Source organism: Diabrotica undecimpunctata, chromosome 1 (genome assembly GCF_040954645.1).
Source record: "Diabrotica undecimpunctata isolate CICGRU chromosome 1, icDiaUnde3, whole genome shotgun sequence".
NCBI classification, from domain to species: Eukaryota; Metazoa; Arthropoda; class Insecta; order Coleoptera; family Chrysomelidae; genus Diabrotica; species Diabrotica undecimpunctata.
In genome coordinates this window covers 68645406-68696062 of record NC_092803.1, presented here as the reverse complement: position 1 = coordinate 68696062, position 50657 = coordinate 68645406, and the positions used below count along the sequence as shown (strand labels likewise).

Genomic DNA, 50657 nt, shown 5'->3' with positions numbered 1-50657 from the left:
TAAGGAAGAATTTCTTGCCAAAGATGAATAACCAATGGACGACAGGCACCATAAAATTGCATTGGACCACCAATGGGGTAAGCAACGGGAAACTACGTCTTTTATTTCACCCACGAAAGTTCATGGTATGAGCAATAGCTGCAAGGCCTCGTATGACGAGCTTCGCGATCCGGATGACACCCGGTGCATCTTCTCGTCCGGAAAGAAATGTGTAAAATCAGTTACCGGGCATGTAGACGTGAGTCACCAGGCTCTACATGCGAAATGTGCTACTGGTGAAAAACAGAAGCTCATTAACCGCAAACTACAAAACATAGTTACATGAAATGTCAGTGGTATTTTACAACCGTTCAAACAAACTATTCTGGAGAAGGAATACTGGGCTATCGAGCTATCAATAATCGTATCATTTCCTTAAGACTGAATGGATATCCCTCTGTTATTCATTTGGTTCAGGTATATACGCTTACCTTAACTGCTGATGATGATACATCTGAATATTTTTTTCAACGAGCTGACGTCATATCTTGAAATCGCTATCATCATGGGCGATTTAAATCCAAAAATCGGTGTTACTATGACTGACGAACATATACGAAATGTTAAGGGCAGATATGAAATAGGTAAATGTAATTCAAGGGAAGGCCGCCTTAACCAGTTCTGCGTTGACAATGATTTGGTAATAATGAACTCTATGTATAAGCACCACCCCAGAAGATTGTACACTTGGATCTCACCTAATGGACGACACCAAAATCAGATCGATTACATAATGATTAAACATCGCTGGAAAACATCTATCAGCCAATGTAAAACACGACCTTGCGCTGACTGCGGCTTCGATCACCAACTGCTGTTTGCAACACTAAAGCAAAAATTCAAGGCATGTGCTAGGGTCCGAAAAAATAAGGTTTTACAAATAAAAGATACACAACAATTTAAAAGCCAATTTAATGAAAGATTTGCAAATATTTGATCAACCATAGGCACTTATGATTCTGAAAAGATTTGGCAATCTTTTAAAAATACCTTGATGCAGATCTTGACTGATTGCGAGGCATAGTCTAATGCTGACTCAATCGAACCAAAAAAAGTGTGAATGTCTGTAGATACTTTTGACCTCGTTGAAGAACGTAGAAAACTCAAAATTGCTAGAATTGAGAATCCTAGGCGAGGATGGCAAGGTTATAGATGTTTGGAGGGCGTATTGTAAGACTTTATATGCTGATACTGACCAGATACCCGCGGACACCCCATATGTACCTGAATGTCAGGCCTCCACGTTACACTCTCCTTCAACAGGGACACACCACACTAGCTTTGAATCTCAACCTGACATAATTTTTCCGAAGTAGTATTCGCTCTAAAAAGACTTAAATTAAATAAAGCAGCAGGCTATGATTTCATCACTGCTGATGAAATCTGGCACACAGACGTCCGGCCCAAGAATTGGAGAAAGACCATAATCATACCTCTAAATAAGAAAGATCCAACAAATAATTGTAACAGCTATAGACTACTAGCTCTAATATCACACGCCGTAAGATGATCTACATCCTGCAACGTCGTCTAGAAAACTTCATAAGTTGACAAATAGCAACTGAGCAGACTGGTTTGTGAAGGGCAGAAGTACTACAGAACAAATCCTTAATGTAAGAAATATCATAGAAAATGCCATAGAATATCAGATCCTGATGTTTATATGTTTAGTTGATTATACAAAGGCACTTGATGATGTTAGATGGGACAAACTATGGAACATATTGACAAAAATGGGTGTACCTAAACACTTGACTCACCTTATTCGCAAACTGTACCAAGATAACTTCGCATATATTCGAAGGAAGTACGTCAAGGATGCGTTTTGTCTTCCATATTATTTATCATATTCTAAGAGTTCATAATGCGCAGACTCTTGTATGGTTGGGAGGGAAGAGTACACCTAGGCGGTGTCAAGATATCTAACTTGAGTTTCACACACGACACTACATTTCTAGCTTCTACTCCAAAAGAAATTAGTACTTACTTACTTACTTAATCAGTAGATCCATTTGTACCTTTCGGTGTTGGGCCTAAGAAATTACTAACTTAACTAAATTAACAAAACTCGAGGTAGAAAGTGCTAAATTTGGACTCAAAGTTAACTACAACGCAACAAAAATCATCGTTATTGATCGCCACCAACAGTTTCCTGAAACCCCAACCATTGCGGGATGCGAGGTAGTCTCCTCTATGATATATCTTGGAGCTCTAGTTAACAACACAGGAAGTTCTGGTGTGATCGTCATATTACTATGACAAACAAGAAGGGACTCGTTTTAACTCTGGTCTTTTTTATATTTCACTATGCACTATGCATGTGAGACATGGACAGTCAAAGAATCAGATAGACGAATTCCATGGACAGCTGGCCGTATTAATATCTTGATATACACTGATCGAATGCTTTTTTTGCCAGATGGATTGGCATCTTCGATTTGAATATAACTGCATTTCTACCAAAAGATTCTTAAGCCAGTTTTATTCTTCTGTTAATTTCTGGAAGTAGGGAGCCAGATTTATGTACTATTAATTGTCCAAGGTACTCATTGTACATGTATTGTTTATATATATATATATATATATATATATATATATATATATATATATATTGATTTAGAGTATCAGCAATCGATTGCTGATACTCTAAATCAATATTTAAAACAGTACGGTCGAAAAAATCATTTGAAAAATATATATATATATATATATATATATATATATATATATATATATATATATATATATATATATATATATATATATATATATATTATATTATATAAACTAAAACAAACTCATCAAAATTAATACATTTATAAGGATTCAACCGTAACTCAGTTAAAGAGACAAAGAACTTACGTTTCATCTCACCCTTGTATTAAATGTAGTATCCGGTAGGTATATTACGGAAACAGTATTTAACCATGATTATGTCGCTTATTTTATTACTTTATAACACTCTGTAGTGGCATTACTACTTATAATACCGCTGGCTCATTCAATAGACATCGAGGTGGCGTCAAGTCTGGCTCTCCAACTTTTTTATTGCTAGCGCCTACGAAGAAGAGGTGCAGAAATGTGGGAAACACTCATTTACATCAATACACTAGTAAACCGACAATGGCGTTGAAAATGTAATAAATCCACTGTATTTTTATGATGGATCAGGTCGTATTGTCAGCAGTAAGTAACACCCTATTGAATTACACAGGAAACCAGGCACAAGCGATCGTCCGACAAAAGATGGCTACTACAGGTAGTTTACAGAACGTGACAATGTTTGTTTGTTGCGTCTTGTCTTTAGATCTCTGTGTTACCTGTGTTGATTAATAAGCTCCTGAATATTAACAAGAGATTAAGATACTCATAGTAGCTATATACAACGTATTTAGGAATTTTTCAATTATTAAACAGTATTAGAGAATACTACAGAATTGTTTGCTTACATTTTTTTATAGATTGTAGAAGAATGCTTTTTGTTAGAATTTATTTGTTTTTTTCTTCTGTTTTCTTTTGAAATTGTCCTGTTTGTTAGAATTAATTCAACAATTACAATTACTTAAACTAAACAACAAATTGTTTATATTTTTTATTGTTTGCTCATACAGTGTGTAAAAGCCAAATGGAATAAATTCATTATTTAGGTTACTGTACATATTTATAAAAAAATCCCGAAACACGTCCAATTTAAATTATAACTTGACATTATTTAACGTAAAAATGCAACCCCTACCTTTAACCCCCTTAAAATGACAGGTACAACCCCCAATTTTTAAAATAGGAAGTATAGGCTTGTGATATATCGTTTGAAAGGTCTTTTCATCCTCCATTCAAAAATGTTGTCGCTTTCAAGTTTATTAAGAGTAATTAAGATAAAATAAATTAAAATTATGTGGTTACCGAAATTCGCTACAATACAATCAAAAACTAAAATGTAATGCAAAACGTAATAAAATGTAGAACACGAAAAAGAACTATGAATGTTAATGAAGTAGATGTTCAAAATGTTTACCGCGAACGTCTTGGCAACATCCTAATCTCAAATAAAACTGTCTTCTAACATTATTTAACATAACAGGCGTAATCGACCTAATCGCAAGCGTTATTCGTTCTTTTAAGTCATTTAAATCAGAAGGTTTAGTTTTGTACACATGGCTCTTCACATATCCCCATAAAAAGAAATCTAATAATGTAAGATCAGGTGATCGCGCTGCCCATTCAATCGATCCTCGCTTCCCTATCCACCGATTGGGAAATATTGTATCGAGGTACTGCCGGACATTAAGTTGGTAATGTGCTGGTGAAACCAACCTCCATCTTGCTGAAACCATGGCCCTGATTCTATTTCATTTCGATGTCGAAATTTAAAAGCGACTACGCCATGACAGTCGCAATCGCTAGCGATTCTCATTCATTTCGATTGTAGTTAAAACTGGGGATATTTACTTTATCATTTTGACACTGCTGAAAATTTGGGTTGGCCCTGTTGTTTATTGGCTGCACTACGCTTGTTGAATGTTTGTTTTGTTTACGTTACGTGAACGTCTTTTTTTTCTTGTTTGAGTTGTTAAATCATAAATAGTGGCCATTCTCAATTATATTTTGAATTGAAAGAAAAGATGGCAAGAAAAAAAAAGGCGATGTGGGAGATCCTTAAGTTATAACCACTAAGATTTCACTTAGTGGTTATATTCTAATATATTTTTAAATTTACTGCAGCTTAGTAATACTAACCCTAAACATTTTGGGTATCCTAGAGGCATAAACATCTTCTTCCAAATATGGTTCTAATACCCTTATTAAATAATTTACAGCTTGTTTATTAAGCCGGAATTGCTGCCTAAATTGAGCATCACTTAGTGAAAAAGAATTTTGGGTATCCCGTAACATTCTTCTTATCCTCCGTTATGAGCGTCGGATATCTATCCTCTCTAATTCCTCCAAAACTAGCAAATGTCCGTAAAACACAGCCATAGTAATACTTTTTGCCTCAGTTTTCCTTGCAAGGATCAAAACACCGCCTACCTAAACTGAACCTAAGTTCACTTCTCCCAATCCAGTCAGTCATGTCAGATTAATTTCGACTCGAAATTAAATTTCAACCACTTTCTTGAAGTTGAAATTAATTTCGATAAATCGAAATTTAGTGACGTCGTTTGGTTAGTTCAGCTGAAATCCACAAGGTTCGCAAAGTCGCATTTCGACATCGCCATATTAATTTCGACATGTTTTGAGTCGAAATCTCAATTAGAATCAGGGCCCATATCGTATTCGCTGGAACTTGAGGGTTTCCTGGACCAGGATATAAATTTGCCAACGTTGGAATGACATCATTTTAAAGTAGTGCCAAATAATTGTTGCCATTTAAGTTGCCCTCAATGAAAAAGGGACCAATGATATTGTTTCCTACAATCCCTGCCCAAACATTAACCTTTTAAGGCTATTGAGTGTGTTCTTCTCTCATCCAGTGAGGATTTTCCGTGGCCCAGTAGCGGCAATTTTGCCGATTAGCATGACCGTTAAGTGAAAAAGTACACTCATCAGAAAACATAACGTCTTCTAATTGGATAATATTGTTATCCAACATGTCCATCATTTGCCCACAAAAAAAATCGTCTTCCATGAGCTCCTGAGTAGGTATCATCTTATAGGAATGCAATTTATTTTCTTTTAATATGTTTACTATCGATGTATGGCTAGCATTGAATGTAGTGGATGCCTGTCTACTCGATGTATGTGGATTTTCCTGAAACTCAAGCAACACATCTAATTTGAGTTCATCACTCAGTGCATTGGCAGCTGCTTTTTTTATCTGCCTTACATGACCAAACTCGTGAAACTGCTTCTCTATTTTACTTATTGTTCCTTGGGATATAGGCGGTAAATTAGTAAATTTCTCATGAAATAGGCGAGTTACTTCCTGTTGTGTTCGGGTGTTATCTCCGTAACCAATCATTTGTAAAACTGTTATTTTATGCATTTCCGTTAATCTAACCATTTTTCAGAATTGAATTGAACGAACTTTTTACTTAAATTAAAATACTGACAACTTAAATAAAACAATTTACTAATGCTTGTTCAAATAACGTTGCCACGGAAATTCTTTAAAGTTTTTTAATGGTTACCATCTAAAAACCACATTGCTATGGTTTTTGTTTACTTTCTCATTATCAAGACCTAAACGGGAAATAAGTTTTGAGTATATTTTAGCGAATTTCGGTAACCACATGATTTTAATTTATTTTATCTTAATAAATCTTAATAAACTTGAAAGCGACAACATTTTTAAATGGAGACAAAAAGACCTTTCAAAGGATATATCACAAGCCTATACTTCCTATTTTAAAAATTGGGGGTTGTACCTGTCATTCTAAGGGGGTTGAAGGTAGGGGTTGCATTTTCACGTTAAAGAATGTCAAGTTATAATTTAAATTTGACGTGTTTCGGGATTTTTTATAAATATGTACAGTAACCTAAATAATGAATTTATTCCATTTGGCTTTTACACACTGTATAAGAAGCAGAGAAGAAAAATATAATAAAAATTTAAAAAGTAATATTAATTGAAGGTTACGCAAAGGCAAAAATATCTCCAATATAAAAAAGATAAAAGCAGAGCCAGATTTATAGGGAACAATTATTAAATTCTTTAATAATTATGCACCACGTTAGTAGTGTAATAATAACAGAATACACAAAAGTAGACTTAGCAAACGCTCAAGAAAGAAATATTGATTGAACCCAAATTGTAAGCCAGTATTTACCTACCCATTGAGCTATATGGCCGCCACCTGTTAAGACCTTTAATATAGCGTGCAAAATTAATAGTTTTGTACTAATCTCGATAAAATGTAATATTAGAACAACTCTTGCAATAAAAATGGCAAAAATGCCTAATTTTACTACTGTAAGATGAAATTATATAAATGTATATGACACTTTTGTACATGAACACTTCATTAGTTGTGTTAAACCATTCTATGAGTTTTCTTTCTTTCAAGCCATGACATTCGTCTTGGATCTGGCCCTCTTCTTTCATATATCTTGCCTTGTATTATTAAATGAAGTATATTGTGATGTGTAATGAAGTACTAAATGAAGTATAATGCCTTGTATTATTATATCTCTCTGGATGACGCATAACATGGCCAAACTATTTCAGTTTATTTTTGACTGTTCTGGCCATTTCCGTAACATTTTCTATCCGCTGCAAAACAACCTCGTTATAAACTACCCAACTTATTATTGGTAAAAAACTATAATGCCTACCATAGCAGAGGAAGAAAAACTCTGGAAACTCGATATGACAATAGAACAAACAATAAAGCCAATTATAATGTCATGGAAATGACGAACTTAGTGATGATGATGCTTCTTCTTAAAGTGCCGTCTTCTATCGAAAGTTGAATATTAACATGACAATGTTCACTATATTTATGGCAGCTCTAAAAAGTTGGATGTAGCTCAAGTTAGACTATTCTTTCAGATTTTGCAACCAAATGGTGCGCCTGCTTCCTTTATCTCTTTTAGCTTAAATTTTACCTTCCTTAATCAACTGTGGCATTCTGTATCTTGATTCTCCCATGCCATATCCAAAATATATTTTTTTAATAGTTTGAACGACTTTCTCATTTTTATTAATTCTGCGTAGGACTTCAAAATTGGCAACTCTGTCTATGCACGATATACGCACGTGTTCTACGATACCAACGGTATTCAAATGCCTCCAATTTTTTGATATCTGATTATTTTAGCGTCCAGGCCACAGAGCTATAGAGTCGAGTTGTAAAAACATAGCAGCGCAATTTCCGTAACTTTAGGTCCATTTTTAGATTTCTTATTCTTCTTCGTCTTTTTCATATTATGAGTTTGCCGTTTTCGTCCTTCATAGCACTCTACTTTCCCAGTCACCTTCTCTGAGGTCTCTACCTATCACAGCATTTCCCATGTACGTTTTCTATCTTATAGCAGGTTTTGCTCTACGTCTTCTTTCCGACAGGTCCCAATCTAATATTCTTTTCGGCCTCTGCAGGGTTCTGTTTTCCAACTTTTTTGTAATCAAGCTTTCTTCTTTTATTCTATTCCATAGCTCCTCTGTTCTAATTCTATCCAGCATCATGCTCTAAAAGTTCCTTTTTTTGTTTTTTTTGGTTAGTGTTGTTCCATATCACTCCATATAGTGCTTTCGTGACTTGTTTCCCCGTGCTGTTTTCATTTCTATATCTTAAAGTTTTTCTAAGACGTATTGGTTTTCAGTAAACTCTTTTAGAGATACCACTACTTCTTACTTTAATATAGTATATAATATAGATATATATATATATATATATATATATATATATATATATATATATATATATATATATATATATAATATAAGTATATAATATAATATAGTATATATTTGATAATTTTTCAGAACCTCCAAAAATTGGAAAATGTTCGGATGGCAAGTATAAAACAAAGAATTGAATTTTGAATGGAAACTCTCGCTAATTTTTGAACTGCTGGATGTCTGGGTAAGATTGCTCCAATATCAATCGCAAAACAATCTCCTACGTCTTCGGAGTCCAAAAAAGAAAGACTAAACACGTATTTTAAATAACACGAAATGTCTGATTCTTTCAAATATTCCGTTGCCAAGTCCAGTTTTTTAATATTTTGCCACCTGTTTCATATAATTAAAGTTCATATAGACTAACAGTCGTTTAATGATACCAACATAAAGCTACAACAGATCTTTTTCCAATATATGAAAGTGTCGTAATACCAAAGGAACCGCTTAATTTAGAATTCATAGCCATATTAGCTTAAAGAGTTACTAACTAAATAAAAAATGTGAAATAGACATAAGTGACTCTCAGTCTGGATTTTTAAAAGCCTTGGGAACAAGAGAGGCGTTCAAACACTCATTCAAAAGTGCCCCGATCGCCAGAAAAAAGTATATATCTGTTTTATCGACTGCCGGAAGGGTTTTGATAGAGTCCAGCATGAAAAATTGTTGTATGAACTACAGAAAAAATCGGGTGTCCGACAAGGCTGTGTCATGTCTCCATGCATCTTCAAACAAGACCTCCAGATGACAAATTGTCATTCCGAAATAAATCTTTTTCTAAAAAATTAGGTTGCATTGACCTAAATAACACTTAATTAGAAAAAGTTCCCGAACTCAGATACTTGGGAGTCGGACTACAATGACTAGTAGGAAAAGAATAGAACAATTAGAACAGAGTAAGAACATGGACAATAAATGAAAACAGATTATCCATAACCAAAAACTAAGCTTAGACATCCGAATTAGAGTTATTAAATGCTACGTTTGGTAAGGCCTTCTGTATGGAGTTTAAGCCTGGACATTAAAATTAAATACAATGAGATATTATCGCAGAATGCTAAGGATATCACAGACACAACACATTATGAATTGAACAGTATTAACCACCATAGATAGAGAGTTAAAACTTATAACAACGATTAAGGAAAGAAAGGCCACATAATGAAAAATTACAAATATATTCAGCTACAAATAATAATTAAAGGGAAGATAGAGGGCTGAAGAGGAGTAGACAGAAAAGCCATGGCATGGTAACTACTGGAAATTATTTTTAAAACTGTTCGCCACTAGCATAGGTTTTCCCCGATCGCTTAAAATTTTAATAGCTTGCATTTTCTAGTGCTATATATGATCTGATCAGGTACAAGCAAGACGCATAACTATCAGTAAACTAATTTGAAATAAGTTTGCGGCGAAGGGTAATTTTTAAGTGGCCATCCATTCCAATAAAATGCATCGCCTAAATTTCCAAGCATTTTATCGTGAGCCAATTTACCCAAACCCTTTTATCGATAGAGAGCTTATTGCCTGCAAGCGGGAGCCAATTCATGTGCAGCCCTTAATAGTCTCTGCTTCTAGACGTAAATATTCGGTCTTACATATCTTCCCATAAGCCCCTGACCCCATAGCTCAGCTCTCTCTTCAAACCTGAACCCCCGAAGGGAGTGTAGTAGTCATCGTGATGTCGTGTATTATCTGTCTCAAAATATCTTGTGTCTCTGGTCATTTCTTTTAACTAATGCATAGGTCTTTTGCATGTTCCTGTAATTTGATCAATCCATCTTGTTGGGATCTTCCTCATAATCTTCGGTCTTCCACCTTTCATTGGATAATAAGTCTTTCCATGTTTTCTGTATCTGCTCTCATAACATGTTTAAAGTATTTTAATTTTTGAAGATGGACTTTGCTGAATAGCCGTTTAATGACCTTTAGCCCATTTAGAATTGAAAAAGTCCAGGGAATTCGTAACATTCTTTTTCAACAAAACATTTTACTGGCGTCTGTCTTTTTTCTTTCCGCTTGTGTAGGGTGTAAGATTCATACATGTATGTCAGTATTGAGAATATTAAGCAGTTGATCAACCTCATTTTTAGAGTTCAACGTCGACTTTTGCTCGAAAGCTTTGTGATAATTTATAAAACAAATGTACAGTGGGATAATAAATTCCCTAGACTTTTCTATTATTTGTCGTATTTTCAGAAGATGTTCTCGAGTATCTCTACCTTTGATAAATCCAGTTTGCTATTTAGATATTTTTCTTTGTAGAAAAGTTTTCAGTCTCTCATTAATTATGTGTAGCAATATTTTGCTGGCACGTTAGATTATATGGATGGTTCTAAGTTGTCGCATTTATGAAAGCTGCCTTTTTTATGTATTTTCTTTATTGTAGATTTTGTCCAGTCGTTCGATAGACAAAATCTACAAATCTCTTGGCTTGGAATGCCATATTTTGTTACAAAGCACGTGAAGCAATTTTATTCCGGTTCCTTCTGTAGCTTTGAGCATTTCTGCTCTTATAATCTCTGAACCTAGTGCTTTATTATACTTCAGTTTACTGATCTCCAGCTTTATTTCATTCTCGAATATGTTAGGTTTCTTCTTCGATTTCTTTAGGAGTTTGATGAACAAGTTCCTGGCATTGATCATATTTATATAGATACCGTCAATATAATTTCCGTGTTAAAGTCTTTTGTTATGTATCGTATTTTTCTAAATAGATCTCTTGGCTGATTGTTTTGATCGTGGCTCTGAATTTCTTTGCCTATATTGTGATAGTATTGTTAGCCTTACATCTTCGTTTTATTTCTTTGTTAAGGTGTCTTATACTACACTATTACTACTACTACTACACTACTGTGACAAAGATTTCTTGCATTCTTAATTATTTTAAGGTTACATCCATTATCCAGTGTATTTGATTCACTGGATTATTTTCATTTGGGCGATTAATTGGTGTTGTTACATAATGTTTAATATTATGCCCTTCTTTCTCAGTTCTATTCTCTTTGTTTGTTGGGCGCTTTAAGTTTGAGCTTTACTTTATCTATGAGGAGAGTATGATCTAATTAACATATCTTCCCTGAACATGATCGAACTGTTTGGATTGATGATCTTCAGCGAATATTAGTGAGGATGTAGTCAATTTGATTTCTAGACCTATTTGCAGGACTTTTCCGAGTATAAAGTGTACATGGTGTTTAACTGAGTATTTAACATAGTTATCTGTGATAGCCAACTCGATTAGGCGGTCTCCTCTTTCGTTTTTCTGACCTATGCCAAACTGTTCTAGTACATTCTTTAGGTCGTCATTATGTGTAGTATTGCCGACTTAAAGTCAGCGCATATTAAGGTTAGCCCTTTATTTGGAATGTTGGTAATTGTTTAATTGTTTTTTCCAATTTTTCGTAGAATTCCTCGACTATTATGTTGTCTGCTGTACTCGTTGGCGAATAAACTTGTATGATATTAACTATGTGGTTTGCCTTTCAGTTTAAGGAGAACTATCTTTTAGCTTACAGCTCTAAATTCAACGACAGACTTTTGTAATCTTAGTGAGACCAGATTGGAACCACCTGTAAAAGTTCTGAGTCTCACTGCAAGAGAATTAAACATAATTGCCATTATGTGTTCTAAAATGGCCCTCTTCTAACCAATCTGCAAGAAGTTGTTAATGTAATATATTCTTCTGTTATACTGGTATTCCCATTGTTGAATATCAACTTTTCAACCAGTCTCCTCAACAATGTGATTCCTCCTCTTTGGCACCTCGGCTCCTTCTTAACGTATCTGCAAACCTCCTGCAGACTACACAAAAAACACCTGATTCACTTCTCCAAACTCAACTACTTATTTATGACACCAGGACCTCCTTTTGTCAACTTGATGCCGTAAGAATACTTTTACATATACTTTATAAAATGCCCACGGTAGATACAAGGACCTCTTTTAATTAGTTACCTCCTAGTTAAGGACTACTTGTTATCTCCTTCTGCAAACTATTCACTTCTTTTCGTTACGCCGGTATCCAAACTCACGAACCACACCCTATCTTGAGACAAACGACTGTTTCCTTTCGATGACCAAAATATAACTAACTCCTCTGGTCTCCTGATCGGCTCACAAATTCCCATTTAAAAACGACCGTCCAATCAAAAGCTCAAATTGTGTTTACCTAAAGCCTAATTTCGGTTTCAGAGAAAAACTAAATAGCTTACTTTAAAATTGGTTTTGTCAATACACAATTTATACATATTTCAAAAGATTAGAATATGGTCATTTAATACTCGACTATACAAACAATGAAAAGATTAACTAAGACAGGTAAAATGTCTTCTAATTCTAAACAAAGGTTTTTTTGATAATTTTGTTTGAAACGGAAAACAAATTTCTATTCTTATCTACACTAAATCTTATCTTAAATTACTATATACATTTTGGTTATATTGATATCTTGAAATTTTATTTCGATGGATTTTTTTATTTATTTTTCTTTGGTTGGGAAAAAAGAAACATAACAATATATATATATATATATATATATATATATATATATATATATATATATATATATATATATATATATATATTAAAAAAATGTAGGTGATAGACCACATCCCCGTATGAGGCCGTTTGTTGCGGTGATTTTTTCTTTGTTATTTCGTTATATACCTAACTTTATTTGCACCTCCGTTTCTTTATACAATCTTTGTGTTACATTCAACCATTTATCTCTATCGTGCATTATTCTCATTACTTCCCATAGTTGTTTTCTGGCTTTCGTATCGTATGCTTTCTCCATGTCGACAAAGCTCGTATGTGTTTTAATATCTTCGTTCTTTTTATCACTTGTTTCATGATGAATATATTATCTAAACATGATCTGGGTTTTCAGAATCCAGCTTGTTTATCGCCATAATGGTCTATGTGTTGTTTTATTCTTTCTTTTATAACTTTGGAAAAATTCTTTTTTCTGAATTTTTTGATTGAACACCACTTGTATATATATGATCTTGATATGATCTTTGCCCCTCCATATTTCACAAGTTTAATTTTTATATTTCCTGGTCGTAATGCTTTGTTGTTTTTGGTTTTCTTTAGTGCTGTAGTTAAATCTTCTGTAATTTTGGCTTCTTCCGTTATTATTATCACAAGGTCCTGTAAGATATACTCCGATCTACGCTCATGTAATAATTTTGTGTAATGCTTTGTCCACATTATTGGTGTAATTAGCTGTATGATAAATCTACTTCGTTTATTACTTCTTATTTTTTTACATGCTTTCGTTAATCTGTTATACCCTATTGTGCTGTCTATGTCTTGCACATTCTTTCATAATATTTGTTCTTCCCGAGATTTATTCCTTGATTCACTTGTTGTCTGAAGGTGACATATTCTTTTCGGGTTTCTGTTGTTATGTCGTTTAGACATTTATGAAACGAATTTTTTTTTTAAGTTATCATCTCTTTTTGGTTGTGACTGCATTTCACCAAATATTAATTCTTGTGTTGGCGATTTGTTTATTTTTTCATTTTGATGTCCATTCTTCGTTAATCTGTAGCATATCCTGTAGCTTATTTTGATATAGTGTTCTAATGCTAAATTGTTGTAGAAGTTCTACTTTATGCCTCGTATTTTTGATTTTTTTGCTTCTCCTTATCTCTCTGGTCTTTTTGCCATCTTCTTGTGTATATGAATTTTCCTGGTACTAATCGATGGTTACTTGCACATTCTGCTTATCTGTATACTCGTACATCTTGTATTATTGTTTTACTGGCTTTTCTTACTATTATTAAACCAATAATTGATCTTTGGTTTCTACTAGGTTCCTCCTATGTATATCTATGTATTTTTATGTACTGAAATCTTTTGTTGGTAATGGCCAGATCGTATTCTCAACATATTTTAATTACCCGACTTCCATTGTCGTTTCTAATGTCGTCTTCTCCAACTCGTCCCACTAGTTCTTCATCTCTCTTTCCTATCTGGCTATTAAAAGCTCAAATTAGTAGAATATCTTCTTTTTCCTTTGCCTTGTTTAATACATCCTTTTGTGTGTTAGAAAATCTTCCTTTTTCGTTATCGTTACAATATTGATAATCATTTTCCTGCTCTTTCATGTTTCTCGTTGACCCTTTTTTTGTTTCACTTAAGGTTATTATAATTATATGTGCCTAGTTTAGCGATTTCTAGGAGTATTTAATTTTCCATTCCATTTGGGAGTCCAAATTCCGAGGCTGTGTTGGATATTTTTGCATAATGATTTTTTCCGAGTGTCGTGTCACAAGCCCGGCGCCTCAACCCTCTATTATTTGGAGGACCATAGTTCCTCCTAGTTAATCAAAATCATTTTTATATTCAACCTAGAGTCGTTATGGCTAAATATATCCAGGATACTGGGAGGGAAATGATAGATTTAGATATGGACTGAGGGTAGGGCAATGGATACCCCTGTATGGTAATAAAAGATAAACCAAGGCTCGCGTAGGCAGTGGCGCAATCCTGAAGTAGATCTGCCACCTATCAGGATAATAGATTAGTATATACCCGCTACCTCAGAACAGTAGATCAAAGAGCTGCATTTATAAAATTTATATATATATATATATATATATATATATATATATATATATATATATATATATATATATATATGTATATATATATATATATATATATATATATAAAAATATGTATATATATATATATATATATATATATATATATATATATATAAAATACCCTGTGAATGCAACAATTTTCGTGAGAAAAATACAAAGACAAGTGCCTTTATATTTTTATTACATAATATTTTGGTTATATTTATAAATTTGGCTCTATGGCTCGATTTCAATACAACTTTTAATCTCTTGAATTTGCTTTGCATTATGAGTTAACCATGTTTCCAAGTACTTGTACCTGTTTAATATTTCTATTCGAATTTGTTGACACTTTGATTGCCTAAAAAATTCTTCAGCAGAATGTGGTAGAATCTGGTTAAATAATTGTCTGGATACTCGTACATAATTGTCATTCGTCTGTGTAATTGCCTATGTGAAGTTTCTTCGCCGTACTTAAGGAATTCGGCCGGAATATTGTCGAAGCCTGGAGCTTTTGCGTTCTTAAATTTGTTAATTGCTTGCAATGTTTCGTCTATTTTTGGGTCCTCTACCGGTAGGTCCACCCCAAGGTATATATCCTCTCTATGTTCTTCCTCTTGATGTATCTTTAGTAAATTTTTGAAATATTCTTGCGATGTTTAAAGCAGCTTCTCTTTGTTGATTATTAATTCTTCATTATTTTTCCTGAGTACAGACACGCAGTTAGGTATGAAGCCTCCCTTTTTTTTTGACAGTTCTCTATTCCTTTCCATTACTTCATTTTGCTGTTGCTCTTTCTTGTTGAAGCATAATGTTTCGCTTTTTCTGTCTGTCTGTACTACTATGGAGAGTAAACTAAATGTAAAATCAAATATTTACCATGTCGGGATTGTATCACGAGTTTTTTTCCTGGTTGTTTCTCATACATTACGATTTGATCACTAGCAGGAGAATTTTACTGCCATTATTGCATACGGTTATCATTTTAAAGATAAAGTATATGCTATGACTTTGCTAGCGGGAATTGTATGTAAGCGGGTATGTAATCGAATCTTCTGTAAGAAAAAAATTGTTTAATTTGTATTTTGAGAACGATTTCCGAAGTGGAAACCAAAACGTCAAAATACACGTTATTTTAAACTAAAATTGTGATTAATTTTCAGTAAAAATAGTAAATTTCTTAAGTTCATTCTGACGCTTTATTTGTCACAGTTTTCGTTTAGTAGTTGTAATATATGCGGCAAGATGTGTTAAGTTAAAGGGACCGTTTCATTCGCTTACCTAAATGTTTTTAATAATTCCTCCATTATATTATGCCATTTTTACAATATTCTAGAGTTTCTTTGAAGATGGTCTCGTATTATGTTAAATAGCAGCGGAGAATACAAACGCCTGTCAACAACTCTCTCCTGATTTATATCTAGAATTCTTTTCATGAGCAAAGAAGAGAGCCTCTCTAGTGTCCATGATTTTTCTAAAGCCTAGTTGGTTATCGCTAATTTCATCATCTATAATAATTATGATGATGATGCTATCTAATTCCAAGAGAATGACATATTTACTTACGTATCTAATACACGGTATGCTTATTAACATTTTTGTATTTTTCTATGGTAAAGTAAATACCTGTTCTCGACCACTGAGGCGTACAATCCTGGCTTAACTTCTTAAGGCTTGTTCATTTACATTTTATGTTAAATTTTATTCGAAGTTTATCAGGATGGCTATATTATCTTTATTATATAAAAATTATCACAAATACGCAATACATTACCAGCTTTTGTATTTTTTTAAATTATTGATGAATTCGAATAAATCTCACCAGTCTTTGGTTGTATCATAAAAAAATAATACTTCGAATTCTAAATATGTAGTATAGAAGAAAATATTGCTAGACATATTGTCTATAAATTCAGTGTTATGATCTCTAGATCAGAAAGGTATAGATTATGTTTCGTAATTTATTATTTACAATTATTTTCTTAATCTTTTCCACCTGTCTATATCACTTTCATATTTCAAAGAAAAAAATAAAGCCACATTGTCTAATTTCCCGTCATAAACTCATAACCGAAAAATGAATCAAGTAAATGCGTCGAAATCCCATCTTTTGGCCTCAGGTAAACCACTTAATAGCATCCCCCAATAAAAGTACATCTATTTTACATAATCCTTACTACCAATGCAATGGGCAGTGGGCACCATTGAGGTACTGAACTTTAATCTCACCTTTTATGAATGAAACAATTTTTCCTTTCTTAGAATCCACGGGGGGGTGTATAATAGTGAGGTGGTATCTTTTTGAGGAAGCGGTGGTGAGTAATTTCGCAAATTATGTTGTTGACTAAATATATAAAAGGATTTTTTATTGATGGATGGTTCAGTTACTGGGACTTGTTCTTGCAAGAAAGAACTGTTTTAAAGGGTGTAATATTCGTATTAATTTGTATTTTTGTTTGATATTTGCAAGATGAATTTTCTTGTGTTTTTTGTGATATTTATATTAAGTGTGGTTGTAGCAGTGTCATCTATGCGATCTGCCTTGGGGTCAAGAAGTATGTCACCGTTTCAGGTAAGAAGCATTAAATAATAATAATAAAAAAGTAGGTATAGGAACCATTTCAGATTCCGATTTCTCGTTTATCATTTTGTTATTTTTTAGCAACTTATTGTTTGAATATGGGTAACTAAATGACAGAATTCTGTTGCGGAATTTAAAATGTTTTTGTTTTTATTTGAAAAAACTTTTTAATTTTCAAAATCAACAACATTTTTTTATCTCTTCCTTTTTGCTATGTGATTCTAACGTTCAATGACCTTTATATTGTTATATTTTTCTATTTTCCTATTTTTGCCCCTAGGAAATCAATCAAAATATTTTGTAATTCATGTTTATTTTTTTTCTTGAATTTAGAGTTCTTGAGATTTCATCAAAATTAAAGTTTTCGAATTTTCAAGGTAATTTATAAACACTGATTTGTTTCTTATTTATCTGTAGGTTTAGTTTTGGAGAAAATACATCTTAATGTATTGGTTATTTTAAATGTTGTTGCAATGACTTAATTATTTATTTTTAATTTGTCATGTCAAGCGCATTACCTATTATCAACGAATTTAGACGCATATATGCGTCTATATTCTTTGCTACTATTTTGAAGTTGATTAATAGTTTAACAGATTAATAGTTTCTTAGGCCTAAACATTTCTCAGAATATTCTTTATTCTTGTTCTTTCTTGCCTTCTTTTTACCTTTGTAAAATTACTTATTTAAAACTGGTAAAGCATAATTAAAAAATTACATGTCAATAACTTTTTCTCCTTAAAAGATCTTTTCATCACATACCATACAAAAATGTTTTGTAATGTACCTTAAATGGATTACTATGTATTTTTAATATTTCTGGTGGCTGACTATATATACACTAAAATATACATATTAAAACCTAAATTGTGGTCAATTCCCAGTAAAAATAGTAAATAGCATATAGTGTCACATAAAAAACAAAAATATGCATAATGCACAGAAAAAAGGCATAAAAATTTAGAAAACTTAAAATAAAAACCAAACAATTTATTTTATTCTTAACAAAAACAAAATTATTTGATTATAAAATTAAAATTTTATAAATAACAGATTTAACTTTCGTAAAAACAAGCAATAACCAAATGTTGGTTTAAATGTCCCATTGTAATATTTTATCTTCTCTTACTTAAATTTTTTTATATGCTGAGAAACTCATTTTTACATCAACAGTGGTTATGAGCGCATATTTAAAATTTGCAATCCAGGGTCATTTGTAATCCTGCCAGTCATTTGTAGGTCATTTGTAGTCCGGGATTATTTGAAGTTCGGATCAGTATTCCTGCCAATACCGAAGAATTTTTTTTAATTTTTGACAAATTTCATTTTTATAAATCGTATTTTTTAAGTTATTTTTGTCCAATTTGATCAGTTATTCTAGGAATATTATATGCAATCAATCAGCTAATCGTGTAAGTAAAGATTAGGTTCGCGCAATGATCGACGGACAGAACGTGAACGCTTATCGAGCCAAAATATAGCCCAGATAGATTTTTTTAGCCCAGATAGTTTTTAGGTGAATGTGAGAGGTGCCATTCAGATTTTTGTAAAAAAAGTTATGTGATAACTTCAGTAATAATAATTGACTGTTCCTCCCTCTCAAATAGGTCGGGAATATTAATAAAAAAAATCAAAAGATTTTAAAAATTACTACACATTATTTTTTTCTACTTTTCTTGCTTATAAAAGATTCATGCATGTTGTAAATAATAAACTAGTGATAACTAAATTTTCTATAACATAAAACTGTTCAAAAATGTTTTAATTGATTATCCTGGCTGCAAAATAGCAATAAATACAAAAAAGGGGGAAAACAAACCTTTTTTTGTTCAATATTTTTCAAATACTTAGATTACACTTAAGACCTTCAAAATTCGTCATAAAAATCTTTATAGTATATTAAAGTAGTCCACTAAATTTCATTAAGGTCGATTTAATAGATTTCCCATAATAATTTGCAGTCTTAACTTTTTTTTTAATTAAAATTATTTACAATCAAATAAAAACTAGACCATACAGAAGATTGCCAAATTTTCTACATACATACATAAAAAAGTAATCACCTATCTAACATACTTTATAGAATTGAAATCGGATCATTTGGGAGGTCTCAGGAATGTTTTAAAATTATAAAAAAAATTTTGGCTTATGAACAAAAAGAATATCTCAGTAACTATTAGTTTAAATGAGATTCAAAAAACGGCGTTGCGAAAAAATCAGAAAGACGCTTCTTTTATAAGAAAAATAGTTTGAATTATAGACGGTGTTCCTGAGATACAATCGATCAAAGTTGACCGTCATTTCCGACAAAGTTACAAACAATAGGATGGAAATCTTTGAACCATCGCCTTATTGACCAGTTTAAAGAAAATTTAATTTCAAAGCTCAAAATCACTCTACGTAAAAAAAATGTATTTTCTCGGCTTCCAATGGAGCAATTTTCTTCTTTTTTTTAATTCAACGTAACTCGAATAGACACATTTATGCCTTAGTTTGTCTATAAATAAACGTATTTATAACAACTACATATATTTTGTATGCTGTAGACTGTTTTTAGAAAACCTTAACATACGAGTACTTTTAAGTCTCTAAATAAAAAATATTCTTATATAAAAGCTGTATAATTATTTAAACAATATTTGTTTAAAAAAATTGTTTTTAATGTTTTTGTGACACGTTATTAAAAATGAACTTCACAACAATATAATTTTATGAGATCAGATTTAATTTATAAAATTGAATTAAAAATTATTTATTTTATAAGAAAGTATCTTTTTTTCAAGTTTCTTAGGCATATTTCAAATGCCTCATATTTGATGCCAAAACGCACACCTTTATAAAAACCGGAAAAATAAAAAAAATTTGCATACAAAAGCTGCACTCTATCTTTAAAAAGTGTTTTAATTTTTGTTGATACGATACTCTGATCAAAAGATCGAATTTTTACCGGTGAGTTGATACAAATTTTACTTAATTGATTTCGCGCTCGTAAATAACATGCAAAATCGACGGTCGCTTCAAGCGTTGTTTCTAAGAGAATGGTTATTCTACACAAAAAGTATTCTTGGGAAGTCCTGGACATGCGTATTAAAGGGAAGCTGGGGGTAAAAGTGGTAAACTTCTTTGCACCTTTTTTAGGGTCCCAAAATTGACATTATCAGCAAAATTCAGCTTGTTTGTTTGATTTTTAGAGGTTAACTCTCTGGGCGACTGTACTACAGGTTACGATAACTTTTTAATTAGGTATATGCTAGTTTATTTAATAATATAAACTGTTGAATCTTAAGTAGAATAAAACCAAGTTAAAGTTTTTAATGAAAAGGACATAAATAAGCATAAAAAATAATATAAACGTAAAATTAAAAAATAAACAACATAAGCAATAAAAACACTTTGTTTTTAGCATACGTTTGGTTGAAATCATCAATATCTTTTGAGTTATTTACTACTTGCTTTTCAATATTTTCAAAAGATAATCTGGGTATATCTTTGTATTCTTCACGTCTCATTCTTTAAAAACAATCTTAAGAAAAATTTAAGAAGTTTGAATATTTCTATATTAATTACTTTATTTTTTATGTTTTAGATTGGAAGTCCAAGCGTTGTAGATAGTATTGCCAGTGGAACGGAAATGGCTATTCATCATTGTCAGCAGTTGTTCCAGTGGGAAAAATGGAGTTGTCCAAAACTGGTCTTTAGCAAGTAAGAACAAATAATATAATAATATTTTGCTACTGATATTGTTATTGTTTATAAAGATATTATGTCAGTCATCATTATTATTGATACGCACAGCAGGCCGTTAAGACCTAGGGCATTTTTATCAAATACAATCATAAAAATAATTTATTACAATTATTTTAATCAAAAATCAGGTATATACAAAGTTTTAACTACTCTGAAGGACCTAATGAACAATATTTCTCCATTCACTTCTGTTTTGTGCTTTACTTTTCCAATCCCTCACCTTGACGTGCTTAAGGTCTTTCTACACTTTATTAATCCACCCACAGTCCCGGTGCGTAATCGGTCCCAGAAGAACAGGTAGGCCCACGTTCTGGGCCTACCTGTTCCTTCTGGGACCGATTAGTTTCCTGGTCATAACTAGTTTAGGCATTCTTTTTCCTGTCATTCTTTGTACGTGTCCAACTATCTTATACTTTGCAACTTAACAAACCTGGTGATGGTAGGTTCTTTGTACCAAGCCATTAATTCGTCGTTGGTTCTTTTTCATACCGTCTTCTGTCATTCCAAACTTTAGTTAGGTGACTCATCGCATTTTTTGATATACCAATACGTCTCCGAACTTCTGCTTCACGGTTACCATCGTTAGTTATACTAGACCCAAGAGAGACAAAACTGTCCACTATCTGGTATTCCTGTAACATGTTACCTACTCAGTTGAATAGTGTGGAATCTGTCGACCACCTTTATTTTTGTTTTAGTTTTATTGATTTCCAGACCAACTTTATTGCTTTCGTACTTAACTCCTCGCAGGAGATTAAACATTTCTTGCTCATTTACTGATATAAGTGTAGTATCAGCAACAAATCTTAAATTAGAGATTTTCTTACCAGCCAGTGTTACTCCACCAGCCCATCCATCTAAAGCCATCCTCATGATATGTTCACCATAAATGTTGAAAAGTCAGGTGACAATACGCATTCTTGTCTAACACCCCTCTCGGTCTTGAATTGGTTTGAGAACTTCTGATCTAGTAGTACTGTTGCTATATTGGGCAGATTTTTAATAAGTGTCACCAGGTGCATTGGTGTGATCATTTCTATTAAAATGTATCACAGATTCATCCAGCTTATACAATCAAATGTCTTTTGGTAGTCAACGAAGCATATAATCATTTTTCTTCTTGATGTGCCTATCCGTTACGAATGTTGGAGATCATCATCGAAATCTTTATCTTATCCGCAGCAGCGCGGAAAAGCTGCATAGATGTTGTATTGAACCAGATTCTGAGGTTCTTTAACCAAGATGTTCTTCTTCTTCCTGGACCTCGTTTTCCAAATATTTTTCCTTGCAGGATGGCTTGAAGGAGAGCATATCTGGATTCATTTCGCATAATATGTCCGAAGAACTCTAACTTTTGAGATTTGATGATGGTCAGTACCTCTCAGATCTAATTCATTCGTCTGAGGACCTCCTCATTTATGACTCAGGTCAATCCACGGGATCTTAAGCATTCTCCGATATAGCCACAAGTCCACGATTTAACACCATAAAAAAGGACAGAGAAGACGTAGCATCGCAGCAGTCTTACTTTTGTATCAAGAGAAAGGTTGTGACTCTTGAAGAAGGCCCCCCATCCGATTGAAGGTAGATCTAGCTTTTCCGATGCGTGCTCTAATCTCCTGGTTGTTGGTCCATTCTTCATTTATTATGGTGCCGAGGTAGTTGTAGTGCGTCAGCTTTTCTACAGGGGATTGGTTAACGTAGAGTTGACCTTCTGTTATCCTTTTCTTGCTAATTATCATAAACTTTGTCTTCTTAACGTTTATATTGAGTCCATATTGTTGACTGTAATACGTGATTTTGTTCATAAGAACTTATAGGTCTTCTAAGTTGTCCGCAAATACTATGGTAACACCTGCATATCTAATGTTGCATATAGTCATAGGTACTTGAAATTCTCTAGATTTTTCAATAAGTTGTCTCAGGTTCAGGATTTGTTCCCGTGTACCTTTACCCTTTACAAACCCCGCTTGTTCCTGAGGTATTTGGTAATGCAGATAGGTCTTTAATATATTTTTGATGATATGCAACATGATTGTACTAGCATGTGTTATTAGTGACACTGTGCGGTAGTTTTCACATCTGGTAGTAGTTCCTTTTTTGTGTAGCGGGATATAAATTGAGGTACAGCAATCAGATGGCCAGTTTCCTGAATTCCATACAACGACACAGATAGAATGGATATGTAATCCTTTGTTACCCAGTAACTGTAGTATTTCACCTGGTATTGAATTCAGCGAGTAAGTATCGTGTCAAATGTCAGGATTTTAGTTGAGGTTGATTTTCCTCCACCGATCAAAATATTCATCACCTATATCTAATGTTGGTTTTATACATCTACAATTCCGATATACAGTGTATTGAGAAGAATATGTGAGTCAATGCTGGGAAATACACGCTGCTGCCCTTCATTATCCTTTTTTAAATGTCAGCTTTTTCTATTCCCACTGTGTTTAGTTCCACTCATAAATATGTGAAGCGTTTTACTTGAAGTTTCTTCTCTTTTGTATGTTTTTGTCATATTGCAACTAATTTCTTAAGTGTTTATTGGACATGTTATGTATACAAGAACGACCGAGGTACCTCGGGTGAGTACAGATCCGACAAAGATCTCATCCAAACTCCTGAATTTTTACTCTAGATAAGTTATTGCTTTTACCACTGCGTCACTGAGCCGCAAAGGCAGTTCTTTTAAATATTTATTTCTAGTCTAATCGCATTGGCCCCTGGGCTTAGGCTGAGCTGAGCTAAGCGATAATCCTTACATTTTATTTTGTCCCATTTTTGCAGATCAAGTAAATATGTTTTCGATTTATTTAAAATTATCTTCGCCAATATTTGTCTGTATACTAGGGTTTTGTTTATAAATATCTTTTAATATAAAATTGTCCTTTCCCTTTATAGGCAACAAAGATTTCCACCCACACCAGAAATAGCCTACACAAAAGCCATCGTAGCAGCCGGCATAACCTACTCGTTAACAAGAAACTGCTCCAAAGGCCAAATAGAAGGATGTGGTTGTGATAAAACGGACAAGAATCAAATAAATTTGGGATCGGAAGAGTTCAAAAATGTACACATCAGAAAGTTTCAACGCAACAGTTATCCTAGTCACAAAAACGTAACCAAGCAAGTATGGGGAGGTTGTTCCGATGATACTACGTTCAGTTCCCGTATTACTGAGAAGGTTTTGGAGAGTTTGGATAAGGGTTTGGATGCCCATGCATATGTAGCTCGGCATAATTTTAAAATTGGCATTGAGGTAACTACATGTTTTTTATTAAACTAACTTACTATTTTCATTAATTTTTTAATTAATTACATAATTTTAATTCACTTATCTACTGATCTTAAAGACTACTTATCTAAGAATTTACCTTGGGTCGGCCATAGCTCAGTGCTATGTACTGGTTTTCGACGGTCCGAGTAAGATCCCAGCAGACACCCAAATTTTTTTCATTTTATAATTTACATGAGTCGTCCATGAGATACCATCCCATTAACTGACTTACTCCATTTAAACCAATTGGTTTCCCTAAAACAATGTAGTTCTTTTCTTTTCCCTATCACTCACTTAAAGCACAAATTTCAATGGTTTAGTCTTTTCAAACAACCTTACTCATGGTGTTTGATGCCCCATCCTGTTACACCTGCACTTTTTGAATTTTATCAACCAATAATTTCTTACCAAAATGCCACAGCTAGCGTAAGATTATCAGAACAAGAAATAAGAAATTCTATCTTTCTTCCAAACTGTATATTAATCCACTGAAACTCTGCCTCAATAATGGTGGTTAAGGAAAAGAAATTGATCTACGTGGCTTACTTTTAATAGAAATCATGCCTATTGGACAATATTGTTCCAATTAGTAGTTTTGTGCTGCTTATATTGTGAATGAGTCGATATAATAACTTGGACGTCGCTGATAGTAAGGCTATTAGCATGTAGTTTTTAGATTTGCCATTATTTGGCTAGCCAGATGTTAATTTGGCAATGATCTTTGAGCGCTTAAGTTCTTGTAATAGTTAATGGTCTTTATAATGTTTGTGAAAAAGTGAAACTTGGGTGAAATTTTTTAATCTGTTTTGGTCTATCAAGGTCCCGACTCCGTATGAATGGGTCTACAATACTATTATTTGTTTATTGTATTAAAATATTAATCATTATACTATTTTTTACGTTTATTTCGTACCTGATTTATGTTTTTGTCCATTTCAATTTTATTCCTGGATTAATTTTATTATTCCTCTGTCATAGTCTGGATTACTCATATTTATATATGTACATATAATTGTAATACTCAGTTCATTAACCTTGTTACAATGGATAATCTTATCGTGATATATCGTATAAAACCAGTGAAATATTCACATATTCTTTTAAATATGTTATCCCCAAACCTATTACTCTTTACCTTATTCAACTACGTTAATTGCAACGTTTTGTCAGTTTTTCAAATTAAGGAACATATTACTGACTCAGTAAAATAATAAGCAGAGCGGTAGTCTAGCGATCTTTCGTTCGATCGTTCGCTAGTTATAATCTCACCGATTACCGGAATTTATTCTTTTGAATACAAATCAATCATCATTTTAATCAGATCAATACTTCTCAAAGACGTCAGTTATTTGATATAGTAAGTCACTCATTATAAACCTATTGAAGACAATTTTACATAGTGACTATACACAATATCCCTGTATCATCCATAATTTTATTCTGCTATAAGCACTGTAACTAGCTATCAGTAAGGAGTTATTTAAAAATATATATTTTCTCCTCCATATCTACCATAACTATTTTCTTAAATTAATTTTACTAATTTTTAGGTAATTAAACACACAATGGTAAAAAAGTGCAGATGTCACGGTATCTCTGGAAGTTGTAGCCTGCAAACTTGTTGGATGCAAGTAGCTCCTTTCGGAGAAATCTCAAAAAAGCTAAAAGAACTTCACAAGAAGTCCATTCGAGTTACCCACGAAGACGTACAGAACTCTATAGTCATGGGAAATTCTGCTAGAGAAGAATCAGTGGAAGAAAAGGAAATACCTGGAACCAGGAATAGTTTAATTTATATGGAGCAGTCACCTGATTATTGTTTGCCGAATCCAAGCGAAGGTGAGGATTTGCTTATATATGTTTTATTTTTTTTTCAGACTTTATTGTACCCTCTAGGTCCATCCTCATTATCCTTATCACCATTCTTCTTCTTACGGTGCCTATCAGTTCCGGATGTTGGTGATCCGCATAGCTATCCTAACTTTAATTGCAGCTATTCGAAATAGTCCGGTTTCACATCTCATGTCTCATAACATGACCAAGATATTCTAATTTGCGCTCTTTGACTGTGTTAGTGATCTCGCATTCCTTGCATATTTTACGTAGGACCTTAATATTAGTCACACGATCCACCCATGAAATTCGTAAGATGCGCCTGTAACACCACATCTCGAAGGCATTGAGCTTTCCTAAAGAAGCTTCAGAGAGCGTCCATGCCTCTACTCCGTATAATAACGTAGAAAATACAGAGCATCTGATGATAGATATTTTGGTACTAACTGGTAAATCGGGACTTCTGAAAAGAGACTTTATCTTTACGAACGCTGATCTTGCTTTTCGTAGGCGTTGTTTTATTTCAGTAGAGTGGTCCCATTGACTGTTTATGTTAGTACCAAGATATGTGTGGCTGTTTACCCTATCAATTGAATGTTGGTTTAGGTACCAAAAGATGTGTATTTAATATTTCGCGCTTACGGACTACCATGTACTTTGTTTTGTTCGTATTGAGATCCAGCCCATATTCTCGACTTATGTCTGATATGCGCGACATTATTGCTTGTAAACCATCTAGGCTATCTGCAAAAACTATTGCGTCGTATCAGCCGTATTACCCAGGAAGACCAAATTTTTTTCCACAAAAGTCCTTATTGCGTCCAAAGTTGAACATAGACCTCCGCCAATTTCTGCCAGTTCTGTGACTTAAGATTTCTGTAGCCAATTTCCAGCGATTCTTTTGACGTCGTAAATCCATCGTGTAGGTGTTTTACCTCTGTTTCTTCTATCTGATCGCAGACTGTTATTTTTTGGATCCACCGTCCGTCATTCGTTCTCACTACATTTCCCGCCCAGCTCCACTTCAGCCATACTATGCGCTCTATGACATCTGTGACGCCGGTCCTTCTGTCTATTTCTTCGTTTTTAACCCTATTGAGTCAGTCAAGTAGTGAGCGTTCCATTCTTCTTTAGGCTACTCATGAGTTTGGTTGCTGTGGCCTGGGTTAAGCAAAGTGTTTTGGCGCCGTAAGTCAAATCTGGAAGCACACATTGGTCAAACGTTTTCTTTTTCAAATAATTTGGCATGTTGCTCTTGAAAATTGTCTGATAGAGCTCAATATGCGGCCATACTGAAGAGATTCTTCTTTGCAGTTCAATAGTTTAGTTGTCCCTGTAAATTTGGATTTCACGACCTAAGTATTTATATTTATGAACTCTACTTTTGTATTTTCGCTTGGTACCAGATTTGTATTGTCTTTCTAAAATGTATGTTCGAACCAATTTCCTTAAGGCGGCATTTAACTCTGTAAGCATAGTTCCAATCTCGTTAAGTCATCTGTTATCATAAGTATGTCATCCGCAAAGCGTAGATGGGAGAGCATTTCGCCGTCGACATTTATTCCTTTGGCGCCCACTCCAATTTTTTGAAAGCATGTTCCAGAACTGCCGTAATGAGTTAGGGAAATAACATGTCTCCTATTCTGATTCCTCTTTTGATTTTGATACAGTTATATAGTATCTTTGTGTAGTCTTACGATTATGACTGCATTATTGTATATATTTGCGATTTGTTTGGAGTACCGATAATCTATGCGACTTTCCTCCAACGCTCTCATTACGCTGTTAGTTCGATCATATCGACTGCTTTGTGAAAGTCTACAAAAGCCGGGACCAATGGTAGGTTGTATTCGATAGATTTTTCTATAATCCCTTTTATGCAGTGGAAGCCTGTAAAACTTGCTTGTTCCATAGGTTGATAAAAGTCTAATTTTGTTTCCAATCCATTTCGTTATTATTGTTGTGAATAACTTGTGAATAACCTGTAGAGGAGGTTTAACAGACTTATGGGTCGGTATTTCTAGAGGCCTGTTGGATCGCTCTTTTTGTATAATAAAACGGTAAGTGCACTGTGTCATCACTGTGGATGTTTCACTTTGGTGCAAACATAAGTTAAACGATTTCTTTATATTCTCTAAAAGAGTGTCTCCTTCAATATTTACGGTTTTTATAACACGATTATCTCCTCCTGGAGCTTTATTTCTTCATTTGCTTCAGTGCGTTTCCTATTTCGTCTGTTGATATATCCTTGGTTGACTAATCTTTTTCCTGAATTTTCTAACTTTTCTCTTAGTTACTCAACATGGTTTTGTGGACTTCTGTGTAATTCTGTATAGAAATATTCTACTATCCTTAATGATTCATCTCTGTTAGTAATGAAATTTCCAACTTTACCCTTTATATTTCTTTGTTGCCCTTCGTCAATTTTCTCCTTAGAACTTTAAACCCTAGTTACTTTTATGTTTTCGGTTATACATCCTAATAGATTTTTGTATTTTTTTATCTATCTCTTTAAGTTTATGGTGTCTTTGCTTCTATTACTTTGCACTTTTCTCCTCACTTCCATTAATGCTTGTGTTTGGTGACTTCTTTCGTTATATGATTTCTTTTAGTAGTGTATCTTCTAGCGTTTCTCTATAGCTTTTACTATGATGTCATTCAGGGTGTTAAAATTCAGGGTCTGTATTCTGATTGGGTCTGTATATTGGTCTGTATTTATATTATTAGGCTCTGTAGGTAGGTGTAGACTTCTTAATTATGCTGTATCTCTCTTTCCCAAGGTCTATTTCTATCGACGCTTTTACCATTTACCTTTTTCTGTATTGCTTCTTTCTCATGTGCCATATCAGAGTTATCCGATGTTGGCAATCATCATTGCGAAGGTTTCCCAATCTTCTGGCACATGGAATAATTGTCCTGCATTTGATATTTCAGTCCATTCACGAATGTTTTTTTACCAAGAAACCTGTTTTCTTTCTTCATCTCTACGGCCTTCCATTTTACCTTTAAGGATGAGTTGTAATATCCTATATCGATTTCCCCTTACTATATGTCCCATAAGACATTTTTTGATGTTGAGAAGTCTTAACAATTCTCTTTCTTTATTGACCCTATCTGTGTCGCTACTTGTTAAAAACTGGTTCAGGACTATAAAATTCCCTTAGTCATTAACCGTAAAAGTAAAGATTTGCTTCTTGTCAGTGATCATAAAATCAAACTCGTTCCTAGTTTTTCCATAGAAGAAACCGTTCATTTGGAATAGATTTTATCCAGCAAGAAACATAAGTAAGGTTTCAACGCGCTCGTTCCTGTTTCCCAAACCAAACTTTCCCAGTGATGTTTCTGTCTCATCTGCCTTTCTCTCCGTTTTAGCGTTGTTGTAGCTAGTCACCACACCACGTATTATGGTAAAGTGTGTTTTTGTATCATTAAGGGTAAAGTAATGTTATCGTAGAATTCTTATATTTCATAGTACGCATGGTCACTTGTTGGGGCATGTACTTGTATGATTTTAAAAGTATATCTTTCAACTAGTTTTAACGTTAAAGAAGCTACTCTATAATAGTCGAGAAATTTTTTACAGCTTCTTTTTTTAAACAAGTAACACAATTTAAGCTTTTTCAAGCTTTCACCCGTTGTTTTACTCTGCTAACGTCTATCACACCCCATTTAATTTGCGACATTTCTGCTTTCATCTCTGCGATTCTTTCTTCTGTTGCTAAGGATCTAGCATTATGTATTGACGTTGAGTTTTAAGGGTCGTGGGGTGCTAGGGATTGTTTAATTAAAGGACAGGTTCATTTTATCCACTTATTATTTCGATATTACAATATAAATTAAATATCCAAATGTAAAGAGACACAATTCTAAATTTTAGATTTCTGTGTTTTATATTACACATTTTTTTACAACTGTCGGAAAATAACAATTTATAACTATGTATTTATTATTTTCAGGATACATGGGAACCAAAGGCCGAATGTGTTCGAGGAATAAAGCCAATGTTACCAGACTAGAGAAGAACAGCTGCAAGAATTTATGCAAGAAATGCGGACACCGCGTGAAAAGGTTGCAAAAAAAAGTGACCCGACGATGTAACTGTACTTTTACGTGGTGCTGCGAAGTGAAATGTGATACATGCGTTGAGACAGTCAACGAATATTTTTGCGTTTAGAATTTAAAAGTAGGGTTGTAAAAATTGTAAATATGTATATAAGATTTCTGCACATATTAAAATAGATTTTATAAATATTTTTGGCTTTTGATTAATTTTAATGATTGGCAAACTTTACATATTTGAAATTTACTTATCATAAATAATATGAAAATATTAATCCATATAACGACATCTTGCAATATAGAACTAAGAACGTATTATAGAACGTTTCATTCTCTATTTAGCATTGAGACATCCAATGATCAACATAGTTGGACTCTTCGATATTCCATTTTTCTTTATCTTATTCATCTGAAGTTATGTGCACCTTAAATCGGCGGGTTTAAGAAGCCGGTGTTTTTTTGCGTCATACTTATCTCATATATAATCATAGACTACGCTTAATATGGCTTTGTTTTGCTACATTCTATTCATCCTCTCTATTCACTCCTTGTCAATCTACAACTACTTATCATAAAGTACATATCATTAACCTATAATTTTTTCCAATTTCTTTTACTAATATCCCACACTTCTGCTCCGTATGTTACTCCTAGCTCTACGACTGTCATGTATATTCGTATTTTTGTTGTTTTTATCATTTTATTGTCTATAATGCTTAGGCATCTAGTAATATTTCTACCGTCTTTATTCTGTAGTTTATTTCTTCGGGCATTCTTAAGATTATTTATCTCCTTTATGAACAACACTTCCAGATATTTGACTCTATTTCTGGCTTTTATCCTTGCATTCTCCCGAATTAAGTCATTGGACTGTGGTTTTTTCCACTGCCAGATATTCACATATCTCATATCATAAGGTATTATATTTTTAGTCTGCATTCTTATGTTCTTTACAGCTTCCTAACAATATAACTCAGATAATCCATATCCCTTGCTACCACAAGCTGGTCATTGGAAAAGAATAGTAGGATCCTTAAGCTAGCGAAAACACATGAGCAAAATCCTATTATACCTACACCATATTTTTTCATCCATTTTCAGTAATTACCACCCTAATAATTTTTCACGAACGGTCGTCGATAAAGGCACTTGACAGGTTGCATCCGCGACAGGTGTATTGGTACGTCTCAAGCAGCGTAAATGATTTAATTAAGGTAACGAATTACGGTGGATTCAATCAGCACATCAATCACCAAATTATTGTAGGTACAGGTAATACATCAGATCAATCCTCACAATAAACTAGACTGGAATAGAATAGACTGAACTGAATGGGTGGAAAAACGGCAAACAGAATTGACTCAGTGTCATCATTGGAAGACGTCTGTACGACAAAAGAGAAAATATTTTATGTAGGAAGCACTGTATGAAGATAGATGAATAATGGTGAACTGAAATTACACTTACCGCCGTTTGATGAAGACAACCGCATGCAACAGGAACCACAGCGAAAATGAACTCGATTTTCGATATTTAGACAAGCTAGGGATAAAACAGTATTGCTACCTGGGAACTATTATAAACGAACAGTGGAGCAATGTACAGGAAATAAAGTGTCGCATAGGAAAGGCAAGAACGGTCTTTAACAAAATGAGCGCCATCTTTAAAAGTCACAACATATCCCTAGATACAAAAATGAGACATTTGAGATGCTATGTTTTCTCTGTGTTGTTGTACGGGGCGGAGGCATGGACTCTTACAGACACCACTATTAAAAAACTTGAAGCATTTGAGAAGTGGCTTTATAGAAGAATGCTGGGAATATCATGGACAGCAAGGATAACGAACAAGGAAGTTCTAGAAAAAATGAAGAAGGAACCAGAGATTGTGTTTACGATCAAACGCATAAAATTGCAATATCTGGGACACGTTATGAGAAATCAGCACCGTTACTCCCTGCTGCAGTCTATATTGCAAGGTAAAGTCAAAGGTAAGCAAGGACCCGGTAGAAGGAGAATATCATGGCTGCGGAATTTAAGAACATGGTTTAAGAAAACCTCAACGGAGCTGTTTCGAGCCGCAGCGAGCAAGGTCATGATTGCCAATATGATTTCCAACATCCGAAACGGATAGGAACCAGAAGAAGAAGAAGAAGGGATAAAAAAATATTAGTATTGGCCGAAGAGTGTCATGCGAAAATAGTACTTAATTGACAAGTCAGGTGTGGCCTTATTTTCTATAACTTCTACTTTTTCTCGACAGGAAAGATTATTTCATAGAAGACCAACATCTTAGCTTTTCTTAGAAAGTAGGCTGGGTTGTTCGATAATAAAAATTAACTTCATTGTTAACAGGAAGGGTTTCTATTTAACTAACTAAAAATAATAAGGGCAAGGAACATGTGAGCTATTTCGTTGTTGAGAACAGGCATGACAAATCGCTCGTTGGTTATGGGTTATTTTTAAGGCTTCTAGCAAAGTATATACCATAGGTGGGGGGAAAGTAATTTTCTAAGAGCAATAATTAAGGAAATTTTAAACATGCTTCAATACAACTAAATTAATGCAATTTAAGAAAACATAGATTCATAGATGAGCTTATACAATGTAGGAATGCTTTTTACCCAGATAAGTGATTCAATATAAGCTTTCTTTATATCAGAGATTTGCATTTTTTTTCTTTTACGCTGCAACACATTGCGGTGTAGATATCTGCATGGTTTTTCTGTTGTGATTGACGTTGATCTGTGCAAATTCTTTTTGCTCGTATGTAGTTTTTACCAAAATATTTCCTGGGATACTGTTCTGTACTTTAAGTATTTTAGTGTCACTTGATCGGATCAGTTGTGGCACAGTGTTTTCAAATCCACAAAGTCCTGGTAATCTAATTCTGTTACTATATACGAATTTCCTCTTTTTCTTGCAGACTGAATTAACCTGACGTAATCAGTGGGAATATAAATGGGTCCTGATTTAAGTGCTCGGTTAATTTGCTTTTCTACGACAGAATGAACATTATCTCCTTCATTTTGTGTGTGACCAGCAATTAGATATTTATGTGTAATAGATTTAATATTATATTTTTGTACAGCGTATAGGTACATTCCCATTATAAACTTGTTTTTTGCTGACACAGCAATTGTCTGAATAAAGTATGATTTCAAGATCATTGTTATTGTTGGCGTTAATTTTTTTCTTCTAGGTATTTCAGAATGCAAGAACCTAACCTTCATGTCAAAAAAAAACACTGTACATTATCTGACTGCATCTCAGTGACAGTTCAATTGTAGCTATTAATTTTGCTTTTATAATAAAATGTTGATGAACTCCCTCTTGGTGCAGGCAGAACTGCTTGATGGTCGTAGGTAGCAACTGTAATGTTTTCTTCGCTTATTACCTTTTTTAATCTTTCTCTTTCTCTGCTCTCGATAGAACTTTTTCCTTTAAATGTGTATCATATTTCTGATTTAATACCGCCTTTTTGTCTTCTGTTTGCATTGTTGTAAGAGTTGCAAAGATCATACATATCTTTTTTCGGAGTGATAAATTATATTTTAAAGTTGTTGTTGAAAATTCGTAAATACATCGTGATATTTTATTAAAGTACGTTTTTTGAATACATTCATTTTTATAGTCGCCTTGTAAGTCAGCCAGACTTTTCCCACCTTCTATATATTCTCGAGTACTTTGTGCACGTAGGTAATGGCTTTCGATTCTAGGTATACTATTAATATGATCAGTAACACCATCTTTTATTGCGGAATCAACTTAAGAGTGCGTAGTAAATTTAATTTCAAAACCATTAAGGTCGGTACACATATACGAGCCAAACGGTATGCATACGGTATGCGAACGCTATATTCGTTAATGTGTACGGCAGAAAAAACCGCTTGCGTACTGTTTCATCGTGACTCGTCGCGAACCAAATTGTTGCGGTTTATTTCACGACTTCAAAGGAAGCTCGGCTTTCAGTTTGGACGGCGCTTACTAGACGCAGCGAACATTTTTATTGTGTCATCAAATCGACATTGTGTGAATGACGTGTTCCTTCCTAGAGAGACGTGAGAAAACAGTAAACTGATTATTGCCATGGACGTATAAATAAAGATAAAATTTTTATTTATACGTCCATGATTACTGTACATAATTTTATTTTTGTTAAACAAGCAAAAACAGGAACATAAATCAGTACCCAAATTATAAATAAAATGAATCATTTCGCACATGTGTGTTCGTTGTTGGTTTGTCGCTTTCCATGGATCGAGATAAGTATGCGATTAGTACGATGTAGAATATTTTTCAAGGATCTGTACGCGTACGGTACGCTTACCGTTCGGCTCGCATATGTGTACCCACCTTAACATGTATATAATGTATGTACTAGCGACATCATGTAACAAGGGGACTCCCCGAATTGCAAACACTCACTTTACTTTACTGATATCTGTATGTGAATAGTTAATATTAATTATAGTAGCTGTTATTAATAGAAATTTTTGGATGAAATATAAACCACATAACTTCAAAATCGCATTAAAATAAACCGCATAAAAGAGACGTTACTGTATATAATAATAATATAAAAAGGTTATTTAACACCTAATTAGTTTATAGATAATATTACTAATTATGTCCGTATAAAAAATTACATTCAACTTACCGTATTCACGAAAAGTGACACAACTCAAAATTGACGATCTTCTTGATAGGTTTAGGCACACCTTACAGTACTAACGCTAAAGTGACACTGTTCTTGCTGTAGTGAATGATGAACTAGCCTTCGATAAAAGTGACACGATGTGACGGTTTTCGTAAACGTTGGGACACTTCATTAATATGCTTTCATGGCATAACCACAAAATTCCCAATTTGTGACATTTTTCTTGCCAGCGTGCGATTTGTTGTAGGAGTGTCGCATATTTTAATTTTGTAGAACTTCGTAAGTTAAATGTATTTGTGATATTTTTTATTTTTTCATTTCACTTGCTATAAATATATTTGACTATAGTCTACTTGCTTATTTTTTTGTGTGTCGTAATATACTTACTTAATTCGAAGACGAGACAGCAGCGTGTTTTAGACTGAATTTATATACTCAGACTCCCTTTCTGATGTCATATGTTATATAGAGGCCACAGTATGTGCAGACAGTAATAATTATGGTAATATTGTGTCCATATATCTCTATATTTACTCTTAAGATATTCCCATCGAATACTTTCCAGTATGTGATATTGTTCTTGTGTAAGTTTTTTCTTTATCAGTATTGATACTCCCCTAGCGGCTCTTTTAGCTTTGGAGCCTACAGTAAATATATGTATGTAATTTCCTATCGCATTAATAAGGGTTCCCCTTTTCTTTGTTATAAATATTAATTTGATATGATGTAAAATTACCAGTAAAATGTACAATTTATTAAAAAATAACAAAAAACATATTTATTAAACAACTATTGACACTAACAGCAAAATAATACTGTTCGAAAGTTTTAAAAATTACATTAATAATAAATATGTTATGACTAGAATAAATATCCCACTACTTAATGTATCGTTCTTATTTCTTTCTCTTTTTTCGTTTAACATTCTGATAACTATTCTGGTTTGAAGTTTTCATAATCGGATCATTCGAGTACATTCCCTCATTGTCAGGATGTCTCATGTGATTGATGTTGATGGCGTGGCTATTGAGAGTACCTTCTGGATTCGATCTGTTAAACAAATAGTTCATAATCCAGAGAAAGATACCAAGTTTTCCAAGAAATACGCTATTCATCATGGTGAGTTTCAGGAAAAATAGCATTACTGGGAGAAACAGCGTTTGCACGATGAAAGGCATCGCTAATGTTGGCAAAATTTTTGTGAGAAGGTCGCTTTTCTCTGATTTCTTTCTACCTATAAAAAAAACTTACAGTTAAAAAAAGTAAAAATCAAACATTTAATAAGTAATGTGTAAATACCTATACCAACAGGGAATACAAGTTAGAACTAACAATTTATGAAAAAATGATGAAATAAAAGACTCAAATAGCTATGGAATAACTAAGCACAATAGAACAAAAGAAAACAGAAACGCATACTTTTTCTAGCCCTAATCTTCAGAATTGCAGTGTTTCCTAGGGATAAACTATAAGGCTGTGGAAAGGAGCTGCAATTTTGCGTTGGCTGAAGCGACGGTGAGTGAAATTTATTTTTGGTCACTATCTTGGCGAATCGTTTGTATCTCATACTGTCTTTATTTCCACCATATAAAGAGACGAAAAACGTTCGCCAACGATAGTAAACAAAGATGGCTTGGCTTTCTCACTGCGAAATAATGCTGTTCCGTTAGTTAAGTATATTTGATGAGACTTACACCCTTTTGAAGGTTTAAAAAATTGGACACTCTTTCAGATAGAATACAAGGAAGGCAATTACAATGGTATGGTCACGTGATGAGAATGGAGGAGGAGCGGTGGCCAAAGAAAGCCTTAATGTATGTTCCGCCATAAAGAAGGAAAAGGGGAAGACCACCAAATTCCTGGAGAAGAGAAATTACAAAAACAATGCAATCTAGAGGCTTAGAAGAGGGAGATTGGAGAGATAGGAAAAGATGGAGGCTGAAATGCGGGAAGCGGCAATCGCCGTAGGAACCCCGTTATATGATGATGATGATGAGGAAGAAATAATGATATGACTTCGTTTGTCCATGGCTAAGGCCGATTTGCTAGTGACATAGAGCGAAAGTATTGTAATGTTTCTTATGTCTGTTGGTTTTGTCTCTTTGTGTGGTCAGATGATGTAGTAAAGGTATGTTAATGGTACTGGAACATATTATTTTGTGGTTTGATTATTGTGTTTTTGAAATGTCATGTAGGACGTACAGGCACGTGACCTGGATTTCTGTATCCTTAGATATTTCTGTGTTTACAGCAGCCTTCGACTTTGTAAGTTGACATTTTTATGGCCTTCGAATATAGTTTATTAGACCACATAGAAGAGTTAGGCCTTTCTATGTGTTGAAGTAAGTTGTGATGTGGTGTTCATGATATGGTAGAAGCGGAGGTAAAAACACTTGCATTGTCCATTGTGACTAAGAATCAAAAGTCTTATATTGTTGTGACTTTTTTCTTGTGATTCACAAACATTTCTTTGTGATTTGTATGACGATGTTCGATTCATTTATCATCCGTAGAATGATGAGGTTTATTTCTTAATGGTTCCCTTTTATTTCTTTCCAAACTGTGTTTTTGACGTTATTAGTTGTCACGAGAGTAACGGCTAGGGCGATAAGTTTTGGATTCGTCCGCCAGGTGACCTGTTGAGCTTTTAAGGAAGATAAGCATTAGTTTCTGCCTTTTGTATATATACTCTTCTTCTTTACTCTTGTTGCCATTAAGTTTGAAATTTTTGTACCAAGTTGAAAGTTTGGTTATTATTTGATTATTATAATTTTTGTGTTCCTTTTGGAAAATTGTAGTAATGTTTCTGTTCTCTTAGGAAGACTGTCGTAATTTATTTTTTTTTTGGAAGACCGTTACGATTTTGTTGTTTCTTTTGAAGATATTAGTTTAAGACTGAAATGTTTGTGTATCGATTATGGCTTGAATGCCATGTTCTGGTTTTTTTACTTCTTTTCTAAGATTGTGTATTAACATTTTGGATTTATTTTCTTCTTTTGTCCTTTTGGGAGTTTCCTGACTTGAAAATTTTTGTTTTGTTTTTCTGTTTGTGTTAGTTCGATTTTCAACAAGTAAGAAAATCATTGTTTGACTGTAATAGTCAACTTTATCATTGTTTGATGCTATTTTGGTTATCTATCTACTGGATAACCATAGCGAAGCTTATGTAAGCTACTTTATTAGCCACCCGCCTTTGTTGAGCTGGAAGCACCCCTCTTTTCGCTCCCAGAAACTTCAACACTGTTGATGCTCCACATTTTTGGTTAGGCTAGAGCCATGTTAATACAAATCTGCCATTGGTCGTTGTGCCTAACAGCGAACGAACTGTACCTGGTGCCGTATCATCAAGTCGAGCATCCAGTTTTATTTTGAATGTGAATATGTTTGTAACATAGCAGTTAGTAGAAATTGTTTTTGGTTATGATTATTGCTTGTTTTTTTGTTTGATTCACTAAAGTCGTGATGCACTGTTACAATAGCTAGAAAATGCTACTGTTGTTCCAACCTGAATTCTGTTTGCAGTAAAATAAAACTGTTCCTGTTTGTCCAATTTTCGCTCTTACGTAAGGGTATTGTAGCATTTCTATTTTCAGAATATTTTCAATGTATTTCTATTTCCTATCGTACATGTTAAAACACCGAAAAATTTTTTCAATCGTTTTGCATCGTTGGAATTGATAATATAAACATTTCTAGTCTATGTATCATAATTTGTAATTGTATTCCTTTGATCGTGATGCCGCCTAATATTACGCGTTAAATAAATATCCACTTAGATCGCTGAGAAAGTATTGCGAGGAAGAGAATTACATCACTCTGCAATGGATTACCGAAGTGATCACTTCATTGTTTCGAGTCATGGAAATATAGTGTATTGTAGCAGTTTAACAGTCAAGTTGGGATTGAACTTTTGAAGGAAAAAGGAAAAAGATTCGATGTGTGTAGTCAAAAAGCCGTCAAATTTTTTATTGTGGAAAGGTGAATTTAATTCAAAAATGCGATCTGACAGTTTTTTGTTGAGTTAATCACCGATTTGTTCCTGCTGTATTTTATTTGAGCGATTTGAAAAACAGCGTTACAAAAATTTAAGAGGTTCACATGCTTTCAAGCAAGAACTTGAGTGGCTGAGTTTTTGAAGATTGCATTTTGTTAATCCGAGGCCCGAATCCAGTGCACAACTTCCAAAGAATCCTCTATTTGGTTCACTAGTCATTTCAGACCATTTTGCAGCTTGAGTGAGACACAGTTGTGTGTGTTTGCAGTGTTTCGATTTAATTCCGATCCCAAAAACTTTCTTAAGGAAATACATCAGCCAGTGATACCAGGTACTATTTTTTGTTAAAATTTTTCAAAGCAAAAATCGACATTTGTCATTAATAATTGCTTTCATGACAAGTTTGAAAAATTGTAATAAATAACATTTTAAGTTTAATGGATTGGCTAATAAATTGTCATATTATTCTTCTTTTAAATGCAAATAATTTTAAAAATTTAATTAATATTTCAAAAAGTTAAAAGTTTTATTATTTAATTTCGACATATGGCAGTTGGTATTATCTCTTTCGGACATTTGGTACTTACATAACCATAAATTTTGAATTTTTTGCTTGTATTTGAAGTTTATCCTCAATGTATGCTCCGTTGAAAAATCTAGATGTTTTCAATTTAATAATAATTATTTAAATAGTTACAACTAGTTGTTGGAACCGCTACAAAATGTCGCCCCACCAGTAAGTTTGTTTTTAAATCTTATTATTATTTCTGTGGTGCTAAGGCAAAACCCGATATGTCAAAAAAATTCGAATTTCCGTTTTTAATGCCAATAGATTAACTGAGTGGCAAAGAATATTGTGGTAAAACCCGATATGGTTCTGAAGCTCCTAAAACATTTTAGGTAAGAAAATAATATTCCGATATGTCCTTTACGTTAATATTAGTCGATGTCAAAACCCGGTATGGAGACATATCGGTTTCTGGCCTCCTTGAGCAACAACCAAGTAATTGTATAAATTCCGATATGTCTGACATAGCCGCTTCCGACACATTGTTAAATCCCATCGCAAATGGTTTTATTAGTCATTCGAATGCTCTAATGCAATATAGTTACACCAGAGAGAAAACAAAACACCAGAGAGAAAACACTTCAAAAAACAACAACAACGCACAATGAAGATAGTTCGTAGCTCAAAACCCTTGTGGACAATCGCAACGTACAGCGTGGACCCAGTAAATTTTATGTAGATAATTTATTATATAAATATGCACTAATTCTGATTGTATGTTTCAGGCATCCTACAAAAAAAATCCAAAAAAAACAACAAAAAAATGGCTTCGGCCACCAAAAAAATCAAAAAACTACTAACAAAAACCGGCGCAAGCCACAAAAAAATATTAACAAAAACCACTAAAAACTCGGGCATGTAGGGCCCAACCCCTTGAGCACCAAGTCGCCGAACTGAGCCTAGCTCAGAGCGGAGACTTGAGGCCCAAGTAAGCAATTTTAGTTCGCGGATAAGCCACATTAAGATAACAGGAATATAGCGACAATGCGCTGTCCTGAGTTTTGAATTCGGTTAGGAAACCATGTTGGGGTTCTATTACCCAGGATCTCCACATGAAGAGCATTTGGCTGATAGTTGTGCCCCTATCGCGCATCAGAGTGCTATAGGGGGGAAAGGGATGGTCTGGAGCATTCGAGCGCGGTGGAGTGACTCCTGTTTTTACTCGAGTTAATACACCTCGCTCCAATGAATTGTTACACCCGAACGTAATTCTTAGGGGTGAACATTTCTCACAGGCTGGGTTTAATTAAATTGCTTGCTTGCTTGCTTGCAATATAGTTGTGCATTTGTTCAGCACGTGGTTTGTGTACACTTAAGTTTTATAGTTTGTGTTAATTATTTTCAAAATGTATGCAAGTAGGAGTCTTAACCTGGTTAATATGGCATTAGCCGTAAGTTTTATAATTTTACAAAAAAGTTGAGATCCAATAAATTAATTTAGTAACTGTTATTATATTATTGTTATTGTATTAATTTTAGATAATCAATTGGCACATGCAGCATGTGGTGAAGAAAATGAACATAGGGAGACATTGAATGTAATGGCTGTTTCTGATGTTTTTAAGGATATGAAGACAATGAATGTACGGGCAACGTCGGATATTTTTCCAGGTTAGTACTAGCTTATTAGGGACTTATATAAAAATGATAACTTTTTTCGTAGGATGTGGTCAATGAAAATACAACAACTATTTTATTTAATTAAATTATATTTACGTTTCGACTTACTTGATTCCAAGTCGTCTTCAGAACACGGCCAGTAATATTAACAAAATATATATATATATATATATATATATATATATATATATATATACATATATATATATATATATATATACATATATATATATATATATATATATATATATATATATTTATTTTTCTATTTTGATCGACTTAATAACATGATTTTAAAAATATCTGAAAAACATATGTTTATTCCATTTATTTTACGTTCTGGCTTGTTTGATTCTAAGTCATCTTCAGAATTCTAGGAGTAATAACGAATTCTATTGATTTCTTTTATATTGTTAAACAAATCATTTAACTAGACCACATACAAATACCAAATGAGTGAATGTAATTTGCTATTATTATTTACAGTGTTCTGAAGATAACGTAAAATCAAATAAGTCAAAACGTAAATATAAATAAAAAAAGTAATATACTTGTTGTATTTCCATTGATGCCATCCCATTAAAAGTATTTTAAATATTGACGGTAATTAGAGTAACTATAAAAATGATACATTTTCTAAGCGATATATCGTATTGTTTATTCAGAATTACCCGAATATGAACAGGATCGTCCAGCGTGCGTTGAAAGGACTGGTGAACTCGTAGAAGGTTTCATTCCTGTTTTTAGGGATACTACATTACAAGGTAAGATATTTTTAGTTTTATTTGACAGTTTTGTTTCAAAGTAGTGTCTAGGAAGCAATAACGTTTCGTCTTTTTGATTGATACCTGCCAAGAAACTTTTGAAAAATATATCAAATTGTTTTTCAACTAATCTCACTCTCTTATTATATAAAAAAACTAATTCACTTTACATTATCTTTTTACAGAAAACTTAAGACCTATTGACGTTACAAGAGAATTGATAGAAACAAAAAACACTAGTAGTAATTTTGATTTCTCATCGGACGATTCATTGATGGATGAAGACTACGTTCCGTCGCCTGAGGATGGTGATCTAATGGAAAATAATTGTGAAAATATGCAAGAAGGGTACAGCATAATTTGCACTAGAACAGAAGAAGGTATTGCAGGTAACATTCAAGCAGAATTAAGTTCGACACGGAAGAAAAGAGGAATAAACACACGAAAAGAACAGAAACTGTTGCGTGATCATGGAAAAGAGGCGAAGGCTAGGAGGGGAAAAGTTATTCCAGGGAAACAATTTCGTCCCACAAGTACCTGTTGCCGAAAAAAATGCTGTGAAAAAATCAATGAAGAACAGCAAAAGGCGTTTTTCCAAAAGTTTTATGAATGTTCTAAAGTGGAGCAGAATCAAATTCTGGCTGGAGGAATTACAATTTCCAACAAAAGTGGTGAAAGGAAGGGCCGCGGCAAAACATGTATTGAGCACAATCGTCAAATCACAGCTCAGTATAGTTTAAAATTAAACGGAAGTGCCGAAACTGTATGCAAAATTATGTTCCAATCTGTGTTTGGCCTTACCAAATTCAAAATTGATTATGTGCTAGAAAAATTGAAGCGATCTTCTGTACCCGTTACTTCTTTTACTGATGAAAGGGGTCGACATGAGCCAAAAAATAAAAAGAACGAAGAGAGGCAAGCTATGTTACAGCATATAGAGAAATACCCCAAGTATGAAAGCCACTATTCCCGTAGAGATTCACAGAAAAAATATTTACAAAGCCATCTAAACATAAGTAGATTGTATGGTGAATATAAGACCGAACATCCAAATGCTGCCAGCTATGACTTATTTCGGGAGGTTTTCAAGTCAACGGGTTACTCATTTAAAAAACCACATGTTGATACATGTAAGGTATGTGATTCGTTAACTCTAAAAATTAAGCAAAGCACTGATCCAAATGAACGCAGTCAGTTAAATATGGAACACAACCAGCACAAGGATATGGCAGACTTGGGATATAAATTAAAAGATATGGACAAAAACCGGGCAAAAGAAGACCAAACTATAAGGGTCTTAGTATTTGACTAGCAACAAGTTTTAGATACCCCTTCACTGTCGACCAACGTCTCTTTTTATAAGCGTCTTCTCTCAACATTTAATTTAACGATCCGTGATTGCACCACAGACGGGGGTACTACTGACTGCTACATGTGGCATGAAGCAATCGGAAAAAGGGGGTCTGAAGAGATTGCTTCCTGCGTTTTGCAAAAATTGAAAAATCTTCCTGAGAATGTGAGCCATGTTGTTACCTACTCAGATACATGTGGCGGTCAAAATAGAAACATAAACATGGCCACCATGTTTTTATATTTTGTCAGCAAGAATAGCCATGTCAAATGTGTAGATCAGAAGTTTTTATTGCCGGGACACACGCACCTTGAATGCGACGTAGATCATGCTCGTATTGAAAGGTTAAAAAAGACTAGTGAAATACCCATTATGGTTCCACGAGATTGGTTTCAATTCGTCCGCACTGTAAGAGGTAAAAAACCATTTCGTGTCCATGAAATGACTCAAGATGACATGATGTCATTTTCAAAAGTAGTGCAGGATCATATGACTCGAAGAACTACAGATACGGAGGGAAGAAAAGTAAGTTGGCTTGAAATGAAATGGATCAGGTACGAAAAAACCTTCGGGGTACTTCAATTTAAAACGGCACTCGATGATGAAAACTTCAGAGTACTGGATTTGAGACCATTAAACCGTGGTAAACGACCGACGCCTTTATTGTCGAAATGTTATGATGGGCCACTACCTATCAACCCTCTAAAGAAAAAGGACCTACTTAGTCTCCTTTCAGTGATTCACTCCGACTGTCACAGTTTTTATTTAAATCTGGAAACTAACGCCAGGTTACCAGAATTATTGGACGATCCCTCTGACGAAAACGAATAATGATAAAATTTGTTGTTTAAATTTTTTGAATATATTTGTAAAAGATTTTGTTTTTTTTTATGTTTTATTGTAAGCACCTAGAACGATACACCGTACAATGTAAAGTCTGACAAAAATACCTTCGTTCATGAATAAGGCAATAAGTTTAGTAAGAGAGAGAATACATAGGAGGCAAAAGCCGACATGGAGTCATTCGTGAGCGATATGTCCTCTTCGTCAGTATAACTAATGCAGGCAAAACACGATATGTAATAATGAATATGTAATGTTTCTCTACTTTTTTAGGAAAGAAAAGCCTTTCTTTCCATCCAGAAGCAAGATTCTTGTAAACGGTATCCAATTTAAATAGTTTAGGAATCTTCTTGTGTTGTGTTGACCAGGAAATCTATGTAAGTACTTTTTGATTCATTTCTTTGTAGTTACCCCTTTCCAGTCCCTTTTATTCACTTACTTACGACCTAGCTCTTTAACCAAACCAATGTGGTAGGCAAATATAAGTGCTACATATTAAGTTTGTTTTGTTCTTTCCATTCCCATAATGGGATAATGTTGGTACGCTGCTCTTATTAAACTTTATCTCTGCCGAATGGTGTTTTTCGTACGACGCAAGCGCACGAGGTGGGATCAGTTTTGTGGTGGTGTAAAGGGTGAATAATACATACATAATAACACATGAATATTAAGAAAATAATAAATTGATTTAAAACGATATATATAAATAAATATATAATAGATAACTAAGTCTAATGGTTCATTTTTATCGTATTCTTACGATTAATCAAGCACCCAGTCAACTTCAGAGCGCTGTAAAACCCAGAAAAATTAATAAAATTATACAAAGTTGTAGTACATATTATTCTTTGAAAAACTCTCTAGAATATTGCTTTGATGTCATTTTACTGTAAAATAACTAGAAAAAATAGGTGTAAGGCTCAAAAGAAAATTTGTTCAAACATTTTTAGATATTTTTGTTAATAACTTTTTATTTTCTATTTTACGTTCAAAAGTAATTGAAATAAAGTTATAGAAAATTTAATTTGCTACAAATAATGTCTACTAAAACTTTTTGTACGATTGTTAGTTTACGAGATACAGCGCGAAAATACTTTGCACCCGTTCTTCCAAGATGGCGAGTATTCAAGAACCCGGTCAACTTTGGAGGGCAGTAAAATTCAGAGAAATCAATGAAATTAAACAATGAAATAAAATGAATTAAACAATGAAATGAAATAAAAATTAATTTTTTTTTTCATTCGTAAATGAAACACTCATTATTATTGTTATTACTAGTAAAATTAAACAGGTATACTAAACGCATAACGGTCAGACAACATCAAACCTGTAACATTAAATTTTAACAACTGTGTTAATAAACAAAAGAAAGTTTTAAAGTCATTAGCACAAATTTGCATTTTTCTTTGAATATTAAGTTTGTTAAGATATACATCATTTGTCTACAGAGGTAAAGCAAATCCTATTAAGTGCTATATGGTGTAATTTCAACAAAAGAATAAGTAAGGTATGTCAATAATAAGTAAAAGCTTAAAGTAAAATTTCTAGGTAATACAAAGTTTTTCTTAATCCCTTTAGAAAAAAATTTAAATAATTTATGGACAATAAAAACCAACCTGTAAACTCATATTTTTAGTATTACTGAACACTTTTGCCTCGACTTTTTAATTCCTATGAACTTGGAACTTTTTTGGGTTATTTAGGCTCTAAATATTATTTTTATACGACTTGCACCATTTGTCAAATTTATTGATCTATATTTTATTGATATTGATTAATTGATCTATATTTTGAATAATGTCACCATGGCACATATATGTCCCTCCAGGTTATAATTACGTCCCAGTAGTTGCAAAACTCAATGAAAGGAGGAAACATAAAAACGGTTTTATTGTAGAAAATCATATAAAATAACGGTATTCAAGAATTCACCACCGACGTCAGAAGTAGTTTATAAAATACCTTCTTTCACCATTTATTAGATTTTCTGTCTATATTGTATAACCCACACATAGATCTGCAAGATCGTGACTGCCCGTATTTTGATTGTAAAATAAAACTGACTGTGGACAAGAAATATTTGTTTTTGAACTATCTTTCATTTTTCCTTCGACTTATCCGATTTCAGCTCTGTCTAATTACAATTACTACTTTAGTATCCTTCCATTTGACGGCTAATAAACCCTAATTCTATGTCCTTGCAGATTTTTACTAAATTCTGGTAGCAGTCTTTGATTACCCATACAGGTACTAACTATGCGGCAGTACCAACTGTAAATTGTTCATTAGGTTCACTGAACTAAAAACAGGTTCAAAGCATAAAGATACTTTTAGACATTTAATACTTTGACAAAGTTTGGTAACCACTCATTCACCCAAAATTCCGTCGGTTTGTTTAGTTTCTTTCCCAACATATATATTCAGGTCATAAACGTAACCAGCCAAACTGTCACACCTTTGCCAGATTTTAGTACCTCGTTTATTGGTTTTTGAGGTAGATATCACACATATATAAACTTTTCACAACAATTATCAAAAAAGACTGGACGCTAAATTAGACTTCTATCAGCCTAGAGAACAAGCTGGATTTAGATCGGGATACAGCACTAACGGCCACTTACTAGTGATAAAGAACCTGATAGAGAAGTCTGCAGAGTACAACAAACTATTGGCACTGATATTTGTCGACTACGAGAAAGCATTTGATACCATAAGCCATGAGAAAATGTTAAAAGCATTGACAGAATGCTGAATAGACCATCGCTACACTAACATAAATCAAATATATCTACCAAAATGCCACAGGTAGCGTAAGACTATCTAAACAAGAAACAAATAAATTCGGTATACAGCGAGAGGTACGGCAAGGAGACATAGTCTCTCCAAAGCTATTCACGATGCTTTCAGAACATACTTGTAAGAAGGCACATCTGAACGAGCATGGTATCAACTGAAAATCGAGAGAAGATCAGTCATTTGAGATTTGCAGAAGACATCGTCCTTATAGCCGATCGTATGGATGATGCAATAATAATGTTTCAAAAATTATGTCACGATTCTTTGGAGGTCGGACTAAAGATTAATATCAACAAGATGCCTATAATGACTAATCTGGTGCTAAATCGAAATATTGCTGTTGATGGAAGGGATATTGTGCAACATCGTATAAGTACCTAGGACATGAAATTTGGTTGGGCAGAGATAAGCAGACATGTGAGCTCCCACGTCGCATAGGATTAGCCTGGGAGGCGTTTGGTAAATTAAACGATGTATTTAAATCGGATCTACCCATATGTCTCAAAACGAAAATCTTTGACCAATGTGTGTTACTTGTACTCACTTATGGAGCGGAAACATTAACACTCACAAAAAAGGTAGTTAATAAGATTCGCGTGACTCAGATAGCTATGGAGCGCCAGATGTTGGGTGTCTCTCTGAGAGACCGAATCCCAAACGAAGAAATACGTCCTAGAACAAAAACAACAGACGCTATCAAAAAAATCGCATCGTAAAAATGGAATTGGGTAGAACACGTCACCAGATTATCGAACAACCGATAGACAAAACGTATTTTAGAGTGGAGATCAAGGAAAGAAGCAATACGGAGCAGAGGACGCCCACCAACTAGATGGACTGACGACCTGAAGCGTGTTAACAATAACTGGATGCAAGCCGTACAAGGCAGGGAAGATGGAAAGAGCTGAGGGAGAGCTATGTCCAGCAGTGGACGCATACAGGTTGATGATGATGATGATTGCTTGAGAAGTGATCTGCCTTCAAATTTAGCTGTTAATTTATTAACACATTGATAAACACTATCTAAACGTCCACTTATAAAAGTTTGTTTCAAACGAGTCACAACCTCGTCAATACATTAAGTTTTGCTAGAGTCTACTAGAGCTTCGATATTAGTATCAAAAATATATCTCAATAAATTGTAGATTTCAATGCTTCATTACTCATTGACTTATTTGTAGACCAATAAAGCTGCATGGTATTCAATTGTAACTCATTACTATGTTGATATTTGTTCTTTTGACATCTCTAACCGTCGGTTGTATTTTGTGATATATACATTAGAAGACTTATAGGTAACATTTTTAGAAACACATCTATTTCAGTACAAGAACGATTAACTGAAATTAGTGGTACAGCCAAAATGTCACGGATCAGTAGATTTTTTCGGGAAATAAAATTATCATAATATGTAACAATAAAACACTGAAAACTTTGTTTTCAAAACTTCCACAAAATTTATTTTAAATTATTATCACTACAGCTGTTTCGGCTGATTGCCTTTCTCAAGTGATCTGTTTTTGGCATGGGTTTACACTTTATAGTCTCTAATGAAATAGGTTGAGGAGGGGAGAACTGTTTGTCTCAAGCTGGTCATTCAGAATTATATCTGTGTTTTTTAACTTGTTGATTTCCATAGATTCTAACAAAGATAGCTTAAGGCCTTTATTTTGAATGTGTAGAATTTTAAATTCGTCATTAAAAGAATGATTATGATCTAGAAGGTGAAGTGCGTATGTAGAATCTGTTTTTCTATTATTGAAAGCCCTTTTATGTTCTGCTATTCGTTTATTAAAATTTCTACCTGTTTGACCAATGTAAGTTTTTGGGCAGTCGCCACATTTAAGTTTGTACACACCACTGTGTAAGTGTTTTTTATGTTGGCTCTTATTGTTTTTAATATATTTGCCTAGGTTGGTATTTGTTCTGAAAGCTGGTGTTATTCCTTTCTTTTTTATGTGTTTGGCTATTTTTGTTGATATTTTGCCTGTATATTTAATCGAGCAGAAGGTACTGGGTTCTTTCTCTGGTGGTGGAAATACTAAATTCAGGGCTTTCTTGTGCAGTTTTTGATTTAACATTTTATTAATTGTTTGTTCGTTGTATCCATTGTTTACTGCTATTTGCTTAATGATATTTAATTCTGTCTCAAAATTGTATTTTGACATAGGAATTGCTGTTAATCTATGTAACATACTATGATAGGCTGCCAGTTTATGTTGTGTGGGATGGGATGATGAATTGTGAATAGTCGTGTCAGTATGGGTAGGTTTATGAAATATGGAGAAGTCATGTTTGTTTTTAAGTCTGGTAATTTTTAAATCTAAAAAATTTATGGATTGATTTTGTTCTGGTTCTATTGTAAATTCAATATCACTATGAAGAGAATTAATATACGATAAAAATTGGTCGAGTTGCCTGTTAGTTCCTGTGAAACATACCAGTACGTCGTCTACGTATCTCCACCAATATAAAAACTGTTTGAATATGGGATGTTTTGAAATCTTTGTCTCTAGATGATCCATAAAAATATCTGATAGCAATGGGCTTAGAGGATTGCCCATTATAAGTCCTGCACTGTTATTTGTATATAATTCATTATTAAATTCAAAGTAGTCTTGGTTTATGCAAACTTCAAGAAGATATAAAATTTCAGATGTAATGATTGGATTTGTACTATTTTGGTCTAAAAGGTTTTTTACTAGAATAAAAGTTTCTGTAGGAGGGATACTAGGAAAAAGATTTTTTGCGTCAAATGAAATTAATCTGGAGTTGTTAGGTAACTGAAAATGTTGTATTTTATTAACTAGTTCTATTGTATTTTTTATGGTAAATTTAGGTGAAAATTTAGTGTGTTCTATGAACAAAATATATCAACAAAAATAGCCAAACACATAAAAAAGAAAGGAATAACACCAGCTTTCAGAACAAATAACAACCTAGGCAAATATATTAAAAACAATAAGAGCCAACATAAAAAACACTTACACAGTGGTGTGTACAAACTTAAATGTGGCGACTGCCCAAAAACTTACATTGGTCAAACAGGTAGAAATTTTAATAAACGAATAGCAGAACATAAAAGGGCTTTTAATAATAGAAAAACAGATTCTACATACGCACTTCACCTTCTAGATCATAATCATTCTTTTAATGACGAATTTAAAATTCTACACATTCAAAATAAAGGCCTTAAGCTATCTTTGTTAGAATCTATGGAAATCAACAAGTTAAAAAACACAGATATAATTCTGAATGACCAGCTTGAGACAAACAGTTCTCCCCTCCTCAACCTATTTCATTAGAGACTATAAAGTGTAAACCCATGCCAAAAACAGATCACTTGAGAAAGGCAATCAGCCGAAACAGCTGTAGTGATAAGAATTTAAAATAAATTTTGTGGAAGTTTTGAAAACAAAGTTTTCAGTGTTTTATTGTTACATAAAATGAATTTCCATCAAGTAACGGTCGAATCCATCAATTATCATAATATGGCTGCCACTCAATCTGAGAGACATTTAGTATTGTACTAGAAGCTGTAGGATTATCACCAGGTTATTCTTGGGGCAACTCTTCGGGATCTTCAACT

The 50657-nt window shown here is 33.5% G+C and overlaps 1 protein-coding gene across 1 annotated transcript; it reads left to right on the top strand.

Moving 5' to 3' along the window:
* The first annotated feature begins 17360 nt into the window (after window positions 1-17360).
* On the top strand, window positions 17361-30654 carry LOC140439095 (protein Wnt-8a-like). Its single transcript, XM_072528778.1, has 5 exons — window positions 17361-17545; window positions 21141-21256; window positions 24206-24563; window positions 26132-26420; window positions 30371-30654. Exons 1-5 carry the CDS (start codon window positions 17444-17446, stop codon window positions 30586-30588), a joined length of 1083 nt encoding a protein of 360 aa, XP_072384879.1. The 5' UTR covers window positions 17361-17443; the 3' UTR covers window positions 30589-30654.
* The last annotated feature ends 20003 nt before the right edge of the window (window positions 30655-50657 follow it).

What these genes read in the sequence shown, in the direction of transcription:
- LOC140439095 (XM_072528778.1), top strand. Translation starts at nt 17,444, where the DNA reads ATGAATTTTCTTGTGTTTTTTGTGATATTTATATTAAGTGTGGTTGTA. An exon ending in ATTTTAAAATTGGCATTGAG is followed by an intron (nt 24,564 to 26,131) that starts GTAACTACATGT and finishes ACTAATTTTTAG; the next exon opens with GTAATTAAACACACAATGGT. An exon ending in TTTGCCGAATCCAAGCGAAG is followed by an intron (nt 26,421 to 30,370) that starts GTGAGGATTTGC and finishes TATTATTTTCAG; the next exon opens with GATACATGGGAACCAAAGGC.